At 35.7% G+C, this 72,089-nt stretch overlaps 3 protein-coding genes across 5 annotated transcripts in view; 1 reads left to right on the forward strand and 2 right to left on the reverse strand.

The window, feature by feature from the left end:
- LOC142338664 (G-protein coupled receptor 157-like) overlaps positions 1-22,164 on the forward strand; it is a 48,186-nt gene extending 26,022 nt beyond the window's left edge. For both annotated transcript variants that reach the window (XM_075388518.1, XM_075388519.1), the window contains 2 exons: positions 10,687-10,801; positions 21,850-22,164. In XM_075388518.1, the coding sequence (XP_075244633.1) occupies positions 10,687-10,801; positions 21,850-22,044 (310 nt within the window). In that variant the 3' untranslated portion in view covers positions 22,045-22,164. The remainder of the gene's footprint in view (positions 1-10,686; positions 10,802-21,849) is intronic.
- Positions 22,165-27,563: 5,399 nt separating this feature from the next.
- LOC142338665 (uncharacterized) lies at positions 27,564-39,255 on the reverse strand. The gene is made up of 3 exons (XM_075388521.1): positions 38,363-39,255; positions 35,933-36,051; positions 27,564-28,014 (listed from the first exon to the last, which is right to left on the reverse strand). Exons 1-3 carry the CDS (start codon positions 38,652-38,654, stop codon positions 27,937-27,939), a joined length of 489 nt encoding a protein of 162 aa, XP_075244636.1. The 5' UTR covers positions 38,655-39,255; the 3' UTR covers positions 27,564-27,936.
- Positions 39,256-67,489: 28,234 nt separating this feature from the next.
- Positions 67,490-72,089, reverse strand: part of LOC142338666 (uncharacterized) — a 15,509-nt gene continuing 10,909 nt past the window's right edge. For both annotated transcript variants that reach the window (XM_075388522.1, XM_075388523.1), the window contains exon 2: positions 67,490-68,545. In XM_075388522.1, the coding sequence (XP_075244637.1) occupies positions 67,565-68,545 (981 nt within the window). In that variant the 3' untranslated portion in view covers positions 67,490-67,564. The remainder of the gene's footprint in view (positions 68,546-72,089) is intronic.

A 72,089-nucleotide genomic window follows, 5' to 3' on the forward strand; every position in this document is an offset into this window, starting at 1 on the left:
CGGAGCCCTGATTAGCTATCTGTTTCAACTGCATTTTATCAGTTTGTATATTTGCATAAATTATTAAGAGCGGATTACTATCCGCGCAACTGGCGGAATATTCGATTCTGATTGGTTGATTGAGGGTTGTCCGTGAAGACAGAGTGAATAAGAAATTTAACTGGTTGGGGTATATTTTTATTCCTGTATAAAATGAGAAATATTCTGAGTGTAATTCTAGTCTAACTTTGAAGAATAATGAACAAAACTGTTTTAAATTTATTTAAAGAGGCAAATTATTCTGCCTTCGAACACTTAGATTTGGAGTTGGATGCCAGAGAGATGAAATTTTTCCTCTGTGAGCATTATATATCAACTCAAATTGTCCTCTCTGAAGAGGAATTTTATTCGCTGCGGGTTATTGTGTAAATAATATTAAAATACGCTAAGGTATGTCCTGCTACAGTGCAGTACCTCAAATGTTGGTTGGGGGAAGAGGTAAATTTTTAGTGTTTTAAATATTTTTCTGGGATATATTGGGGTGGATTATGAAATTTTTGAATTTTTTAGTTCGAGCGAAAATTAACAGCACCAAACCCCGAGTGCCATGAAGAATTTATGAATTATGTGCTCGAGCTTTGGCGAGTGTGGTGGACCCTGAGACAGCACGAGCTGCTCAGCAATTACATGGGTTGGCTGTTGTTCTGGGGCACGGGCTTCTCTTTCGAGACTGTACTATTGCCCGCCAATACATTAAACTAATTAAACTTGCTAGAGCTCAACTGTTATAATTTTTGTAAATTTTTGCTTTAAATATTTTTATAATTTTTATAATATACATTTTTATATTTTATTTTTATATTTTCGTATATTTTAATAACAACTTTGTATAAAAGAATTATTTCTTTTGGACTTTTGGAATTAAATCTGATGGAATTGTATTTCCGAAGCGTTTAGGTTCAGTCCGTGTTCTCTGCGGTCTGACATCAGAATGAATTGGGTTACGATTAGTTTTTATTTTTACTGGGTGGGGGGTTGAACTAATTATAGGGCGAAATGTATGGGAATTGGACGTAGTACTTTGTGAACTACTTTGGGGGCTAATTAAATTCCTGATATGTAGTGTGCTATCATTTCTATTTGTTTTGTTTGGGCTGTTAGGCGCACTCCGGCACGTGTTAACAGTAGTTGAGTATTCAACTGGTTGCGGTGATGTTATTTGCTCAGCCTGATTATTTGCGTTGTTAATAATAGGCCACGGCATATATTCCGGGTTATCAATTGTTTGGTGATTGAATCTATTTATTGAGTACTGGTTGAACCTATCATAGTAGGCCTGTGAATCATCATAGTTAGTACTATAGTCCTGTACTAACTTGTCTATTTCCTGTTCTTTAGGAAAGTTTTCTACTAAGTGATTTCTATGCAATACTTTCTTTTGTTCAGCTGTGTCGTGAACAATTTCATACGTAGTGTTAGTAATTTGTTTAGTAACAGTATATGGTCCAGAGCGTAACTCTAGTAGTTTTTTGGATTTCAATAATCCTTTAGCGTGATTCTCTAGTAGAACTTTACGACCGATTTTGATTGGTCTACCCAATTTAAATCTATTCCTATACTCGTGTGCTTTGTTTGTAATTTGCCGACAGCGAGTATACGTTTTACTATATATATTTTTAAATTCATTTTCGCGTTGTAGTATAGTACTAGACAATCTATTCTGTAATAGTTTGTCTACTTTCTCGTTTTTACAAGAATTTTCACAGTGAGTATGTAAGGGAAGGTCTTTACAATACTCTGAAATACAATTCCGTCTATTATCCCGTAGTAAGCCTAGCTTAAGGGAAATTGGAATTTGCGGTTTAAAGCCGAATAATATCTCATACGGAGTGTATCCTGTACTGTAATTTATTGCAGTATTATGCGCAATGCAAACTTATTAGTAAGGCTGGCCCAGTTCGATACGGTGTCGTTAATAAAACTGCGCAAATATTTTGCTAAGTTTTTCTTTTGTACTTCAACCTTGCCATTTGTCCAAGGTGAGTATGAGGTTCGTGGTTTTAAGGTAATTCCGAATTCATGCGTCCAGTGCACAAAATCATTACTCAAAAATGCAGTACCGTTGTCATGTACTATTTGCTGGGGGATTCCGAATCGGGTAATATATTTTTCTATTAACTTAACAGTTTCTGGTGCATCGGCTGTTTTTGATGGATAAACTTGTATAAAGCGAGAGAAACTATCTACTATAACTAGACAAAATTTCTTTTGGTTACTAAAAGGCCTAAATGGGCCCTTATGGTCTATGTGTATAGTATGAAATGGGGTGGTTTCTAAATCTCCCCACTGTTCTAAGGGTGCTTCGTTTAGATCATGTCTTTGTGGTTTATTCTTCTGACAATCTAGGCAATCATGTATTAGCATTGTAACCCATTTGTACATTCCGGGCCAGTAAAAGAATCTACTAATGTTGTTAAATGTACATGCGTCTCCACGATGCCCACTTAGCGGCTTATTATGTGCTAACTCAAAACACTTCATAAATAGCGATAGTGGAACACATATTTTGGCATCGTATAAACTGTTCTCGTCTGGTTTATTGTAGCATAGTAAGTCATATTGTTCCTCAAGTAGTAGAAGGTTAAATATATTTTTGTATGCACGTAATCTTTTACAATGCTTAATTGTACTTGTGCTCGGCGGTTCTTTGCCTGCCTTTAGCCACTGGCGAACGGTTTGTAAGACCGGATCATTTATTTGTTCGCGCAGAACTGTATCTGTGTCTAGTTGAGCTTGTTTGGGGAACTCTGTTAATTTTAGTAGTAAGTCCTTACAAGATACATTTACTACTTCTGTATGTAGAGTCGTCGGTCCTACAATATCACACTTTTGTGTGCGCTGTTTGTATTCCTCCTTCGCTTGTTCTAGTTCTTGTATTAATGATATATCTACATTCCCTTTTTGCAATTCTAACCAGTCTTCATCATCAAGACCGTCATCTACTGCATGTACCTCTTCGGTTATTTCTTCGTATGTGTGGTCATTAAGGCTTTCTGTAGATACATTTTCCGAAGACATCTTTCTGATCTGATTTATTTGTCCATATCTGAACGAGTCGGCAATATTGTATATTGCACTACATGTCTGCTCTATATCGTCGCTTGCGTCGTTAATACTAAAATCTTCGTCGGTTATATTTAGTATTTTCTTTTTCTGACCGGGTATATGTGCAATTACCGGATAGCTAGTATTTGGGGGTGCTTTCTTTTCGTCACAGTGTAGTATTGAATAGTTTATGGGTTTATAATCCTATGTATAGAAGCGAATGTCCTTTGGGACTGTTTTGTGTTCAATTTGGAACTTTTTCCCTTCTTCTTGCGGGACTTGTCTACTAAGTAAGTCGGGGAAAGCAAGTTTTTTACCTTCAGTGTATATTATCTTTAGATTCTGAAATTTAGTCAGCACGACTTGATACTTAAAGAATCTATGTGATAATTGTCCGCGGCGAGACCAGAGGAATAGTATAGGTCTGTGATCGCAGAATAGATATATTGGATAGGGGGAGCCTATAATGTAGAAATCGAATGTTTGTAATGCTGATATTATTCCGCACAGTTCTCTATGCTGTGGGGACATTTTCTGTTCTGCTTTATCGAATACACGGGAGTTTGCAGAAACAATTCGTTTCCCTTCGGGGAACTGTTGTATTAATATACTACCAGTTCCTAAGTTGGAAGAGTCAGCATGTATATGAAAGGGGTATTTTGGGTTGGGGATAGCGACGGAAATATCGTGTGTAAATTTTGCTTTCAACTTATCGAATACCTGCTGGTGGCTATCCAGCCATTCGAAATTCGTTTCATTCTTAACTAAATCATATAGCGGTTTTGCGTCTATATGATAGATTATAACATAATTTGCATAAAATCCCATCGCCCCTAATACGCTGAGGACATCGGTTTTCGATTCTGGCGTTTTTAAGTTCTGTATATCTGCAATGCGCAAAGTGATTGGGCTAAGTGTCCCTTTCAATCTTACATGCCCGAGGAATTTCACTTTTCGTAAGAAGAATTTTGTTTTATCCGGCGCAGCTTTTAAGTTAGCTTTACGCAGTAGTGCATGATATTCACGTATTACTGTGAACATTTCCTGTTTATCTTGTGCTTGCAGCAGTGTATCGTCAATATAAGTAATGGCTTGCTTTTTCTTTATTAGCGGTCCAAATGCATAACGCATAAGTTTACTAAAGAAGTTTGGAAGGGGCTTTAAGCCGTAAAATCCGACTTGATAGGTATATTGACGTCCACCTACAATAAAACTAGTTAATTTTTGAGTTTCTTCTGTAACGGGCACTTGATGATAAGCGCACGACAAATCACTACTTGTAAAATATGCTCCATCTACTCGTGTCATTAGAACTTGTAGTGGCTCGAGTGGCCAACTTGAGTTACTTGTATCTGTAATTGAGTTTAGGTAGCGAGCGTCAATTACAAGTTTTACATAGTCGTTCTTAGGCAGTATAATAATTGGATTTACAAACCAGCTATTTAAATCGTCGTGCTCATTTAGCTCGCTTATTATTCCGGCTTGTATTAATTCGTCCATTAATGCCTCTAACTTGTCACGCAAATGTAGGGGAACTTTGCTGGGACGTTGCTTTTTAAATTCGCAGTCCTTTTTTAGGGGTATGTGAAATTTCTGTTTCGTGCGGCCGATATCATACTTGTGATGGGAGTATACGTCCTCATCATCTAGAAGAACTTCTAGAAGTGCTCTGAATTCATCATCCGTTAAATCACTTTGTGTGAAATCAAACTTTTTAAGATACTCGATATAGTGTGCATAGTTTTTACTTGCATCTTTTGGTCGTGTATCGAGTCCTTCTTGTACAACTTCATGAATAATGAAGTGGTTTTGTTCAGTTGTTCTGAACTTGGGGAATTGTTCAGTATTTTTGGGCTTGCATAAGGGTTTTGCATCACTTGAGAAATCAGTTGCTATTTCAGCATCATTTTTGCATTTGTTTACAATTTCATCGCCTACAATTCCAAATATCTCTTCGATGCTTTCATCTGTGTATTGTGTAGAGGACGGCATTTGATTAATGTCGGCTTTACTCACATAAACATATATTTTAATTCCCGAAGAATTGAATACATTGTATAGCAATGCTGATATCTCAGACCAGTTCATTTTGTCTAATCCACATGCGATTTTTGGCATAGCTATACATCTAATGTTCTGCATTAGAAGTGTATTGCGAAGTTCGAATAGTGCAGTTGTAATACTTTCAATAGTCGGTTTACTATTGTATTTTTCTTTAGTTATTAGGCTAAAGATTTGGTGTCCGAGACTAGGAGCAATGTATTGTAATACATTTTGGTTTATTGTATTTCCGTCACGATCGTTCACTTCTACTTGCCACTTACAATGTTCTCTCAATTCGGGGAACCTTTTACACAGCATGAGTGCAAAGCCTTTGCTCATAGCGCAGTCCTTAGAAATTGTGTGTACAATAGCCATACTACTATTGAATATTGACTGTTCTTCATGGTTAATATAGTTTATGCAACTATCGGATTCGTTCGACTCAGCCTCTTGTACTGAGTTAACAACTGTACTAAACATGAAACAATTATCCAATTCTTCATACTTATTTAGTATTGAGTATGCGAACTCACTACAATCGCGCATGTTGAATTTGCGCGTATCACGACTCAATACTAGATCACATACAGCGTACCCAATAATACCTTTATTAAGTGTGATAGGGTGATTTTTGTGGTTTTCTATTAGTATAGGTAGTTTTTTCTCTTTTTGTGTACAGACTGTGTTAATAAAAACTAGTTCTGTTTTTACTGTATTTTTGTGCGGTAGAAAAGAAGTGCCTTTGGGGTAACATAAATCAGTGTTTTGGTGTTTGTACAAGTAGGTTGATCTTGCCTGTATATAAAGTGGCTGAGACAAGACTATTGCTTCTATCTCTGATAATTGTGGATACTGTTTTTCGTTATTCAGTGTTCCATAACTGATTACTCCTTGTGTTCTTTTAACTCTACAGCAGGAATATCGAAATACAGAGCTTTAAAGAAAATATGGCAGAAATCAACACCAATCAGGTTAGACGTTCCTTCTTGTGTAACCCATACTTTATAGTTTGCTTCATACTTTCCGTCAGTGTCAAAGTATGATGTTACAGTAGTATGGCCTAACATACGAATTTGTGATCCATTATCGGATTTTGTGACATTGATATCTGAGAAGATTCTCATGCTAGGGTTCAATTTTTGCTTTTCTAGAAATGTGGGGTAATTTATTATCGTACATGTCGAGCCTGGGTCAATCAGATACTCAACCTCAAGTCCACTATTTTTATTTATGTCTCCGGTGGTGAAATAATACATGTTTAGGTAAATCCTGGATTTTGGATTACTATTTGTATTAACTTTCGGAGACTTTAGAAGTTTAAAGGAAAGAAGTCTGTGATAGCATCGGTGTAATTATTCTGATCGTAATATTCTGTTTGTTGGTTTTGATCCTCTACCCAGTGAGCAGAGTGGGACGAGCGGGGTTGTTGATCATAATATCTACTGCTTGATGCTTGGAATTGATTATTATGAGCGTGGGGGGGATAGAACGTTGAAATTTTTGATTCTCACGTTCATAATGTTGCCTAGCTTCAGTTTCATGGGGACTAAATTGGTTGTTTTGGGGAAATTTTTGCTCATAGGATTTGTTATTATTATTATTCTTATAGTGTTTATTTCCTTATCTGCGGTTGTCATATCCACTGTTAGTTTTATTTGGGCGATTCTGGTTATTAAATTACGGTTTACTGTTGGTCTGCTTTTTGTAGTCAGTACTGAAGGATGTCTTTTTCTCCTTTTCCTCAGTGAGTTCTCTTTTCAACTTTTTAAATCCTTCATCAATCCTGTGCTTAGAGCAGTTAGAAATGGAATGCCCATGATTACGGCAATAGTTACAAAAGCGTGTATTATTTGGTCGTCCTTTTACATTGGGTTCTTTAAAGGAACCTGAGTTAATAGCGCTGACTTCATTATTTCTTATTAGGCTAGTAAGCTCTTTAATTTGTGCTTCAAGGCTACTAATTTTATCATTTGTTTGCTTTACTGTGCCGTCAGTGCTAACAGTAAATGTTAAGTCTTTTGTTATTAAGTGGTTTTGTATTTCGTTCCATGTTTTATCCGGATTTTCTATCCTATATTCATGCGCTTTGCGTTTTAATGAGGGGGGCTGTAACCCTCTTATGACAAAGTCAATATACTTTTGCTCTCTCTGTCGCTGCTGTATTGTTCGTTCAGTAGCAATTTGGCCAGGATCAGTTAATTGTGCAGGTATTTTTTCAGGCCATCCTCTATCAACAGCATGCTTAATTCGGTGGAAAAAATTTTTAATTAGTTCCCCTTCTTGTCTGGTGGCACCTTCTACTTCTAGTCGATACTTAAATTGATCACGGCTATCAGTGAATCTATTTATGAAATCTCCTTTGATTTGGTCGAGATTTCTTGTGGGGTCTATAGTATTGTACCACTCTAATGCAGTCTCTGTCAGTAGTGATCCAAATAGCGCTTTGCGTCTATTTTGGTGATTTGTTAATGCAGTGGGGTCTGTCGGTAACGTTGTACCTAAGGAGAAGTTTATTTTTTGTTCAACGGAGTTCCAGAAATCACTTGCATTTTGTCTAGGGTCATTTCCCGAGAAGGTGACAAGTGACATGTTAGGATGAGAGAGGGGGGTATCAATTAATGTTCTTGTTACTGTAGTAGTGCTGCCGGATCCGGAACTTACAGTTGTTGTGCCTGAAGGAGCTGTACTACTCGGTGTTCCTCCTGAGGACATTATGTTAGGCTTGTTTTGTTATTTTTTTTTTGCTTAGAAGATAGAATGTTTATGCGTGCCTCACTGGTCGCACCAGTTTATACTAGAGGGTAGGGGGTGCGAAGGTTCAAACTTCTGACTCGATGGTCGTACTCCTAGTATATGCTATCTTACTAAGCCTGATAAGTCTCATAAAAGTATTTATTGATCTAAGTAAGTAAATTTGGCTAATTGATCTAGTTATAAGTTTTATATAATCTTTATAGAAATCTAACATAGATAAATTTACAAGTTAAGTTATGAGGTTATAAGAGTTAAAACTTTAAGTTATAAAAGTTAGAAAGTTATGAAAGTTAGAAAGAGGAGAAGGTCGGGAAAGTTAGTAAAAACTTTACTAACTCGAACTGTTATCAGTAACTTATTATTCCCTTTTGGATAAAGTCCTGACTTGAAAGTTATCTCTAACTATTCGTTATTCGATATAGTTGAGAAGATTGGATTAGCAATTCACTTTGGAATATTTTGTGTTGAGATTACTTTCTCGATTTGGAGATATTAAATTCTCAGTTTCTCTGAGTTATTAGTTCTTAATTTCTCAAAGTTGTGATTCTTTCTTTGCTATATATAGTTCTCAGAACGGGATAATTCCCGTCCTGCTGGCTGGACGGTAAAATGTCCGTTTGGCTGGACGGACGGACATTTTACGCAATTTGAATGGTTCAGCATAATTGCATCATTCTATTTTTAGAATGATGTAATTTGAATACTTAGCTTAGTTAAGCTAAGTATTCAACTTAAACCTTACTTTAGTACATTGTGCATTAACTAATTTTTAAAAAAAGCTCAAACTTTTTTTTTCAAACCACCATAAACCTGATAGTCTTTGTTTGATGCTTCCTCATTTCATTCTGTCAAAATTAAAATATCAAGTGAATCACATTTTCTTTGAATGTTTTTCAGTTTGGACTGAAATTTGCAAAATTTATTTATAATTTCTTACAAGTTAACCATTCGACTTGCAAGTTCTTACAAGTTAACAATCTTTTGCAAGAAACTTGATACCCGGGTACAGTCTTTTTTTGAACCATTTCTCAGCATTTATTTTCAAAAGACTCAATGAGTTAATTTCTTGTTGCCTAATTTTATAACGTATTTTGAAAATTCCCAAGAAGCTCCTTTTGGTCAGCGTCCTAAAGGTTTTTCCAATCACATTGAAATCACCAGAGCTCTAGGATGAAACGTGTTTTTAATGGATTTGGCGGTGTCGTCGAAACTGTAATTTGGGAACCTTTGACTTTGATTGGTAACACGTCCAACAGATTTGGTTCTCCTAGCTTTCTCCCATTTTTTCAAAATTTTACGTGATATATTTTTAACTTGATTATAATACTTCCTATTTCATGATCTTCAATTACTCTGTTCTCAATGACAGTTGCGCTGCAACTCAAGTGGCAGGCAACTGGACATTTGTTTTGTCAGCCTGTAAAATGGAAAACAAATCAAGACAATTAAAACAAAAGCAACTGTAAACTGTAGATGTATATAATGAACAGGCAATTCATTGACGTTAGTGAATAGACTTTTGAAAACTTCGGCCGTCAAATTTTTGCCGATTTCCTGGCAAAAACTGTACTTGTAAACAGCACAGAATCTCACAGAAAAGAGTTTACCGTTGAGCCTTGAGACGATTAAAGGTTTAAAGGTTTAAAGGTTTCCTTTTTCTTTTTCAAAATTGCTGGAAAGTTTTGTTTTGGCTTCAAACTTTTCATGTTTGTAACTCACGTGATGTCGTCAAGTCAGTTTCACGCATCATTGTTTGTTTTTTTTGACATTTTTTTTCCTGAATAATTTAAGATTGAGCTTGTGCGTTTAATAAATTGACGTCACTCGCTTTATAAACTCTAGTTATTTTTGCCATTTATGACTAACGTCGTATCGCTATATTGACCTTGTGTCATTAAGTATTGTAAAACCATGTTATCTGAGCTTTTTCATAAGGTGAATTCTGTTTAAAAAATATTGGAATGACTAGAGTTCTCAAAATATCCAATCTTTTCAGTTTTTTCGTAACTTATTAGGTTCATTAGTTTAAAAATAGCACTGGTAACAGGATCAGCCAACAGGTTGGGAAAACGATTTTGTAAATACTTTCAACTCCTCTTAAGGACCTGATGTGTTTTTCCCTCTAATCAATCTTCATTTTGTTGAACCTACTTGTGGTGCTCGTTGACCAATTCTGTGAAATCATTCTGATTTTTGCGTTCTGGTTTTGTTCATTCGTTTTCTAAAGGCAATTAAGTAGGAGCTATTTCAAACGCAAATAGGTGTATAGGTGTCAAAAAATTGAAAAATTTTTGTAGCAAGGTTTAAATGCGCAGATACCCAAGTTACAAATAGGGAACGGGTGAACTGCTGAAGCAAAATTATAACCAGCAATGACAAAGTATTTTTAAAAGTTTTAATTGGTAACATAGTTAACAGGTTTTGTCAACAATTTTTGAAAATTCGTTTCAAATAAAGCATTATTTCGAAAAGAAATATTACTGTGGCATTTTTGTTTCTCTGTAAAATTCAAACTTTTTTTTACCTTTTAAAATACTTAATCAATACAACGGTTTTAAACTTCCAAAATTTTCTTTAGGTGAGTTTTTGTAAGAAATGCGGTGAAAAAAAAATGATCTTCACCACCGCGCAATGCTCACATCTTTTTGCGGTGCACACTGTGAAATGCGTTGAATTTTTTTTCCACCGCATTTATCGCAATCACCGCGTTTCGTACAAAAATTCACCCAAAAATCTTGACCTGGGATGCGTCAACTTGGGAATGATGCTCAGAATCATGCGAGTCTTGTTTTCTGTTTGATGCAGAGGAGACAATGGTGGGGGAAGTGGGGCCTCGTATGATGCATCTAGCAAGAGAGCAACGGGGGGCTTCAGTGGCAGTCTTCAGAACAATGACGGCAGGAGGGGCTCCTCTACTATGGTTACACATCAGCTATATAGTCCGTCCCATAAAGTTGAAATAAGCGAACGTTCGAAGATGCCAAAAACAGGCAATTGAGCATCAAAGTGGTCATTTGAATGTAATGTCTACGTTTTTTCCAATTAGCTTCTACTTAATTTTTTTCTGCATGTTTTAATTTTGAACTTTAACCTTTTGAAACTTTCGCTTATTTCAACTTTGTGGGATACGCTATACTTTCAAAATTGATGACGTGTGTGTCTTCTCATGATGTTCCAACCCTACTCATTTGCCGTTTTTAAGCATCTCTTTAGTGATCAAACGGAGCTCGTATTGAAATCGATTTGAAATCCTCCTATATATTAAACGCGTGAGCTATAAAATGGGACAATTTTTGCATGTTTAGGGGCCTCTCGAGGAGCATGTTTAAGAGCCGCATTGAGCAGCATGGTTAAGCGAACATATCGAGAGAGGTCAATGACCCAAAAGGCTGAAAGTACATGGGTGAGAACCGAACCTGTGTCAAAAGACTGTTAGTCAGGTGCAGTTACCACAAGGCTAAGACGGCTTGAAAGTATGCTCTCCCAGAGGGAGGATTTACTGTCCTGGTTATTAAGTGTTTTTTTAAAAGCTCCCGAACTAAATTTGAAGGTCTGATTGTATACGTGTTTTTCTGCAAAGTTTTAGCGTTACAGATTCTGCGCTATTCTAGAACACTCTTAGCTTTCAACTAAGTTTTCACGCTTAACTTTTTGATTTCTGTGTGATCTCAAATGATCAATCTGAAATATGTTTATTTATACGATAAAAGCGACGGTGAGAAAAGGTGGTATGTAGTCGTTATAGCGCAGTTGGTAAGATGGAGGACTGCGATTCTGAGGGTCGAGAGTTCGAACCCGTGTCGGGTACCCTTCCTTTTGTAGACATCGAAATTTCTAATCCAACCCATGCCGCCTGTTTTTCGAGGAAACTTCTTGCGACGCTGAGTCGTTTTATGTTCCCGTGTTTGTTTGGGGGATAAAAAATGCTAATACTATATATTAAACTGGTGAGCTCTAATATGGGAAAATTTAGGGGCCTCCCGAAGCGCATGTTTAAGAGCCGCATTGAGCAGCGAACGTTTTTCGTAAACCACTTGGATTTTCCGGTTAGCATTGTCGCCCCTAAAGGAATTTTAGAAATCATTTTTCCTTTCTTTCTTTCTTTCTTTCTCTTTCTCTCTCTCTCTCTCTGTCTCTCTCTCTCTCTCTTTCTGTTTCTCTCTTTCTCGCTTTGTGCGTGTGTGTGTGTCTTTCGTCCTCTCTTTCTTTTCTTTCATCCGTTCTGTTTTTCTCTCTCTCTCTCTCACTCTCTCCCTATCTCCTTTTTCCGTCTTTCCGTTTCTCTTTCTCTCCCACTTTGTTTACTTCTCTATTTTTCTCTTCTCAAATTTAATGATCAAGAAAACCAGTTGAGCAAATAGTCACCCCACGAAATGGGAGACAAAAAAACAGAATACACCAAAAGCTTCAAACAGAATGAATTGGAAAAATCAAACATTTTTCTCTGTCCTCCATAGGATAACCACAGGTTGTTTTATCTTATAGCTGTGGATTTGCGGTTCAATTACCATTGTCCATAAAATCACTATGAAAATAAGTTTTGAGCAGTCGTATTGTCTATATTGTCGTATTCCTTTAATATATTAAACATCAGTTGCAATTAAGCACAATCGTTAACATTGCTCCTATCGTAACATATTTTAGAGGTCCTTAATCATGCAACCTAGCGCATAATCAATGCGTTTTGAGACGCACTTTGCCATCCTATTCAAGCTCCTATTATGCCATTTTTTGCGCTCATTAAGCATGTGGTATAGCAAAAACAAGCGGGTCACAAACGCCCTTTTGCAGAAATTTGCTGTAGAAAGAGCAAAGGACAAGTGCAATACGCATAGTTAGCGTAATTGTTGAGGCCTATGGCTGTTAAGCGAGGGATATGGATTCGAGCCCGAGTCGGTGCGAAACCTTAATTTTTTTTAAAACGTCTTGGTCGTGTAAATGATTTTCTTGTTATGGTTTTGCGGGCCTGCTAGTTGATATGATTTACGGATTTCAAATTAAACTTGGTAGCTTTTAAAAAAATGGGACAAATGAGAACAAGTATGAGTATGGCTTCATTCTAACAAGGTGAGAAAACACTGTAAGGATCTTTAGGAGTTTGAGATAATGGGTATCATGTTTTAAAGCAGGGATAGAAACAAACATAGAAACTCAATGCAATGAAAGCAAACTTTCTACTATAATTCTCGGTTTTTCACTGTAAAAAACTAATTTATAATGTGAAATTTTTGTATTTTTCCATAAATGACAATAGCAAACATTTTGTGAACATTAGCGTCTATTTTGCAGTATTGCAGGATGTAAAAGAAAAATAAGACTGTCGGGGAAATACAATATAACCTAATTGCTTTGAATTTTATTTGTTTTGTTGTATTCGTTGTTCGCAGCATTTTTGAAATTCAGATTTTTGGTCTTTTTTCTTTCAACAATGCCTTCACACACACACACACACACACACACACACTCACAAACACACCCACACACACACCACACATAAACATTTAAACACACGCGCACACACAGAGACATACGCACACAAACACAGAGATACAAACTCACGCACAAACACACACAAAAACATACACACACAGACGCACAGACACACACACACACTCACACACAAACACACACAAATACATACACACACGCACGCACACTCAGACACACACATACACACACAAACACACACCAACACATACACACACGCACTCAGACAAACACACACACTCACACACAAACACATACAAACACATTCACACATGCACACACACACAAACACAAAGAAACACCCACTTACACGTACACAAACACACACATACACACAAAACACAAGCACACTCACACACAAACAGAAAAAACACACTCATAAACAAACACACAGACACACACATATACACACATGCACACACACATACAAACACGCACATACACACACACACAAAAACACAGACACAAACACTCATACAGAAACACACAAAAAAAACACACACACACGCCCATACAAGCACAATAAGAGACACACACACACTCACACACAAACACACACAAACACATACACACACGCACACACACACACAAACGCACACAAACACATACACACACGCACACATACACACACATACACACACTGACACACACACATACACACACGCACATACACACACACACAAAAACACAGACACAAACACTCATACAGAAACACACAAAAAAAAACACACACACACGCCCATACAAGCACAATAAGAGACACACACACACACTCACACACAAACACACACAAACACATACACACACGCACACACACACAAACACTCACACACAAACACACACAAACACATACACACACGAGCACACACACAGACGCACACACAAAGACACAGACACACACATACACACAAGCACACACACAAACACACACTGACACAAACATACATACTCAAACACAAACACACACAAACACATACACACAGACACACACACACACTCTCGCACAAACACACACAAATACATACACACACGCACGCACACTCAGACACACACATACAGACACAAACACACACCAACACATACACACACACTCACACACAAACACATACAAACACATACAAACACGCACACACACAGACACACACACACACAAACACACAGACGCACACACACACGTATACACAGACACACACATACACACAAAACACACACCAACACATACACACACGCACTCAGACACACACACTCACACACAAACACACACAAACACATACACACAGACACACACACACACTCTCACACAAACACACACAAATACATACACACACGCACGCACACTCAGACACACACATACAGACACAAACACACACCAACACATACACACACACGCGCACACACAAACACACAGACACACCCACTTACACGTACACAGACAGACACACACATACACACAAAACACAAACACACTCACTCACAAATAGAAAAAACACACTCACAAACAAACACACAGACACACACATATACACACATGCACACACTACACACACGCACATACACACACACACAAAAGCAAACACACAAACACACACAAACACAAACACACACGCACACATACACACACATACACACACTGACAAATAGACATACACACACACACACACACTTAGACACACACACACACACTCACACACAAACACACACAAACACATACACACACGAGCACACACACAGACGCACACACAAAGACACAGACACACACATACACACAAGCTCACACACATACACACACTGACACAAACATACATACAAAAACACAAACACACACAAACACATACACACAGAAACACACACTCTCACACAAACACACAGAAATACATACTCACACGCACGCACACTCAGACACACACATACAGACACAAACACACACCAACACATACACACAAACTCACACACAAACACATACAAACACATACACACAAGCACACACATAGACACACACACACACAAACACACAGACGCACACACACACACACGTATACACACACATACACACAAAACACACAACAACACATACACTTACGCACTCAGACACACACACACACACACTCACACACAAACACACAGAAACACACAGAAACACCCACTTACACGTACACACAGAGAAACACACATACACACAAAACACAAGCACACTCACACACAAATAGAAAAAAACACACTCACACACAAACACACAGACACACACATATACACACATTCACACACACATACACACACGCACATACACACACAAAAGAACACAGAGACACACACTCATACAGAAACACACAAAAAACATACACACACAAACATACAAGCACAGTTAGAGACACACACACACACTCACACACAAACAGACACAAACACATACACACACGCTCATACACACACACACAAGAACACAGAGACACACACTCATACAGAAACACACAAAAAACATACACACACAAACATACAAGCACAGTTAGACACACACACACACACACTCACACACAAACAGACATAAACACATACACACACGCACACACACACACGGAAACACACACACAAAGACACACAAACACACACACTTAGACACACACACACTCACACACAAACACACACAAACACATACACACACGAGCACACGCACAGACGCACACACGAAGACACAGATAAACACATACACACAAGCACACACACATACAAACACTGACATACCAAACATACATAGAAAAACACAAACACACACAAACGCATACACACAGACACGCACAAACTCTCACACAAACACACACAAATACATACTCACACGCACGTACACTCAGACACACACATACACACACAAACACACACCAACACATACACACACACAACACACACACCAACACATACACACACGCACTCAGACACACACACTCACACACAAAAACACACAAACTCACACACACACACACAAACACACAGAAACACCCACTTACACGTACACACACAGACACACACATACACACAAACACAAGCACACTCACACACAAACAGAAAAAAACACACTCACACACAAACACACAGACACACACATATACACACATGCACACAAACATACAAACACGCACATACACACACACAAAAACACAGAGACACACACTCATAGAGAAACACATAAAAAACATACACACACACACACTCACACACAAACACACACAAACACATTCAAACACGAAAACACACACACTGAAACACACACACAAACACACACAAACTCATAAACACACGCACACATACACATACACTCACTGACACACAGACATACACACACACACTTAGGCACACACACATACACTCACACACAAACACACACAAACACATACACACACGAGCACACACACATACGCACACACAAAGACACAGACACACACAAACACATACAAACACGCACACACACACACTGAAACACACACACAAACACACACAAACTCATAAACACACGCACACATGCACATACACTCACTGACACACAGACATACATACACACACACTTAGGCACACACACACACTCACACACAAACACAAACAAACACAAACACACAAAAGCACACACACATACAGACACTGACACAAACATACATACACAAACACAAACACACACAAACACATACACACAGACTCACACACACTCTCACACAAACACACGCAAATACATACTCACACGCAAGCACACTCAGACACACACATACACACACAAACACACACCAACACATACACACACATACTCACACACAAACACATACAAACACACACACACACACGCACACACACAGACACACACACACAAACACACAGAAACACCCACGCACACGTATACACACAGACACACACATACACACAAAACACAAACACACTCAAACGGAAACAGAAAAAAAACACACACACAAACACACAGACACACATATATACACACACATACACAAAAACACAGAGACACACAAACATACAGAAATACACTCAAAAACTTACACATACACACAATTAGACACAAACACACACAAACACAAACAAACACATACGCACACACACACATTGACACGCACACACATTTAAAGACACACACACATACAAACACAGACTCACACACAATCAGACGCAATAACACCTACACACAAACACACACAAACACATACATCCACTGACACACATTTACATACACACACAAACACATACACTTACTCAGATACAAACACTTACACAAAAACACACACAAACACATACACACGCGCACAAACACACAGACACGCACACACAAACACACAGACGCACACACACACGTATACACACAGACATACACTCATATACACACAAACACAAACACTCTCTTACACAAACACAAACAAACACACTCACACACAAACACACACACATACACACACAGGCACACACACATACACACACACTCAGACACAAACACTCTCACACACAAACTCAAAAAAACACACTCACACACAAACACAAACATACATACATACACAAACTCACAGACACACTTACATACACACATAGACACACACACACATGCACGCGCACTCACACACAAACAAATACACACACACACACACAGACACACGTACACTCACATACACACAAACACAAACACACTCATACACAAACAGAAAAAAAGCACACTCACACACAAACATATAGGCACACACATATACACACAGAGACACACACACATCCACACACGAACATACACACACAAAATCACAGAGACACACGCTAATACAAAAACACACACAAAACCATACACACACGCACACACACGGACACAAAGACACAAAGACACATACACATACAGACACACACAAACACATACACACACTCAGACACACACACTCACACAAAAACAAACACAAACACATACACACACTCACAAACACACAGACACTCACTCACAAACACACAGACGCACACACACACACGTATACACACAGACATACACTCCCATAACCACAAACACAAACACTCTCACACACAAACACAATCAAACACACTCACACACAAACACACACATACATACACAAGCACACACACACATACACACACACTCAGACACAAACACTCTCACACACAATCTCAAACAAACACACTCACACACAAACACACACATACATACATACACAAATTCACAGACACACTTACATACACACAATTAGACACACACACACACACTCACACTCAAACACACACAAACACATACACACACGCACACACACGGACACAAAGACACAAAGACACATACACATACAGACACACACAAACACATACACACACTCAGACACACACACTCACACAAAAACAAACACAAACACATACACACACTCACAAACACACAGACACTCACTCACAAACACACAGACGCACACACACACACGTATACACACAGACATACACTCCCATAACCACAAACACAAAAACTCTCACACACAAACACAATCAAACACACTCACACACAAACACACACACATACATACACAAGCACACACACATACACACACACTCAGACACAAACACTCTCACACACAAACTCAAACAAACACACTCACACACAAACACACACATACATACATACACAAATTCACAGCCACACTTACATACACACAATTAGACACACACACACACATACTCACACTCAAACACACACAAACAAATACACACACGCACACACACGGACACAAAGACACAAAGACACATACACATACAGACACACACAAACACATACACACACTCAGACACACACACTCACACAAAAGCAAACACAAACACATACACACACGCACAAACACACAGACACTCACACATAAACACACAGACGCACACACAAATATACACACAGACATACACTCACATACACAAAAACACAAACACTCTCACACACAAACACACACACACAGGCACACACACATACACACACACTCAGACACAAACACTCTCAAACACAAACTCAAACATACACAAGCACTCCCACACAAACACATACACACACGCAAACACACACAGACACACCTACACACATATACACACAAACACAAACACACTCACACACAAACAGAAAAAAAACACACTCACACACAAACACATAGACACACACATATACACACACAGACACACACATATCCACACACGCACATACACACACACAAAAACACAGAGACACACACTCATACACAAACACACACAAAAACATACACATACACATATACACACAATTAGACACGCACACACTCACACACAAACACACACAAACACATGCACACACGCACACACACACGGACACAAAGACACAAAGACACATACACATACAGACACACACAAACACATACACACACTCAGACACACACACACACCCTCACACAAAAACACACACAAACACATACGCACACGCACAAACGCACATACACTCACACAAAAACACACAGAAGCACACTCGTACGTATACACACAGACACACAATCACATATACACAAATATAAACACTCCCACACACAAACGCACAAACACATTTACACACAAACACACAGACACACACACATACACAGATAAACATACACAACCAAACTCAGACACAAACTTACACAAACACGTACACACACGCACACACACAGAGACACACACAAACACACAGAGACACAAATACAAACACACACATACAAACACATACACACACACGCACGCACACACAGTCACAAAAAATCAAACACACAAACACAAACATACGCGCACACAAAGACACACAAACACATAAACACACCTGCACACACAGAGAGACTCACACACAATCACATACAGACACACACAGACACGCACACAGACAGAGACATACACACAAACACAGAGACACATATGCAGACATACACAAACAAACAGACACACAAACACATGCACACAGACACAATCAAACATCCACACACACAAACACAAACATACACACGCACTTACACAAAGACACACACACACAAACACAAACACACAGACACATACACACAGAGAAACGCAAACACACACACACGCAAACACATACAGACCTGCATACACACACAGAGAGACTCACACACAATCACATACAGACAAATACAGACACGCACACACACAGACGTACACACAAACACAGAGCCACATACGCAGACACACAAAAATAAACAACCACACACACAAACAAAAACATACACAAGCACACACACAAAGACACACACACATATAAGCACGCACGCACAAACACACACAAAAACATACACACACACTCAGACACACACACACACACTCACACAAACACACTCAAACACTTACACACACGCACGCTTACAGGGAAAAAACACACAAACACACAGACCCACTTACACTTAAACACACACAAAAACACAGAGACGCACACTCATGCACAAACACACACAAACACACTAACAAGTACACACAGATACACAAACGCAAACACACACACAAACACACAAGCACATACACACATACACCTGCATACACACAGAAAGACTCACACACAATCACATACAGACACATACAGACACGCACACACACAGACATAAACACAAACACAGAGACACATACGCAGACACACACACATACAGACAGACACACACTCACACACACAAACACAAATACAAACACACACACACAAACACAAACATAAACACGCACACACACAAAGACACACACACAAAGATACGCACACACACACACACAAACACAAACACAAAACACAAAACACAAACGCAAAGAAAAACACAAAACACAATCACAACACACACACACACACTGTATATATATATATATATATATATATATATATATATATATATATATATATATATATATATATATATATATATATATATATATATACCTATACTCAAAAAAATATTTGTTTTTTTTTGCTCACATTTCTTGAATAGAGGTTTTCGTTCCATGAAAACCAACTTAAAACTTATTGAACTATTAATATTCTGCAGAGTTTTACTGGAATTTTTGCTCGAGTTTTTAACCAACTTTTGACAAAATGTTCTCCCTGATATATTTTTATGCTGGCGAGGTTGATTTTCTTACAACGAATTTTTGAAAGAGCTCTCCATCAAAATTATGATCATTTTGTAGAAATTTTCTCTGAGTCCCTTGTCACAGCAAAACTTTTGGCAAAAATAGTATCTTTTCCATATCTATTTTTTTCTCTGTGGATTAGAAGGTATAAAATCTGCCTTAATTTAAGAAAAGAATTTATTTATCTGAATGATTCGCCTTTTCAGGATCTCTTTTAACTCAATTCTTGCTTGATTTGAGTCAACTTAGCTATATTTGTAATTTTTGATTCGGCTTATCTTAAAGGCAAATTAGTTTACTTCTGTCGAGCGGACACTATTCAAGAACTCATTCATTTTTTTATCGTTAATTATGGCTTTTGTGTAGAAAATGAGAGACGGGCAATATCTACATCGTGCATCCTTCTTCGCAGAGGACACGGAGGACGATGAAGACTTCACAGCCAATCAGCTCTTCGGAGGAATCAGTCCCGCTCGCGATTACATAACAAGTGACGACGACACAGATGACGTCACAGACCACAGTGTGTACCAGTCTGTAGACCACAGCTACCAAAGATGATAACTCCAATAAAGCTTACCAAGTGATAAACAATTAACTTCCCTGGTTATGCAAGAATTCATAACTTGCAAGAATCTTGCAAGGTTTTGAATACATTTGGAAGGGTGTTTGATTTTTTTCTCCGAGATTAGCATTTCAGTTTCAAAAGTTATATGGATATGAACAACTTTACCAAAACTTACTTTCAGTGCCACTTAACGAGCAAAAATTATTTGTAAATTACTTTTGGTTTTAAATTTTTCGAGTTAATTTTGGTTTTAAATTTCAGTTTCGAAAAAAATATATAGCACCGTCTTCCAAGTGAATTCAAAATCTTGCAAGATTCTTGCAAGTTTTCAATTCGCGCTTTACTAGGGTTCTTTTTAGAGTATAAATAGAAGCTTAGAAGCATTCACAGAAACTATTCAAGTGATTCCTTCCCACGAAGTCTGTTAAAAAAGTGAACAGATCCATCATGGTATGTTTATAAAGTAATTAGATGTTTTTTTTCTGGTAAAAAATTAGTTTGTGAACTTCAAATTGCGATTTATATTTTTCCCAACTCCCCTAATTTTTTTAATCAAAATTAAGTTGATGACTGCAACTAGTTTACCATCTCATTATCAATGGGCAACTCGAGGGCCTTTTATGCAATGGTGTACAATTTAGGCTCTTTTTTATTCATTTCTGATTGACACATTGTAAAATGTAGAACGGTGACAAAAGCATTTAACTTTTCAAGAACAGATGTACTTTTTGTAATGCAAGCTTCTTTTTGCGGTGACGAGTCTCATGCCGTGATCCTTTTTTACAGTGTTGCATGTCTTTTTTGGATCCATTCTGAGAGGGTGCGCAGGCAAAAATTCATTTTAAAAGGAAAGTATGGTTTGTATGTAAAACTAAATCAAATGCAGATATACATTTTTCTGAGAAGACAAACATCATGGTATATGTTTTTTTGGGATAGCACTGTGAAACAGAGTAAAAAAGATTAAAAGAAAACGATATTTAGAATTGTTCTCGGTGTTTTTTTTCACGTAACTTTTCAATGATTTCCGAAGTTTTTGGGAAATATATTTGATGGATCAATCTCAAAACGTTTCTATACGAATTAAAATGTACTAATCAAGCAAAAAGATATGAAGCATTTTTTCAGAAAATGTTCAATTGTTTGCAGTTTCCGTCTTGGTATCGTTTAAATACTTAAGAACACTCTAAGTATATACGGCTTCGTAAAGACTGACATTATTGACTTACAATATTATACTATAGCTCAAAATGCAACGTACACCCAAGTAATTTTCAAAAAATTATCCACGAACGTTCACTAAAACAACATTTTCAATTAAAATCTGTTTTTTATAAGTCAGTTTTCAAGTTGATAGTTTCTCATAGTTTTAGTAGAAGTTAACAACGAGATGTTTCCAGAAATCAGCTTCCAAGTTGATGGCTTCTTATATTTTTCATACAAATTTTCAACGAAAATTTTCCAGAAATCAGTTTTCATTTGGATAGTTTTTATACAAGTTTTCACTGACAGTGCTGTCAATGGAGTAAAATTTCCCACAGTTTTTCTGCAAATTATTTCCGCAGAACCGCCTGTTTTTGTAACAACCGTAACCTCAGAATTGCCTCTGTGTTTTTTTTGAATTCAGACGGCTTAATAACCACCCGAACTTGAGTCTCAGAGCATTTCAGCGCTGAACCAGCACATTTCAATAGTAAAAACTTAATTTAGTTCTGAAACATTGCATCTCCAGAATATTTTAAGCTACTTTATGTGCAGTTTTTCTTCATTATGATTATATTGAGGTCGTAGTGTTCGCCCAAGCTAAAACTATCCTGTATAGCCTAAAAATTACTCATACTCCAAAATTAGGTCTGAGCAGAATAAACTTATACTTTTGTAGCTCATGACTGTTAATTACTATAGTAGTATACACAAATCATACTTAAGCTTGTTTGTAGGCAATTACAACAAAGCGTATATAGCGCATTGGTTACGACTTGCTACGTAAATTATATGTCACAAGCACGCATGCGCGAGTTCGAATCGCATACAAAGCAAATCATGTTGGCGGGAGTTAAGCTGAACATATTATTTTTCATGAAGTAAATTTTACTCAAAAATCAGACTGGCCATTGGGAATTGTGACATGAACATAGTACTGGCACTCCAAAACACAGAATGGCTCTCAACTGATTGAGCGCTGATTTGATCTGCCACCAACCTCCGGGTATTACATTGCTTTCTTCAAATTTTAGAGAGACTGCTATCATTGTTTGATTTATCCACATTAGTATATTCCTGATTTTTCTGTTGCAAAATAATGTCGCAATAACGCACTGTTATTGTTCTAAATTTTCTAGTAAGCCAGATGTTTTTGCTTGTTTGACCATCAAAAACCCAGTTTCCGTAAATTTGGCTGTGTTGTATACCAAAAAATTAACATTTTCGAGATCAAAAATTTTGTATGTTTTGCTACAAAATTTGTGCAGATGAGCTGCAGATGAACCTTTTATTGTTCTCGTAATGTTTGTATAATTGCTTTATAATATTGCTAGTTTTTATGCTGAGTTGATTTTGTTTCGTGAGAGTAGGATAAAATTCATTCATTGTTTCACCTCTTTTTTCACGTTTTATTCGAAAGCAAACCTTTTGAGAAACAATAACGTTTAAAGAGCACAATTTTGCTCTACATAAATGGTTTCTAACGCAAGTTATGTCAAAGTAGTCTATTTGCTATCCTAGTAGTCAAATTCAACAGCAATTCGTTCTCTTGTCAACAAAAATTTAACATAATTTGATATGGAAATTTTGCTCATTAAGAAAGCATAGTATCGTCAAGCATCGAACACTCACTGACGTTAAAAGAAAATGAATTCAGTGTTACTGAAAAGGAGGGGCAAACTGTCGGTCGCTTTCGCCTGTTGTTTCGATCAATCTATAGAAAAAAAATTTCTTACGTCGGTTCAAATGCCATGTTTTAGCCATATTTCAGCTTGATAGTTAAGAATTCGACCACTTTACTTGCACACGAAAAGACATATAAACTTGCAAGTTCTCAATCGGTAAATCAAACACTATTCAATTCAAGAATAAAACAGGTCCCAAGCAATATCACTCGATAGTTGCTTCGGCCTGCAAAAAATTACCTATCGAATTTATAGAGCACTTAACGTTACAATTGCTTTTGAGATGCAACGTTCCGTATATTACTTTGTCATACGATGCAAAAAGGTGAGCAGTGATAAGTAAAAATGGTTTGTCAAATTTTCAAAAAATTCATAAAGCAAAGAGAAACAACGAGAGCGAAATTTTTTGAAGAGAGTTTTTCAAACAGACAAGATCAACGATAGAATGAGAGTGCTCGAACAAATACAAAAAGAACTGCGTAATGAATTTAAGTCAGACAAATGAAGCTTTCTAAAAGAAAATCTGCAAATTTCTCAAATTTGTTTATATATAAAACAGGGCGGGAATAGTACGATATGTGGCTGTATCCTTCCAAGAAACCATTGTTTAAATTCTGTTTCCATTCAATGGATAAACTGCTTCGATGAATTTCCTTAACACTTTTTAATTTTGCTTTAATATGCTTGCAACGACAGCAGCAGACACCATGTTGTTTTTAAATCAATTTATTATGATGAAACACAAAGTATGATGCAGTTCTTACTGTTTTGATTGTGAAATCTTCTGTGCGATAAAAAGATATATTCTGTGCGATAAAAAGACACCTCTTACCCGGGTCGACGTGTCAACGCTAAAAATCGCTAAAAATGTAAGATTTGCGGTGAATGCTGTGAAAAGATGTAAGAATTGCGATTTTTAGTGTTGAACGCGATGAATGCGAAGGAAAAAAATAACTCAACGCTAAGAATTGCAAATCTTACAAAAATTTTACGCTAAAATCTTTGTGAAATTTTTGCGGTGAATTTTTGTAAGATTAGCGGTTTCTAGCGGTGATTTTTTAATTTTCACCGCTTCCTGTTGGTAGCGGTGAATTATTTTTTGCACCTCTTAAGCGGTGAAAATAAAAAAATTCACCGCTAAAAACCTCAAATCTTACAATTTTCAACGCATTTGATTTTCATAACGTCTGTTGAATCTGATCTAAATTCACAAGAAATATCCTTGAAGCAAGTGCCAGATGGCGTAGTGGAATATGAAGTTGTTGACACGCAGGACATAAGAGGTTCGAACCCGTGTATACGGCAGTTTCCTTTTTTCTATGAAATCCGCTGAATGCAGTGAAATTAAAAATTTCACCGCTAAATATCGCAAATCTTACAAAATTTCACCGCTAAAAACCGCAAATATTACAAAATTTCAATGCTTTCACCGCATTCATCGCAAAAAGATGCGGGCACTTTGCGGTGAAAATTTTTTTTCACCGCTATTCACCGCAATTCTTACATTATCTTTCGACTAAACCTCGACCCGGGTAACAAAGAAGTATCTGCTGTACTTCAGCTCTTTGAAAATTTACTGGCTGCAAAACTGAGTAGAGCATAGCCCTCATTGGCAAAATGACGATGTTTTGTTTTGGCATCAAAATTTCTGTCAACTTTGTCATTTTCAGAGCTTTGAGAACAAGATTTTTGTGATACATTCTCGTAGGATAGTGAATATTTTTTTAACAATTCCTCAAAATTTTCCACTGTACTGAGTGTTTGTCTATCACATTCACTGAAAGCCCCAAAACACAATTAAAAATTTTCTGAAACGCGTTTGTTCTAAACACTTGAAACAACAACAACCTACAGTCGAGACGAGAATTCTCATAAACAAGCGATAGACTAGTCTAATAGAAAAAAATGGAAACATAGTAATATCCTCTGTTTTACAGCTTTTACTTGCAAGACTTTTTTCCCAGTCAGCATTTTCTCACACCAATAATGATCAAACTGAATTTCTCATCTATGTTGCTTTACAAACTCTTGCCAACAACTTTTGATAGCAGTTGTCACAGATAGCTTGATATCTGCCATATTTTTTTGCAGATAAAATTTGAAAATCCACCAATTAGGCATTTTACTTATCCTGGCCAGTTTGAGCTGAGTTTTAAAGCGGAATCGTCCGTCAACAATTGGTCATCAGAGTTTGCCCTCATATTTTTTTTGTCCTCATAGAGAATAGAAAATTTAGGATTTTCATTTCGGAGTTTTTGTTGAAAACTTTTTAAAACAAAAATTTAAAATTTTTAGAACTTTTCTGAAAAACTCCCGAATTTCACTTTAGAAAACTCGAAATTTTAGAAAAGAAAAAGAAAAATAAAATTTTCCAGAATACCTTGAGAGATAATTGTTTTTGATACTGATGACCGATCTACACCCATTTATCTCATTCTTTGGTTCCGTCATAAGCCTGAGTGCTGCTACGGGCATTCCTCGATTAGATCCACCAGGATTTTACGGTTATTTACATGTAGAATTGAAACCTCAGAACATTTTCTGGCCCCGAAATTCGAAAATGGTGCTTTTTGATTTTTATAGCGTAAGGGCTATGAACATTTTTTAATTCTGCTCGAAACTGCTGATTTGTACAAAAATGTTAAATTTTCAAATCATGAAACTAAATAAAATTCTTTAGAATCAACAGTCGTTGAGGACAACTCCACTGCTGAACTAATGAGGAGATGTATGAGGAAGTAGATTACGAAAACTTTGCTTTTTGGACTTTTTCCATTGTAATCATCAGGATACTTTTATGATAAATCCCCCAATATAATTTAAGTTTTGACCGATATTACATGTACTAAATAGCACGTGTGCCTACTGGTCAATTAAAAAGCCCATAAGCCACTGACTGTGAAGAGGGTGGGGCGGGGGGGGGGTAATGTGGTTTCGGGAAAGGGCAGCAACTCTTTCGCGCCTCCTTGTTGCTTTGTTCCATTTCAGTAATGTCGTCTAGTTCTTGTGTAGTTTTGAGTTGCTCCAGCTGATTTGCTCCATCAACTCTGGACTCTGATCCAGATAACTTTTTCCCTTAAAATAAATTTTGTGAAAAATTAAGGTTTTTTATCAACATATATTTTGTAACATTTAGAACATTTAGACACTTTTTTGTAAGTCTCATAATGTTTGAGCTTATCTTTTGCTGAGAATCATTTAATTATACACGCCATGTAAAGGGAAAATATTTGTGTTTTAACCATACAGCTGGTGAGAACCCAAAAAAATAGTCCAGGAAAAGACTCAGGTTGAGGTTTGAGGCCCAAGTAACCTCTTATCAGATAATTATCTATATTTGCCTTCCTTGTTGAGAAGATTGAACAGAAATAATAAAAAAAATTGTACGTTCGGCCTCAAGTGTAAGAGAGCTGAAGTACGTTCGGTTTCTTTGGTCTGGTCGGTTTCAAACATAAGAAATATTCGTTTTGTTTGGTATTTAAATGTAAGAGGTCGTCGGTATATTCGGTTTTAGAGGAAAGAAATTGTCCGTTTTTCCACAGCAAATTGCTTTTTCTTTTAATAATATAGTCAAACGTTTTTGCAAGAATTTCAAACGCACTTCTCAGAGAAAAATTCAGAAAGAATGTGCAAAATTATTGATATTTTTAGTTTAGTTCGTTTACAAAACAAATTCATCAAAGATGAACTTGTTGTTTATTTTTGAGTATGAAAAAGTAACAGACTAGTTGAATACTGACAATAATTCTGTTGATTAATTCACATTCAATGAGTTTTGACATACTTTGTTGTAGTTTATATGCAAAGTCTTTGAGAGTTGGTTACATTTGAAACCGAACATACCAACAGTTTTTTGTTCGTTCTACTGGACTATTAGACTATTGGACTGATTTGCTTTGAAAACTCAGAGTTTAAGCATTTCTTGTACTTCTCTCAACGATACCAAATCTCTCATACGTCTAAGAAACGACAATACCGAATCTGTCTTACGTTTAAAAGCGACAATACCGAACCTTTCTTATTCTAATTACCAAACAAAAACAATGATGCCGACCAAAAAACTTAAAGGAATTTTGTCGTTTTCGACAATACCGACATTTTCTGATGTTTCAAACAGTGAAAGGACTTTTAAACAGTGAAATAACAGTGAAAAGATTTTGGTCAAGTAATGCAAAACCAACTGCAAATAGAACCAAAATAGAGCCATATACTTTCCCGCTAAGAAAACTACTCCTCACCATGATCCAAGCAATTGCGAAGAAAAATGAAAAACAGAAAATAAATACTCTAAGAACAATAAAAAAAACTGGAATTAGAAAGCAGAATGTTTAAGTGTAACACAGCTTCAGACAAATTGCACTCCTCTCTCCCATTGCAAAACTAACAGAAAAAGTCCTACTGAGTGAATTTATAGGATATCTAATAAACGAACATCAGCAAGGCTTTAGATCTAAGCACTCTACAACAACAGCTCTCAACATTGTCGCCAACAAAAAACGCAGAGGTCTTAATCAAAAGAAATCTTTCAACTGTACTCGTAGCCTTAGTCTTCACGTTTGTTTTTGACACGGTTGATCACAACCTACTCTTAAGAGACATACTGGAGGCACCACTGCCCAACAGCGCTAAAAGATGGGTCGCTTCAAACTTACAGGGCATGTTTCCTTAGGTAGAATAAAATATTGAAAAATCAAAGTGGAGAAAAATCAAAATAGAAGTCCCCGAAGGTGATGTATTATCGCCAATGCTCTTCAACATCTGCATGAGCAAGCTGCCTCTACCCCCTAAAGATATAAACTACGCTGGTGATAGAACTTTAACTGCATTTCACCCACAGGTTGAAGAATTACCCTATACCTAAATACTTTACACGACTGGCTAGAATCAAGAAAACTTAAGTTATCTGCTGAAAAATCAAGTGCAACTGTGTTCACAACCTGGAACAAGGAGGTCAAGTTTGACGCACACCTCACTATCAGCAATTCACCAATACCAGTAACGTTCAATGTCAAAGTACTGGGTGTTATCTTCGATATTATCTTAATTTTGGAAAACATGTAAGAAGCACCGAAAAGAAATTACAGAAGCGCATCAACATACTAAAAAAGAATGCTGACAGCGATCGGGGATGCACAAAAGACACTATTAGTGACTTGCAAAGTTTTTGGTTGGAGTGTACTGAACTTCGGTGCTCCCATTTGGGCTTCCACAATCAGCAATACAAACTGGAACCATCTGCAAACGAAACAAAACATTGCTTTTCGCACAACTACTGGCTGTGTAAAAATTTCAGACATCAATGACCTACACAATGAGGGTGAAATGCTGCCTGTCAAAGTTCACACTGAAAAGTTGACAGAGCCATTCCTAGCTGGCAGTTTTCAGAGCCATCGTGCTGATCACGTAACAATCTCTTCAACCAGTCTTCGTCCCATGAGATCGACACTAAATTATTTTTACAGTGACTGCATGAAGCAACACACAAACAATAAGAAGAAATTAAAACGCAGAGAAAACAAAACTTTGCTCAAAGCTATCCACCGACACATGGTCCATACTCACTTGAACAAAGACAGCAAGCAACTAGTACACCTCCCCCAAAGATAATAGAAGAACAAACGTTGCCACGAATTTCAAGTATCTGACTAGTGCAACTGAGAACTGGATACTGTCCCCTGCTAAACTCTTACTTGGTTAAGATCTGTAACAATGTTGATAACCGCTGTCCCAAATGTGATGCAGCACCACATGACATAAGCCACCTTTTCAACTGCAGTAAGAACACCACCGGTATGAAATTAATTTACCTGTGGGAATGACCAGTAGAGGTAGCCAAATGGCAGGACTTAATTCCATCAGTCCTACACGAACGCAGTGCACTCAATAATCCGCCTTCCTTGCTCTTTTCCCGTGATGATGACGATGCCCCTCCTGGTCCCCCTAACCCGGGGACCGCATATCATTCACCACGGCGTAGATGCAGAAATGTCGCCGCACCACATGCAAGTTGTGGATAGGCAGTCACGCACTTTTAATAATATACCTATTGTTATTATGATACAAATGCAATCTAGTAAGCGCCTGTATCCCGCAAAAATTACTTGCGAATTTCAGCTCTGTGCGATAGCTACAATAACATTTCTTATGTTTAGAAAACGAATATTTCTCAACTCAACTTGGCTTCTGATCTCACCACTGCAGATTCAAGAAATCATTGTGGTGCGACAATATTGGATTCCGATCTCACCATTTTGCAGACTGTACTCTCAGATCAAACCCTGATCAGATTTCCAGACTGCCCTTTTATCAAAATCTTCGTGTGAAGCGTATACGAAGAATTTTGTTTTCTTTATTTGAACTTCTGACTGAGCAATAAGGTTCCTTTAGTTGCCCATTACTAAAGTTTATCACACCAGATTGTCTTGTCGCTAACCTAATGTAGAGATAGCAACAGTTTTGAAATTGATAAATTGCTGTGAAATGTGATTCATGTGAAGCAGATGTTTCTACTGCAAATTTATTTCGACGAGGAAATATAGACATTTTGGAGCAAAGCATTCGAATGTGAAGAAATTGGTCGTACAGGATAGTGTTTTTGACAGAAGGGGGCTCTAGATGAAGTCGCAGACATTAACACACTCGCCGATTGTTGCTTGTTTGTTTAGACGTTTATATTTTTGCAATACCTTTTCAACATTCAAGTTATAATAATTACCGTCAATATATTCAGGATTAAAATACTCAAGGTTACGAACTAGTGAGAACATTGGAAAAAAAGGCTAACAAATTTTTAGAAATGGATTACAAAAATGAAAGACTGTGCACGTAATGATATTCATCTGTATCAAAACAGTGGGCCATATGTCGGCCAAATTAGTTGGCTATTTGAGTTTATGTAATAGTGTAGTCACGTAGAAAAAAAAACCGAAAACATAGCTGATATCGGTTTAATATGCAAATTCAATCATAACTGAGAAAAGGTTCTAACTTTTAACCCAAAGAAACCAACCGGCCGGAGATACCTTTTTATGAAAAATATTTCAAAAGCAAATTTTTTAGAGCAGATATATTGTTCACTTTCCTGTGCAAGTCAGGAAATGTGTTTGAAAATTAAAAATTAGACAACGAATATTTAATCAAAGCTTTTTCTGATAGCGCGGCAGGGGGTTGGGGGAGGCAAGCCATCAGAGTAAGAACTAGAGTTTTTGTTTTCAAAGTCTTTAAACAGTAGTTTGAAAGCTAGAGATTTAGTTGGATTAAACTGATAACTTGGGTACGATAGTTCAACAGAAAGAAATTTTACTACAACTTATGCAGCAGTTTTGCTATTTTTTGATCAATTGATGATATGATATCAATTTTCTTTGATATTATATCAAAAAACATGGCACAATTTTTCGCCTCATTTCATTGACGTATCGAGATTGACGTAAAAATTGACGTAAAACATTTGAGATGAAAGGGGCTAGGGTAATGGTACACTTGACAACCAAGAATTTCTGATCATATCATAATGTCGGAAACTTAAGATACAGCTAAAGTCGCAGAAAATTACGCGCGAATTTATAGTGAGATGAAAAAGACACTTTTTCGAGTTTTTGTCACCCAAGGTTCAGGTTTAGATCTCAACCTATCAAACGCTGGATAAAGTCTAATTGCGGGGGCTCCCTTGACTAAAATAACACAGTCGAGCTCTATAAACAAGTTCTCGTAACATTTTCTTCAGAAGTCTTTTATAATAATTCAGGAAAATAGTTATTTTTCTTTGCTTTTACCCCAAAAAAGCAGCAATGCGGAACTATTAAACAGCATAACACCAATGTAATCAAACTAAAAATACAGCTGGAGAAAGGCCAAAATATTTGAAATGTTTTTGAATTTGTAATGTAACTGATTTATCGTATTTGGACTGCATTGCAAAATTACTTGATTGAATGAAACCAGGTAGCTTCATTGTATTGGTTTCTGCACATCCTCTTTGGAAAATGTTGCAATTTTGATTGGTTTTCTTTTCCAAAAATTATGAAAGATTTCATATCAGAACAACTTAGGGGCTTGATTGATAAGCGATTCTGCAAAACGTTAACAGATGAAGGAATACTTATTGAATGCGGTATAAGCATTTGTTGGCAAAAGAATTGAACCCAAAAAATTTTTCGAGGCAAGAATGCAGATTTTTGAAACAACTTTTCTTCAACTCATTGTTCTGACAATAGCTTAACCCAGTTTATGTAATTTAGTATTTTGCGCTAAGCAAAATACGAGAACAAAATTTTTAAACATTTTAGACAAGAAAAACTCGCTCATGACCTCTTATGTTCACAAAAAATAAAAATTCAGCCCCGGGTCGAAGTTTTTGGGTAAATTTTTGTAAGAAATGCGGTGAATGCGGCGAATTTTTGTAAGAAATGCAGTGATTGCGGTGAATGCGTTGAAAATAAAAATTTCACCGCATTTCACTGCATTTCTTACAAAAATTCACCGCAGAATTCACCGCATTTCTTACAAAATTTACCGCATCGACTTTTGTGGCAAATTAATGTAAGAAATGCGGTGATTGCGGTGAACACGGAGAAAAAAAAATAATTCACCACATTTCACCGCATTTCTTACAAAAATTCACCGCGAAATTCATCACATTTCTTACAAAAAATCACCGCATATGATTTCAAAAGTATACTTAATCTGATTTAAATTCACAAGATGTTTTAAAGATTTTACTGACAGTTGGCACAGTGGACTAAGCAGTTTAAGGCATGCAGGAGGGCTGAGGTTCGAACCCGAGTGGAGAAGATTATTTTTTGTACGAATACTGAGAACGCGGTGAAAATAAATAATTCACCGCGATTCACCGCATTCACCGCAAAAAGATGTCAGAAATACGCGGTAAAAATTATTTTTGTCACCGCATTTAACCGCATTTCTAACGAAAATTCACCGCCAAACCTCGACCCGGGGCGTGAATAACTTGAGTCCACAAAAGTGGACTTGTGGAATTTTGGACAGTTCCTGCTTGATGTCCTGCTTGAGCTATAATGTCCTGCTTGAGTAATTTGGGTCCAGCTAAAGTCCAGGCTTTCTATAAATTCGTGCTAAAGTATTATCACAAGTTATTTCCCGGGTCGAGGTGTCACCACTAAAAATCGCTAAAAGATGTAAGATTTGCGCTGAGTTTGAGTAAAAGTGTAAGATTTGCGTTCAATGCAATGAATGCGGTGAAAAAAAACTTTTAAGCGGTGAAAATTTTTTTTCAGCGCTTAAGCGGTGAAAGAAAATTTTTCACCGCTACAAGCAAGATGCGGTGAAAGAAAATTTTTCACCGCTACCAGCAGAATGAAGATACAGCTAAGATACAGCTAAAGTCGCATATAATTACTCGCAAATTTAAAGAGATGAAAAAGACACTTTTTCGAGTTTTTATCACCCAAGGTTCAGGTTTAGATCTCAACCTATCAAACGCTGGATAAAGTCTAATTGCGGGGGCTCCCTTGACTAAAATAACACAGTCCAGCTCTATAAACAAGTTCTAGTGACATTTTCTTCGGGTTGCCACAAAAAAGCAGCAATGCGGAACTATTAAACAGAATAACACCCATGTAATCAAACTAAAAAGACAGCTGGAGAAAGGCCGTAATATTTGAAATATTTTTGATCTTGTAATGTAACTCAGTTATCGTATTTGGACTGCATTGCAAAATTACTTGATTGAATGAAACCAGGTAGCTTCATTGTATTGGTTTCTGCACATCCTCTTTGGAAAATGTTGCAATTTTGATTGGTTTTCTTTTTTAAAAATTATGAAAGATTTCATATCAGAACAGCTTAGGGGCTTGATTGATAAGCAATTCTGCAAAACGTTAACAGATGAAGGAATACTTATTGAATGCGGTATAAGCATTTGTTGGCAAAAGAATTGAACCCAAAAAATTTTTCGAGGCAAGAATACAGATTTTTGAAACAACTTTTCTTCAACTCATTGTTCTGACAATAGCTTAACCCAGTTTTTGTAATTTAGCATTTTGCGCTAAGCAAAATACGAGAATAAAATTTTTAGACACTTTAGATAAGAATAACTCGCGCTTGACCTATTATGTTCACAAAAATAAAAATTCAGCCCCGGGACGAGGTTTTTGGGTAAATTTTTGTAAGAAATGCGGTGAATGCGGTGAATTTTTGTAAGAAATGCGGTGATTGCGGTGAATGCTGTGAAAAAAATTATTTCACCGCATTTCACTGCATTTCTTACAAAAATTCACCGCAGAATTCACCGTATTTCTTACAAAAATTTACCGCATCGACTTTTGTGGCAAATTAATGTAAGAAATGCGGTGATTGCGGTGAATACGGTGAAAAAAAATAATTCACCACATTTCACCGCATTTCTTACAAATATTCACCGCGAAATTCACCACATTTCTTACAAAAAATCGCCGCATATGATTTCCAAAGTTTACTTAATCTGATTTAAGTTCACAAGATATTTTTAAGATTTTATTGACAGTTGGCACAGTGGACTAAGCAGATTAAGGCATGCAGGAGGGCTGAGGTTCGAACCCGAGTGGGGAAGATTCTTTTTTGTAAGAATACTGAGAACGCGGTGAAAATAAATAATTCACCGCGATTCACCGCATTCACCGCAAAAAGATGTAAGAAATACGCGGTGAAAATTATTTTTGTCACCGCATTTAACCGCATTTCTTACGAAAATTCACCGCCAAACCTCGACCCGGGGCGTGAATAACTTGAGTCCAGCAAAAGTGGACTTGTGGAATTTTGGACAGTTCCTGCTTGATGTCCTGCTTGAGCTATTATGTCCTGCTTGAGTAATTTGGGTCCAGCTAAAGTCCAGGCTTTCTATAAATTCGTGATAAAGTATTATCACAGGTTATTTGGGCCGATCACTGTATTTCTAACCACTATTCATCAGACCATTGTCTTTTTATAAGATCGGGTCTGAACCTGGGTGTGCCCACTATATGCACTGGACTCTAACCTCCTTCTCGTAGTAGAGTGATTCTGTGCTCCGTTTCCAAGAAACCCTCTCCATGTTCAATTCCTCCAGACTCTTGTTAGCCACTGAGAATAGTCTGTGATTCCTCTTAGGAGGCTCTTCTGTCAACAAACAAAACGAACAAGCCATGAACAAATAATATGAGGAGTTAGAATTGGCAGTGAAAAGGGGAGTCTATATGTTGCACAAACTGAGCTTCTGTGGATCCATTCTGAGAATTCTCAACCAATCACAGCCTGAGAAGACTCTATATTCTCTTTTATACAAATAAAGTACTTATACTCAAGATACTGCATTATACTCAAGCCTGAATTATACTTGTATCATATATACACACCTCTGACTCCAGCAAAATTTATCTTTATTGCTGTAATAATTGAAGTATTCGTGGAGTGTTTTCAACAGTTATGTTTAGTTCAGTACAGTTAGGCGTGCTGTCTACATCGAGCGCAGAAATAAGTAGCTCTCTTTATAGAATCATTAAGGCAGTAAATAGAGCCCATATTGGGTTTACCTTAGGATTTTGATTATTTAGGTAATAGTTGGCGCGTTCATGTTGCTCATTAAAAATTTTCTAGTGAGACATAGATGAATTATATTTTGATAAATAATTACTAACGTTTTCATGGAAAATGCTAAGCAGAAAAGATCACAACTAAAAAGCTGCTGGTAATTTTATGCGTTTAATCTAATAGAAAATTTTGATCTTTTCTGCTGCCCCCGAAGCCTTATATAGCAATTAATTCAACACCCCTCCCCCCCCAAAAAAACCCCTAAAATTTCTTGAATTGTAAGAGCTATATTTGCATTTCATTGAAACAAGAGTGTCTAGGTAGATTGAAGGCAGTTTCAGATTAGTTTCCTAAAAACAAATTATAATACGAACGTTTATTGCAGCTGATAAAACCAGAAATGATATAAAACAGAATATTTTCTAGATGCTTATATGCAACAATTTTTCGTTGAAATACGTAATACTTTCAGATCATAGTTGTGCTAGCTTTTAAAAAATGCATATTGTTCATTTATGTTCATGTATACCCTACTTAACTTAACAGTACGTTTACACATGTATAAATTGAGGGTGCAAAGTTAAGCGGGGGATGGGGTGGTTGCTAGCGGAAAAGCTCAAAAATTTTTTGAGAAATTATTTCTCAGCCTCTATTTTCGTAAGAAACTCAAAATAAAATATGCAACAATTGTTCGAAAAAAATGTTGAAATTAGAAAATCATCAAACCCCAACAGCAAAGGTGCTACACACTTAGCTCTTTGTTAATTCTGAACAACATAGGGTTCGTTTTTGGTATCGCCCCCCGTTTAGTCCTCCCCCGTTTATATATGTTTAAAGATGCTGTTAAAGTTTTTTACATAAAGTTAAAGTTAAGCATATATGAACAATATGCATTCATGAGAAGATAGCTCAGCTATGGTTTGAAAGTATTACGTATTTCAAGGAAAATTTGTTGCATATAACGTAAGCATCATTAAAAAAATTTCAGTATTATCATTTTGGTGTTATCGTCTACAATAACGGCTCAATTTTTTTCGGCAAGCTATTCTAAAAGTGCCTTCTAATTACCTTGACACTCTTGTTTCCTAGAATTAACGAAAACTTAGATTTTGGAGGTTCTAACATAACGACTCTATAGGGTTGGGGGTTGTTCGCAGAAAAGATCCCAACATCGAACTTGTCTCTTGAAACTATTAAAACTATACAAAATCAACACAACTCAAACTAATTATGCATACTCTACACTGTTTTTGTTCTGCTGATTTTATGCAAGACGATGTAGTCTCCCTCAATTCAAAAGAGACAAAATTTTGGAGTAATTTCTACGACAAGTTTTTTATTTTCCCGGAATTGTTTTTCCATCTTTGACTACATGCTCTGAATTTCCAGGAAGCATGTTTTAGTTTAACCAGTTTTTATAGGGGTCGCTTAAATAAAGCTTACGCCAAAAGACTTCTTTGATTTTCAACACTTTGTATTTTGAGCATATCAATCGGATTTTGCAAAAAAATTCAGCCACTTTTGACTTCACTAATTTCCAAAAAAGAATTTGTGCATGAGCTAAGGAAAAAATGGTTACCAAAATTGAAAAACAAGGAACACGATGAAATTTTTTCATGATGGTGACTTTCGAAACTGTTTTTTTATCACGCGAGATAATCGACAAACAACACTCATTCGACCGACCAGGGCTCAATAACTTTCGGTAATTTTGAATAAAAAAAGGTTTTTCAAGTTTGTCTCTATGAGAAAAAAAATATTTTAATTTTATAAAGGAAATCTCGAGCAATAGAGCACGGCAATATTTTTCCAGGAAAAACGTTGATCATTTACAGTGCTTGAAGCCGGACTAAATTTCCTTTTCAATCTTAGCTTTCAATTTACTTTTAGGTTAATTTACCTTTCTTCTTTTTCTTCTTCACTGCACTTGTTGTCTTGCTCTCTTCGCCTCCATAGTGTGTTCTGGTAATACTAACTGGATGCGCTTCGTGGCCGATTGCATTTACAGCCGAATCATCTTTGTCTGAGGACGACGTCATTGAGTTATCATCGTCGTTGCTGATTGGTCCGCGTTCGCCTTCGTGACTGCTTGCGGGTGATACTGAGCGTGAACAACTTTGGTCGTCGTTGGTTGAACCGGGATCGTCCTGTTCGAGTTTGGTTAGTTCGGGTTTTGTCGTTTTTGCGCCCATTTTTTTCAAAAAGGAGAATTTTTGTGTATAAAAACTAAACTTAAAACTGTCAAACAACTTAAAAAAATAACACGAAACCTATGTGACGGATAATGAAGTATCAAAAGTGATTCAATAATTGTTCAAATTGTATCAAGATTGTTCCTGCTTGAGTGTAAAAGTATTTATCAGTTCGAATCAAATCAAGTTAATATGAAGAACATGATCAGTTAATATGATCAGTTAAGATCCATACATATATAATTTTAATGTTTACTCAAAAAAATGTTCTGCAAAATTGGGATCGCAATAAATAGTTTATATTCGCAATAAATAAACAATGCGCAGACAGCAAATATTAATGTCTCCTATCATTTAAAAAAGTTAAATTGTCACGCGGAATATAAGTATACTTTTAACATTATTTGCATTCAAACGGAAATTTTTAGTGTTCGGTTTAAATAGCTGTTATGTATTTTGCTGTATATGAGTGTAATTTTGAAGCAATGCAATGCCAAATAGTCACATTTTAAACTGCACACTTTTTTCTTTAAAAATACATTTATTGGTATAACAAGCAAATGTAAAAAAACTAAAGTTTATTTAGTTTTTCCGTCGCATATTTTACGTTCTCCTTATTTTACAAGAAATGATGCAAACTGAAAATTGAAGCTAGTTTGATCGGTTCAGAGCACATTTTGAACAAGGCCACATGTGTTCTATCGCTAGGACATCTAAAACTGACTGCGATTTGCACGACTGGTTAGAACTTAATTCTCTCCAATATTATAACTAAAATCTAGGAAAACGTGCTAAAAAGAATTGTTAAATAGAACTTTTCTAATTCAAATTTAATTTGTGATCCTCGACATCGGAAGTTGATGTTTCCAAATAACGGAAAATAGTCTTCAGTAGTGCTGATAACACATATTTAAAAAAATATTTCAGTCTCAAACCAGTTCAATAGTTCATTTTTTTGCTTTCTTCAACTTTTCAAAGGAACTTCATTTTTTTGGATTTTTTGGTGGCAAGGTAATGTTCTGCTTTATTGCTATACTAGCAGCTGTCTGAAGTTCTATGCGAACAGGATATTGTGTTAAGTTTCAATCATTAGTTCAATTGCCTTGTTCAGTTTTTCAACAAACTTTTTTTTTTTGGGGGGGGGATGGGGGATCAATTTCGGGTATTTTTTCTATGACGACGGTGACTACCCACGCCCAATTTGGATCTACTGTGTTTAACTTGTTTAATTTAAGAAACGGACAAAACACGACATAAGATGCGAAATTCTGGACATTATCCAACTTAACGTCCCAGACCCAAGCCACCTCTGATCTGACCATGTCTAAACTTTGGTCTCTGATCACATCTTGCTAGTCCGAAAGTGAGATATATGTGCCACCGTAGGCACCTCTGATCAGGCAATGCCAGAACAAAGCGGCCTCTGATCAGAACTCTGTGAGTCCAAATTTTTCGATAATCAGATAATCTTCTATACTTTGACGTCTGATCATATTATTCCTCAATACATATTAAAACAACCTGGAATTTGTGAAAAAAGTATAATTCCAACTTAAAGTTTCTTAATTTAAATTTGAATATGATAGCATATCTTGTTAAAAATTGGACAAAATAATTAGATAAAATTAAATAAAAATTCAGATTGAATTGCGTATTATTCTGCTTCACCAAAAACATTGATAACAAAGCTTCAGGCAAATCAAAATGGTCACTTAATGCTCTGTGATCAAATTTTACGTCACTTTTTGTACAGATTTTGGTCTGTGATCAGATTTTTTTGCAAACCCTGCCCAGACTTTCGAGCAAATGTTCTCCGGACTATGTCCAGACATTGTCTCTGATCATCTTTATGTGCAGTCATTCACCAGATTATGTCCAGACTTCGTCTCTGATCAGATTTTCCTGCAACCATTGTCCAGATTTTCGTGTGACTATGACACACTTGAGATCCTGTAACTTGGGTTGAACTATAACCCCATCTGCGACAGAAGTCAGTGTGATCAGAGGTGGCTTGGCTTTGGCATCTTAACCTGGGTAATTCACAAATTTTGAAATTTGGGACACGAACGCTGGAAATACCAAATTATTATTAGAAACCTCAGCTTGAGCGCTTTGGGCGAGAATTTTTTGAATATATATGAAAGACAAACAAGTAAAAAGTTGTTCTTTTAAATATTAACTTTTTGATATAGTTTTGCTGTATTTGCGTGATTGTGATAAGTTTGAATAACGTCACCAAAATAAGACCAAAATATTTATGAAAAATATACAAAAATTGCCCAAATACAGCAACACTGATGATAATAGCAAAAACAAGGTTATTACATTATTTTCGTCGTTTTCATGAGTTAAGCATAAATGAATCAAATCAACTTTTAAATTTTCTACAAGAAACTAAATCACCAAAAAAATTTGTTTACTTCTATCTCTACTTTTAACAGCTTTCCATAAAGCGCATTCTTCGACAACTAAAAACTGACAACTATAAAGACAAAACTAAAATCGCATGCCAAGGTGTGGGGTGAAGTGCGTTAAATACACAGATAAGGTCCCAGTCAAAGTCAGCATCCGTCAAATCATTAATTATAAAGTCATTAATAAAATCTGGTCATTGCGCCGGATTGGTATGTCTAAAGGACGGGCTAAGAAGAGCTAGTCTGATAAATTGCCTGATTATTGTCCGGGTGGGTTTAAACTTTACCCTGGTCTAGATCTGGAATTATTAAAAGACCGCCCTCGATCGATTAAAGGCATGAAAACAATGTACTCGACAGTTTTTAGATTGAAAAGATATTGTCCGGCCTTCGCATGATGTCCTCGACTTTGGCTGGAACTAGAACAACCATATTCGAATTTCGCTAAACAATAAAACGTTTCCTAGAATATGGCTGGATAATAAAATATTTCCTGGAATTTGGCTGGATCAATTTCAGTTTTTCGCTAAATTGACTGGAAAATGAACAATGTCTTGAGCTTTAGTTTCTGCCCAGGTCGAAATTACCCCCAAACTCCACTCAAAAATTTGTAAGAATAAGGGGATGATGTGTCTAGGAGTAAAAGGATGCAAGATTAGGGCGTAATGTGGGTATAATAGGACCCAGGACGCCGTCACGACCCATACCCGCTCTGATCAGAACCACTTGGATCCTAAAAATGGGGGGTTCCAAAACATCCAGACCAAAGTTTCCTCCGATCAGATCCGACTTTAACTAGGGTCCTCGACCGTGTAATTTTGTTCAATAATTACACCCCCAACCACCCCACCTGCAATTAATAGGTCTTTTCTTAAATTACAGACCTAGACTAGTTTAACGGGCGCCTCAGCATGGGAATAAATCATCGTCTCTCGCATTGAACAGAAAAGGGAGCAAGAAATAATTTACGATGACAGATTTTCAATTCAATTTATGTTTTTGCGTCAAGAGACACTAATTGAGTATTTTTATTTACGAGCAGCGCGAACTACGTTAAAAAAGTTCTCGCTTAAAACAAAGCCACACTTCGTGACTCTGTGTGTATACGCGCGCATGTGTTTAGCTTTCTAAAATATCATAATTACGATTCAAGTTCAGTTTTTACACTTTAGCTGTTTTGCTACGTTTGCGGTTCTTTTCTTTATTCATAAAACTAAATTTCGTAAAGGCTTTTTTATTGAAGCGTTGATTATAAGCATAATGATATATCTGCATAAAATTTTCGTTTAGCCACACGAACCTTAAAAAATGTTTTCCACGAAACGATTTTTATTTCACGTCCTTAGACGACTTTTAAAACTTCGGAACGTTTCGATTTTTATTGTCTTGTTTATAATTATGAAGTGTCTCAACCATAATGACCAAAAAGAATATTCGACTGTTAGCCCGATTTCAGATTTGCTTTCTGAAGGGTTGGTCCGGATTGAAAGGAATTCAGAATATCCACCAAACTCAAATATTGAGAACCCACTTTTAAACGAGAATGCTGGGTGAGTTGATTGCTTCACTATTGTTGAATATATTTCTTCTTAGGTTGTCTAAAAAACGAAACTTTGAATAATTCCATGACACAGATTGTAGGATCTTGGAACTTGACTCATCAAAACATGAAGAAAATGTTTGGGCAAATTTTTTGTTTTCTCCGCTGTTTTTATATGTGCTCTTAAAAATGAAGAGAACAAGCAAACTCAGACGGACACCCACACAAATAATCAATTGCGCGCAAACTCAAAACGAAAAAACATACACACACAAAGATTTATATATAAACGGTAACGGAGAAGTCAGATTTAGAACTTTAGGGGAAGAATTATAGAACGTTTTTGCAAATTTAACTTGGTCTGTAAAACTTTTACTTTGTTGCCAAACTGAGTTATTCAAATATATTTTCAGTTCTTTATTTCCGAATCAAACAGCAAATTCAAGTAAATTTTAATTAATGCTCTTGCATTTATTTTTGCTGCAAATCCTTTTCGCATTGATTGTGCTGAAAAGCTTGTAAAAGTTGTCACATACAATCTCCGCGTGAAACAAAAGAGGCAGGGTTTCAATTAATCGTTGAGGACATTCAGAATTTTTTTCTTGTTCTGTATGAGTCTGTGAACTTTCTGAAAAAAAAACAACTTTTTGAGAACATGCGTTGCAAGTATAAATACTTTTCGTAGCCAGCGTGAAAGTTCTAGTCAGCGTTTTTGCAGTTTTTTTTTCAAATTCAGGCGTTGTTGCGTTATTTTACGTAAACTGTTGCTTCACCCTTGAAGGAGAAGTTGCCAGATTAAAAAAGGTAACTATTTGATTTGTTAGTGCTTTAAGTCGTGGCCTGTACTTAATCAATTGGTGCAAAAAACTCATTCGTTGAACCAATTTTGAGCTATGGAACTTTTTGGCTTGTTTAAGAAGAGTTAGGTTGAAGAGTGCTCATATATTACTTTTTGTGTTTCCGGGTTTTTCGGATTTTTTAATTTTGGTTTTTCATATAAAGCTACTAAGATATAATTCATCTGACAAATTAGGCGTTTAAAAAATTGCCGTTTTAGAAACAGCTTTAAATTTTTGAATATTATAAAATGTTAAGTACAATAATTATTTTTTGTCAAAAAACATACTTCAAAGCAACGAAAGATTTCAATAGAAAAAACATACATATATAACATACAAAATTTCTTCATAAAACAATTTTAGTTTTGAATTATTTTTAGGTTTGAACTTTTTCAGTTGGAATTTTTTCATTTTTTGACAACAATATCAACGCCTAATGGATATTTTAACGTTCTGTTTTGTTAAAAAAAGAAATCACCTCTCCTTTGTTTTTAAAGAAACGATTTCTGTTTCAAATTACTAGACCAATTTTCAAAGTTCAGAAAAAAGAAGTTTTAATTGTCTTGTATATAATTATATGAGGTGTCTGAACCAAAATGAACAAAAAGAATTTTTCGACTGTTAGCCCAATTTCAGATATGTTTTCTGAAAGATTGGTTTGGATTGAAACGAATCCAGAAAATCCACTATAGACTCAAATAAAGAGAACCCACATATAAACAAGAATGCAGGACATTTCAATGCAACAAAAGATTTCATTGGAAAAAACATGTTTGCTGTAAAAACAATATAAAACAAATAAAATTCTAAATAAAAACTTCTTAGCGAAAAATTTTAGGTTGAAATTTTTTTTCATCAATTTCCTTTCTTTGACAATTACGTCGAACTTAATGAATGCTATAGTACAAAGTTCTTTGTTGGTAATGACCTGTTTGATTGTTCACGCTTTCCTTTTATACCATTTAATAATAATCAGTTGGTTTTAAAATACTGATAATTTATAAACGGTTCACAACCATCACAATTAGGACAAATCACTCCAAAGTAATTTTTGTATTTTTCCTCATTGCAAAAGAACAGAAAACCTCAATAGAATTGAAATTTATGTGTTGTCATGTGTTGAATCCTCTGCTACTTTTTTTATTTTTGAAAAACATTTTCGAATTTAATGGTATAGTTTGTAATTTTTCCTATGTAGAGACAAAGTTTCATTTTTCTTATTATTGTCGACAATGGTTGCACACAAGGAATTACATGCGTCTATCGGTACCAAATTTTTGAATAAATTTGCTCGTCTTTATTTACAGATTTCCTTTTTCTAATATTACAGACACTGTGCGTTTGAAACATACTAACAAACTTTGTGGACAAAAGAGTGGTGCCCTATGTTGGATTTCCAGTCAGTGCTTTTCTCTGTTTAACTGAAATTTGAAAAGTGAAAACTGCTTTTCATTACAAAATGTATTTGACGGAAAATTATTGCACAAAGAAATAGGCGGCAGAATAACTGCAATATAATACCTCGTTTTGGTACTCTTGAAACATTAAATCGTAAAAATGAGCGGCAGAAGGATTATGAGGATTAAAATGTTATGAAATGCCCTAACTGCCGCACGTAAGTACTTTTCACATTTAATTGATCCTATTTCTTATTTTAAGGCTCTTAATTGCTTCGAGAAAAATATTTTCACAAAAATTGAACCCTTTCCGCATTGCACGGAAGCTGGGAGCGGAAAGCGCCAGCCATATTCTTTGCAATAAGATTTTTTTCGTTTTCGGCAGACATTCGAAATTTGTTTTTATATTCAAACTCTCTTCTCTTTGGATTAAAGAAAAGGAGGAAACATACCATGTAAAATTTTTCAAAATGTTTGAGTTATCTTTTGAGAAGTTAAGACATTTATCAGGCTTCATCAACCAAACGAATATGCATAAAATCTGTTTTTTAGATCTTGGAAAAATATTGATTTCAAGACATTGCTGAAATTCTCGATTTATGGAGACAAATTAGGCGGTAGACAGAGCAAATTTACATCGAATTGAGTTTTGTAATATCTGGCTATTGTGTTTTCTGACACGTGGCAGGCATCGACCCAGTCTCCAAAATTTCTAGCATTATCCCGGTTTATTAAAGTTTCATTCCTTTTTGATGAACTGGAACGCCCGACTTGTTTTATATTGACTCCAATTTCATTAGGGCCAAAGAGCACACCGAACGCTGATAGTTTAGGCAGGTACAAATAGTCAGTTTAAAATGTTTACGCGCTCATAATAGAACATATATGAGAACATATATGATTTTTTACTGTCCAAACTCGATTTCTCAGTACGATCCTTCTATGAAACTGAAAAACTCATAAATGATACTATCAGGAAATGTAAGAATCCATGCTGAAAAAAAGTGTAAGATCCTTGTAACGAAATCAAAGAAATATCCTAGCATTTCATTTTTTTGTCGTTTTTTAACCAATGGAACTGCTAATTATCGCTTTTTCATGAAACCCATTAGATGTCTTTTTTCTATTGCATCATTTAATCGCATCATTTTAATGATGCCTGTATGATCCCTACTAAGAAATCATTAAAATCATATATGACTCAGTATGATTACTAAAAATTTTTTTTCAACACATTTTGCAACTTTGATTGATTTTTTCCGTATCAGTATATTAAAGCATAACGAGTGATGTCTTTTGAGAGTAGATTTTAATTTTTATGATTATTGTATAACTACCAAGGAATTGTACAAAACATTTATGAACTATTATGAAATCAAAGAAAGTTGTAGTGACCCGGGCAGGTATAAAAATTGTGATGCATTTAGCGATGAAATTAAGACAAAAACTTTTCAGGACGATAACTGAAGAAATCTTATTATAAAACTTTTTGTTCTTAAGTCAGTACTATCCAAGCAGCTGATTACTTGACCATACGCTATTGATAATGCAATGATATTTTATTGGTGTGTAGAAGTGATGTCAATCGGGATCAAATCAGCCCGAATTTCAGTTTTTCTTGGAACAAATCACTGATCGACGCTATTGTTGAATTGGCGGCCACTGTTACATTCGTCGAATGTCGAAAACCGAATGTTGCTAATGAAATTATTCTCAATTTATCGAAACAGGACTGCGCTTTATTTTGTATCGGTCGCAATTTCAATAGAGTCAATATTCGAGAAGGAATTGATGAATGCATTTGTTCAAATGGTACTTTAATTACTCTAATAAAACCTCGAGCAATAAAGCACGGCAATATTTCTCCAGGAAAAACCTTGATCATTTACAGAGCTTGAAGCCGGACTAAATTTCATTTTCAATCTTAGCTATCAATTTCCCTTTAGGTTAATTTACCTTTCTTCTTTTTCTTCTTCACTGCACTTGTTGTCTTGTTCTCTTCACCACCATAATGTGTTATGGTAATACTAACTGGATGCTCTTCGTGGCCGATTGCATTTACAGCCGAATCTTCTTCGTCCGAAGACGACGTCATTGAGTTATTATCATCGTCGTTGCTGATTGGTCCACGTTCACCTTCGTGACTGGTTGCGGGTGATACTGAGCGTGAACAACTTTGGTCGTCGTTGGTTGAGCCGGGGTCGTCCTGTTCGAGTTTGGTTAGTTCGGGCTTTGTCGTTTTTGCGCCCATTTTTTTTTTTCAAAACTAAGAATTTTTGTGCATAAAAATTAAACTTAAAACTACCAACCAACTAAAAAATTTAATGGGAAACTTATGTGAAGGTTAATTATGTATCAAGTAATTAAATAATTGTTCAAATTGTAGCAAGATTTGTTCGCGGGATGAAAATCTTTCTCAGTTCGAATCAAATTAAGTAAATATGAAGAACCCCGGTCTTGGGGGTGAAAATATTTCTCAGTTCGAATCAAATCAAGTAAATATGAAGAAAATGACAAAATTATTGCGTCAAAAAAATACTAAACCAGATCCGTTAAGATCCATACATAGTTAATTTTGATGTTTACTCAAAAAAATGTTCCCTAAAATTGGGATCGCAATAAATAGTTTATATTCGCACTAAATAAATATTGCGTAGACGACAAATATTAATGTCTCCTATCATTTAAAAAAGTTAAATTGTCACGCGGAATATAAGTATACTTTTACATTATTTGCATTCAAACGGAAATTTTTAGTGTTTGGTTTAAATAGCTGTTATGTATTTTGCGGTATTTGAGTGTAATTTTGAAGCAATGCAATGCAAAATAGTCACATTTTAAAATGCACACTTTTTTCTTTAAAAATACATTTAATGGAGTATCGAGCGAATGTAAAAAATTAAAGTTTATTTAGTTTTTCCGTCGCATATTTTACGTTCTTCTTATTTTACAAGAAATGATGCAAACTGAAAATTGAAGCTTTTTTGATCGGTTCAGAGCACATTTTGAACAAGGCCACATGTGTTCTATAGCTAGGACATCTAAAACTGACTGCAATTTGCACAACTGGTTAGAACTTAATTCTCTCCAATATTATAAAACGTGCTAAAAAGAATCGTTAAACAGTATTTTTTTAATTCAAATTTAATTTGTGATCCTCGACATCGGAAATTGATGTTTCAAATAACGGAAAATAGTCTTCAGTAGTGCTGATAATACATATTTGCAATATTTCAGTCTCAAACCAGTTCAATAGTTTACTTTTTTGCTTTCTTCAACTTTTCAAAGGAACTTCATTTTTTGGATTGTTTGGTGGCAAGGTAATGTTCTGCTTTATTGCTATGCTAGCAGCTGTCTGAAGTTCTATGCGAACAGGATATTGTGTTCAGTTTCAATCATTAGTTCAATTGCCTTGTTCAGTTTTTCAACAAACTTTTGGGGGGGGGATGGGGGATCAATTTCGGGTATTTTTTCTATGACGAACGGTGACTACCCACGCCCAATTGGGTTCTACTGTGTTTAACTTGTTTAATTTAAGAAACGAACTAAACACGACATAAGATACGAAAGTCTGGACATTATCCAACTTAACGTCCCAGACCCAAGCCACCTCTGATCTGACCATGTCTAAACTTTGGTCTCTGATCACATCTTGCTAGACCGAAAGTGAGATATGTGTGCCACCGTAGGCACCTCTGATCAAGAACTAAGCGGCCTCTGATCAGAACTTTGTGAGTCCAAATTTTTCGATGATCAGATAATCTTCTATACTTTGACGTCTGATCATATTATTCCTCAATACATATTAAAAAAAACCTGGAAATTGTGGAAAAAAGTGTAATTCCAACATAAAGTTTCTGAATTTAAATTTGAATATGATAGCATATCTTGTTAAAAATTGGACAAAATTAATAGATAAAATTAAATAAAAATTCAGATTGAATTGCGTATTATTCTGTTTCACCAAAAACATTGATAACAAAGCTTCAAGCAAATCAAAATGGTCACTTAATGCTCTCTGATCAAATTTTACGTCACTTTTTGTACAGATTTTGGTCTGTGATCAGATTTTTTGCGACCTTTTTTGTGCAATTTAGTGCAATTGCTTTCGCGACTATCGTGCAATTATTTGCCCACTATGTCCATACTTGGGTCTCCGATCAGACTTTTTTGCAAACCCTGCCCAGACTTTTGAGCAATTGTTCTCCCGACTATGTCCAGACATTGTCTTTGATCATCTTTATGTGCAATTATTTACCAGATTATGTCCAGACTTTCATCTCTGATCAGATTTTCCTGCAAACATTGTCCAGATTTTTGTGTGACTATGGCACTCTTGAGATACTGTAACTTGGTAACTTGGGTTGCACCATAACCCCCATCTGCGACGGAAGTCAGTGTGATCAGAGGTGGCTTGGCTTTGGCATCTTAACCTGGGTAATTCACAAATTTGTGGAAATTTGGGACACGAACGCTGGAAATACCAAATTATTATTAGAAACCTCAGCTTGAGCGCTTTGGGCGAGAATTTTTTGAATATATATGAAAGACAAACAAGTAAAATGTTGGTCTTTTAAATATTAATTTTTTGATATAGTTTTGCTCTATTTGCGTGATTGTGCTAAGTTTGAATAACGTCACCAAAATAAGACCAAAATATTTATGAAAAATATACAAAAATTGCCCAAATACACCAACGCTGATGATTATAGCAAATAAAAGTTTAGTACACTATTTTCGCCGTTTTCATGAGTTAAGCATAAATGAATCAAATCAACTTTTAAATTTTCTACAAGAAACTAAATCACCAAAAAAATTTGTTTACCTCTATCTCTACTTTTAACAGCTCTCCATAAAGCGCATTCTTCGACAACTAAAAACTGACAACTATAAAGACAACTAAAAACGCATGACAGGGTGTGGGGTGAGTTTAATACACAGATGAGGTCCCAGCAAGAGTCCGCATCCGTCAAATCATTAATATAAAGTCATTAATAAAATCTGGTCATTGCTCCTAAAAAACGGGCAAAGAAGAGCTACTCTGATAAATTGCCTGATTATTGTCCGGGTGGGTTTAAACTTTACCCTGGTCTAGATCTGGAATTATTAAAAGACCACCCTCGATCGATTAAAGGCATGAAAACGATGTACTCGACAGTTTTTAGATTGAAAAGATATTGTCCGGCCTTCGCATGATGTCCTCGACTTTGGCTGGAACTAGAACAACCATATTCGAATTTCGCTAAACAAAAAAACGTTTCCTGGAATATGACTGGATAATAAAATATTTCCTGGAATTGGCTGGATCAATTTCAGTTGTTTGCTAAATTGACTGGAAAATGAACAATGTCTTGAGCTTTAGTCTCTGCCCAGGTCGAAATTACTCCCAAACTCCACTCAAAAATTTGTAAGAATAAGGGGATGATGTGTCTAGGTGTAAAAGGATGCAAGATCAGGGCGTAATGTGGGTAATAGGACCCAGGACGACGTCACGACCCATACCCACTCTGATCAGAACCACTTGGATCCTAAAAATGGGGGGTTCCAAAACATCCAGACCAAAGTTTCCTCCGATCAGATCCGACTTTAACTAGGGTCCCCGACCGTGTAATTTTGTTCAATAATTACACCCCCAATCACCCCGCCTGCAATCAATAGGTCTTTTCATAAATTACTTGCTTAGACTATTTTATCGGGCGCGTCAACATGGGAATAAATCATCGTCTTTTCGCACTGAAAAGAAAAGGCCAGCAAAGAATAATTTATGATGACAGACTTTCACTTCAAGTTCTGATTTTTTGCGTCAAGAGACACTAATTGAATAGTTTTATTTACGAGCAGCGCGAACTACGTAAAAAAGTTCTCGCTTAAAACAAAGCCACACTTTGTGACTCTGTGTGTATACGCGCGCATGTGTTTAGCTTTCTAAAATATCATAATTACGATTCAAGTTCAGTAGTTTTTACACTTTAGCTGTTTTGCTACGTTTGCGGTTCTTTTCTTTATTCATAATACTAAATTTCGTAAAGGCTTTTTTTATTGAAGCGTTGATTATAAACATAATGATATATCTGCATAAAATTTTCGTTTAGCCAAAAGAACCTTAAAAAATGTTTTCCACGAAACGATTTTTATTTCACGTCCTTAGACGACTTTTAAAACTCCGGAACGTTTCGATTTTTATTGTCTTATTTATAATAATGAAGTGTCTCAACCAAAATGACCAAAAAGAATTCTCGACTGTTAGCCCGATTTCAGATTTGATTTCTGAAGGGTTGGTCCGGATTGAAAGGAATCCAGAAAAACCACCAGACTCAAATATTGAGAACCCACTTTTAAACGAGAATGCAGGGAGAGTTGATTGCTTCACTATTGTTGAATATATTTCTTGTTAGGTTGATAAAAAACGAAGCTTTGAATAATTCATTGACACAGATTGTAAGATCTTGAAACTTGACTCAGCAAAACATGAAGAAAATGTTTGGCCAAATTTTTGATTTCTCCACTGTTTTTTATATGTGCTCTTAAAAATGAAGAGAACAAACAAACTCAGACGGATACCCACACAAATAATCAATTGCGCGCAAACACAAAACGAAAAAACATACACACACGAAGATTTATATATAAACGGTAACGGAGAAGTCGGATTTAGAACTTTAGGGGAAGAATTATAGAACGTTTTTGCAAATTTAACCTGGTCTGTAAAACTTTTACTTTGTTGCCAAACTGAGTTATTCAAATATATTTTCAGTTCTTTATTTCCGAATCAATCAGCAAATTCAAGTAAATTTTAATTAATGCTCTTGCATTTATTTTTGCTGCAAATCCTTTTCGCATTGATTGTGCTGAAAAGCTTGTAAAAGTTGTCACATACAATCTCCGCGTGAAACAAAAGAGGCAGGGTTTCAATTAATCGTTGAGGACATTCAGAATTTTTTTCTTGTTCTGTATGAGTCTGTGAACTTTCTGAAAAAAAACAACTTTTTGAGAACATGCGTTGCAAGTATAAATACTTTTCGTAGCCAGCGTGAAAGTTCTAGTCAGCGTTTTTGCAGTTTTTTTTTCAAATTCAGGCGTTGTTGCGTTATTTTACGTAAACTGTTGCTTCACCCTTGAAGGAGAAGTTGCCAGATTAAAAAAGGTAACTATTTGATTTGTTAGTGCTTTAAGTCGTGGCCTGTACTTAATCAATTGGTGCAAAAAACTCATTCGTTGAACCAATTTTGAGCTATGGAACTTTTTGGCTTGTTTAAGAAGAGTTAGGTTGAAGAGTGCTCATATATTACTTTTTGTGTTTCCGGGTTTTTCGGATTTTTTAATTTTGGTTTTTCATATAAAGCTACTAAGATATAATTCATCTGACAAATTAGGCGTTTAAAAAATTGCCGTTTTAGAAACAGCTTTAAACTTTTGAATATTATAAAATGTTAAGTACAATAATTATTTTTTGTCAAAAAACATACTTCAAAGCAACGAAAGATTTCAATAGAAAAAACATACATATATAACATACAAAATTTCTTTATAAAACAATTTTAGTATTGATTTATTTTTAGGTTTGAACTTTTTCAGTTGGAATTTTTTCATTTTTTGACAACAATATCAACGCCTAATGGATATTTTAACGTTCTGTTTGGTTAAAAAACGAAATCACCTCTCCTTTGTTTTTAAAGAAACGATTTCTGTTTCACATTACTAGACCAATTTTCAAAGTTCAGAAAAAAGAAGTTTTAATTGTCTTGTATATAATTATATGAGGTGTCTGAACCAAAATGAACAAAAAGAATTTTTCGACTGTTAGCCCAATTTCAGATATGTTTTCTGAAAGATTGGTTTGGATTGAAACGAATCCAGAAAATCCACTATAGACTCAAATAAAGAGAACCCACATATAAACAAGAATGCAGGACATTTCAATGCAACAAAAGATTTCATTGGAAAAAACATGTTTGCTGTAAAAACAATATAAAACAAATAAAATTCTAAATAAAAACTTCTTAGCGAAAAATTTTAGGTTGAAATTTTTTTCATCAATTTCCTTTCTTTGACAATTACGTCGAACTTAATGAATGCTATAGTACAAAGTTCTTTGTTGGTAATGACCTGTTTGATTGTTCACGCTTTCTTTTTATACCATTTAATAATAATCAGTTGGTTTTAAAATACTGATAATTTATAAACGGTTCACAACCATCACAATTAGGACAAATCACTCCAAAATAATTTTTGTATTTTTCCTCATTGCAAAAGAACAGAAAACCTCAATAGAATTGAAATCTATGTGTTGTCATGTGTTGAATCCTCTGCTATATTTTTTATTTTTAAAAACATTTTCGAATTTAATGGTATAGTTTGTAATTTTTCCTATGTAGAGAAAAAGTTTCATTTTTCTTATTATTGTCGACAATGGTTGCACACAAGGAATTACATGCGTCTATCGGTACCAAATTTTTGAATAAATTTGCTCGTCTTTATTTACAGATTTCCTTTTTCTAATATTACAGACACTGTGCGTTTGAAACATACTAACAAACTTTGTGGACGAAAGAGTGGTGCCCTATGTTGGATTTCCAGTCAGTGCTTTTCTCTGTTTAACTGAAATTTGAAAAGTGAAAACTGCTTTTCATTACAAAAAGTATTTGACGAAAAATTATTGCACAAAGAAATAGGCGGCAGAATAACTGCAATATAATACCTCGTTTTGGTACTCTTGAAACATTAAATCGTAAAAATGAGCGGCAGAAGGTTTATGAGGATTAAAATGTTATGAAATGCCCTAACTGCCGCACGTAAGTACTTTTCACATTTAATTGATCCTATTTCTTATTTTAAGGCTCTTAATTGCTTCGAGGAAAATATTTTCACAAAAATTGAGCCCTTTCCGCATTGCACGGAAGCCGGGAGCGGAAAGCGCCAGCCATATTCTTTGCAATAAGATTTTTTTCGTTTTCGGCAGACATTCGAAATTTGTTTTTATATTCAAACTCTCTTCTCTTTGGATTAAAGAAAAGGAGGAAACATACCATGTAAAATTTTTCAAAATGTTTGAGTTATCTTTTGAGAAGTTAAGACATTTATCAGGCTTCATCAACCAAACGAATATGCATAAAATCTGTTTCTTAGATCTTGGAAAAATATTGATTTCAAGACATTGCTGAAATTCTCGATTTATGGAGACAAATTAGGCGGTAGACAGAGCAAATTTACATCGAATTGAGTTTTGTAATATCTGGCTATTGTGTTTTCTGACACGTGGCATAGGCATCAACCCAGTCTTCAAAATTTCTAGCAATATCCCGGTTTATTAAAGTTTCATTCCTTTTTGATGAACTGGAACGCCCGACTTGTTTTATATTGACTCCAATTTCATTAGGGGCAAAGAGCACACCGAACGCTGATAGTTCAGGCAGGTACTAATAGTCAGTTTAAAATGTTTACGCGCTCATAATAGAAGAACATATATGAGAACATATATGATTTTATACTGTCCAAACTCGATTTCTTAGTACGATCCTTCTATGAAACTGAAAAACTCATAAATGATACTATCATGAAATGTAAGAATCCATGCTGAAAAAAGTGTAAGATCCTTGAAACGAAATCAAAGAAATATTCTAGCATTTCATTTTGTTTGTCGTTTTTTAACCAATGGAAGTGCTAATTATCGCTTTTTCCTGAAACTCACTAAATGTCTTTTTTCCATTGCATCATTTAATCGCATCATTTTAATGATGCCTGTATGATCCCTACTATGAAATCATAAAAATCATATATGACTCAGTATGATTACTAAAATTTTTTTTTTCAACACATTTTGCAACTTTGATTGATTTTTTCCGGATCAGTATTTTAGAGCATAACGAGTGATGTCTTTTGAGAGTAGATTTTAATTTTTATGATTATTGTATAACTACCAAGGAATCGTACAAATCATTTATGAACTATTATGAAATCAAAGAAAGTTGTAGTGACCCGGGCAGGTATAAAAATTGTGATGCATTTAGCGATGAAATTAAAAGACAAAAATTTTTCAGGACGATAACTGAAGAAATCTTATTATAAAACTTTTTGTTCTTAAGTCAGTACTATCCAAACAGCTGATTACATGACCATACGCTATTGATAATGCAATGATAATTTATTGGTGTGTAGAAATGATGTCAATCGGGATCAAATCAGCCCAAATTTCAGTTTTTCTTGGAACAAATCACTGATCGACGCTATTGTTGAATTGGCGGCCACTGTTACATTCGTCGAATGTCGAAAACCGAATGTTGCTAATGAATTTATTCTCAATTTATCGAAACAGGATTGCGCTTTATTTTGTATCGGTCGCAATTTCAATAGAGTCAATATTAGAGAAGGAATTGATGAATGCTTTTGTTCAAATGGTACTTTAATTAAACCCGAACAAACAAATTTTGAACCCTCAACTAAATCGTGCTTTAATTCCGATGTTATCTATTTATCGTATCAATTATCAGTACGACATTACCCAAAAGTTGTTGCTTCGACAAATTCGTTAACTTTTCTGGGGTGCGTCAAGAATAATATTAGCCATGCAAATTTCACAAGAACAAAAAACGCTGAAGGTTTTATCACCTGTGAAAGTAAGTGCGCAGTTTTAGAGCATACGCTAGCTATTGAGGTTAAGAGAAGAAATTCATCAAGTGAAAGTGAATGTTTTTGTGCCAAAACTTTTGTTGATATTTTGACTTTACTAGACACTGAGAAATTAACAAAACAAGAACCCGCTTGGATGGGCCAATCTCAAAAATGCGTGTTTGGAAGTGTTTACGTCACAGATTGGGGTATAACCAGCTGTATTAAGTCGGATTTTTTGGACCCAGAAAACCCGATTGTACCCCAGATAGGGTTTGTAACGATTCCAGGGTCGGGCAATACTTGGATTCGGTTCCTGTTTGAGAAACTGACTGGAGTTCTGTCCGGAAGCGTGTACTTCGCAGGAGATATTTACAGAAAAGGTTTGAAGGGAGAAAGAGAAAAATACCAGACCAGACGCACTTCTATGGTCAAAACCCACGAAGGAAATCAACACAAAGGTAGCCAGTTTTGACTTTATCCTCTTACCCTCTCCCCCCCCCCCCCCCAATTTTCTAAGCAATATTGCCATTTATTTAATAGGAGCCCGGTAGAAATATTTTAGATCACGGTTTGAAAAATAGAATAAAGTTTTGAAGAATGAAACAAAGTTCATATATTTCTTGTTGGAAAAAAACTTATGTTAAAAACCGGATCTTTTCCGTTTGTGCCCCCCCAGCTTAGTGGGTGCATATTATTTGCAACCCCCAGACGCACGTGCAATATTTTTACATAATGATTTACTATGTAATGACACGTGCTCTGTCACTGGGGGGAGCATAACGTACTGGGGGGGCACAAACGGAAAAGATCCTAAAAACCTTTTGAAGTTGAAAACTATGTTAAATTATGACACCTTTTTTTTTTTTAAAAAAAAACACATTACGACGCAGAGGTATACCCCAAAATTTCTGCCTCAGTAAAATTGGCTCGAAAATTAGAGACATACAATGAACGAAAATAGGAGGCATCCTTTGTATCTTACTTTTCGCAAAAGGGGTTCCGCCACTTTTGCGAAATAAAAGAACATTCGGAACGAAAAGTAGGTTACATGTTTTGTAGCACGTTTCCGCTCAATTTAGGAATCTATTATTCGCGCGCTTTTTGAGCATGCAACAAGCACTTTAGTAAAGATTTAATTGAAGCTTTCAAAGCTTTAAAGTGCCCAAAATACATGCAGCCACAAAAACGGATTTTTTTCCCGAAAAATCCCTCGCACATCAAAGACTTTGTATATCAATGTGGGAATGGCCGATTTTAATAAGTAGTAACAAATAGTACTAATAAGTAGTAAAAAGTAGTATCAAAGTACAATAAGTAGTAATAAAGTAGAAATAAAGTACTACTAATAGTAATAAGTTAGGTTTAATTAAATAAGTAGTAAAAAAGTTATGCTTAATTGCGGATTATATGCAAAATCGAGCTACATTGCGTGCAAAAAACCGATACATAAATGGAGCAGATGCGTGATACAAGCCGTGCGAAAAATAGGTTATAAAGTTTGTGCTTGTATTTCGCGGCTAAGATTAGGACACTTTTGCGAACACGGGTTGCTAACTTCCCTTCCATTTTGCCGGTTTCTGCTAAAGTAGCTATTTTCCGCAATATTGTTCCATTTTCAATGTATTAACATAGTAAAAACGAACACGAGAAACACGCATCGGGCATATCTGCCCGTGACGACTTGGGTATACATCTGCGTCGTAATGCAGCTCATCATGTTCTGATCAAAAATTATAGGACACATAATCATCATGCTGAAGTATCAGCCAATAGTTTGATACTTTTTGAAGTTTAAAATTGGTATTTTAGAGAACAAAAACCTCATCTGTAAACATAAAGTAAACATTTTTTAATCTTCCAGATTATTATGACAGTTATACTCTACTTTTACTATTGGAATTAAACTTCATAGATTAAAAATTAAATAAACTTATCAAGCCTTGTTTGATATTTTCCTTTTAAAAACCCGACGTACATATTTATGTATTTGATAAAAGGGAATCACTATATTTTAAATGTGTGAAATTCAATTTTTCTGAAATAGATAAAGAGTTATTTATTTATTCAATGAATTTAAGAAATTATCAATGCCAATTATTAAAAACACGATTTGATGAATCTTTCTGCGAAAAGTCTGGCTTATTGTTTATTTTAGGTTGTGGAGGTTTCAGTTACTAAATGTGGTAAAGGAAAAAGTCATTAAATCGAATTTGAAAACGCAATTTGAGTTTAGCTCGCACATTTTTGCAGTCTCAGACAAAAATACCTAAAAAAGTTTTTTGAAAAAAAGCCAGGCTCCTGGGGTCAGGCGATTATTCTGACAAAAACTCTTTCAATCAAGTAATAGTACCAAGTGAAACGAAAACACTGGTACAGTGCATGACTAGGCTCTAATTCGACGGTTATCTCAATGCATTACAAATCTCTACTCTAAAAGTGATTATTTTTCACAAATTAGTATGCGTTATGCACAAACAAAAAATGTAAAAAAATTCTTTCAGCGAATTCTACAAAAACCGAGACCTTGAATTAAAAAAAATGGAAGTTTATTAGGTAGCTGAAATGCTTCGTAATTGGTTTTCACAACGCCGAAGGTAAAAATAGTCCAAAACTAAAAATTAATTAAAACTTGAATTAAATCTCAATCGGATATTTTTGAAGCACTTTCTGCATTGAAATGGCAGCATGTGTCCAAAAGTTGGGATTTTTTGGTAAACGGAATTCGTCATTTGCCATTTTACAAATGTGCCAATATTTATATATAGCAATCATTTCAGGCGTTTATCAATACCAAATTTTTGAATTTAATTGTTTTTATTACGAGATTTCCATTTTCATATTTTAGTAACATACAATCTTCGAGTATGAAAAGAAGGTGCCCTATATGGAATCTCCAGTTGATGTTTTCCACATTTGAGCAGGAAGTTGAAAAGTTAAAGTTGCTTTCCACCGCAAAATATGTTTGATGGAAGCCTGTTCCAAGAAGAATTGTTGCGCCAAATGATTGCAGCATAATCTCTCATATTCGCAATCTCAAAACATTGAATCGTTAAACTGAGCAGCGTTTCGTTGCAAAATCTACATTTTGAGCAAGCAAATTGGCTCGAAAATGTCAGCAGGGTCCGCTCCATGTTTAAAAATTAGGCTTAAAAAATTTTCTCGGACAACAGTTCCAGTAAAAGAAATCAGTTCAAATTGCCTCAAAATTGGGATTTTTCGTTACTTATATCCGCGATTGGGGAATTTGATGACAAGCGAGAAAAACCGATGGATCTGTGTCACCGTTATCTACAAATTTATGCCACTAACAACCGCGCTAACGTAACAGCCACACTAAGATAACTACAAGGTAAGGCTTCGAAAATTGATTGAAGGAAAAAGAGTGGGATTTAATTGGTTATTCTTATCAATATGAACTGAAGGTAAATAATTACTATATTTCGTTAAAGTTTTGAACATAAATTAAGGTTGCAAAATTTAAATTAAAGTGAGGTGAAATGAAAGTGAGGGTTAAGTATTCGTTCAAACTGTCAGTACTTCTGATACTGATTGTAAGAGAAAAAATGGGACACAAAAAGTCCTTCTTATCGAAATAAAGTGAGCGGTATTTACAATTTAAATCCTTCAAAATTCTGAATATATATTAAAAGTTAAAGTACAGTGATGACGACACCCCTGATCACAAATTGCTGACATTTATGAAATAGAAACGCGAAATTTCGAGATCAGAGACGGATTTTTGTATAGAGTTTCCGCAACTTTTTTGTCTCTGTTTTCTACAATTTAACCCTATTTTTTCCACGCAAAAGGTGGTGACAAAATGTCGCCACTTATGTTCGTAAACGCGGACAACACTGATCTGTGGGGTTGGCGACGTAATGGGCAAAAAGATTACAATGATTAAGTTTTGTGAAATGTCTTTACAGCCGAATGTAAGTACGTTCCACATCTATTTGATACTATTTATAATTTTAATGCCCTCAACTGCTTTGTGGAAAGCATTTTCACAAAATTTAAGCACTTTCTGCGTCGAACGGAAGTCGGCACCTGAAGTCCGCTACCTTATTTGGAAGTAGATTTTTTGTTACCGGTACACGTTTAAAATGACAATCAATATTGTATAAATTCGAATTCCGTTTCTTCTTGGCTCTTTTAACTGTTTTTTTTTCAAATCTTTATGAGGAAGCAATATCAGAAACATTCATTAAAAAAATGTAAATGAGAAAACAAATCAACGGCCGCTCTATATTTTTTGAGAATAAGTTTGTTAGTCTTAAATAGGATTGCAAATTTCTCGCAGTCCTTTTTAATTAATCTTAAAAGACAAATAAGCGATGGCAGTTGATATGGGGTTGTTGTTATTTCCAGACAAGAATCAAACTTATTACGACCAGATGGAGAAATTTGTCACCGTATTCCGGAATCCTCTTCGAACTACCTTGGCCGAATTTAATCGGAGAAGATTCGGCCAGCAAGGAACATTCAAAACTTTGAGGCAATTTCGACAAGCCGCGGGACGGAAAACAAATAATGATAATTACAAAACACAGAACTTTCAAACATTGTACGAACTGCAAACCGACCGCGGATTTAGCCTACAAAAATCGATGGACGAAACTGGAAAACCAATTTTGGTTTTATCGTACGAAGATATTCAGCAAAATTTGTTGTCGCAGCTTTTAAGGATATTGTTGTTTTTCGGCTTAGGTGACAATATGGATTATTGGCATAGGGCTATTTGTACATGTTATAATGAGTTTCGCAATCAGAGAGCTAGGAGGGTTTACACGTTTAATATGGAACAGGCGGCGACATATTATTTGAATAAAACTAAATTTTTAAATGATTTGCAATTGTTTGATCAGTCTTTTCGTGCCAAAAGATTACATTTTCTCAGAATTGATGAATATATGTCCACTTTCAAGTGAAAATTTAGTTTTTGCGAGCATTTTGTTTTGGTATTTGCTCTGGAACGAATTTCGAAGCTAGCCTCGTAGTCAACGTGAAAGCAAAAATTAGTTTTCAGGTTAATTTAAGCTGAAATGCATCGCTTCAGGGCTAAGGCTCTGACTTCTTTCTGATAATTGACCGCTGATTTCGAGGATGTTGGCATTAACATTTAGTGTACGCTTAGTATGTTTCTAATTTACAGTAGTTAGTAACCTCTGTTGGTTATAGTAATTATGAAAAGGTTTTTCGAGATTTTTTGTTTCACTCCTTTACAGTCTGCTAATCCTAGGGCCCCAATCCCGTTAAACACACATAACCAGCCTCTTCAAATTAACACACTATACTCCGCCACCTATCCTTAAGTCTCCTGGCGCCTCCCCCTACCCCCCTCCCCCCATTTGTTCCCTCAGATTCTCCACCGACCATTTGTTCTATTCAAAACTGAAAAAAATTATCAGCCTTTTGAATATTTTTCACGACTTTTAAGAAAAATATTTTTGAGTGGTCTTGTTCTTTTCTATTACTGTATCTCCTCGTAGCGCCTAATATTGAACTCTCCTCTAATAGTGCCATTTAAAACACTTTAATGTGTTTATTACCTCCTCCCTCCATCCCTCCCTCCACCCCTCCTTTTTTAAAAGCCATTCTCTCCTCTATTCATATGGAAGCAGGTTACAATAGAGTCAACCCAAAGCCAATATTCTTGTTTATATTATGCTAGTCATTGAAAAGTCGTTGGTTGACCATGTCTTCTAATTTTTTAAATAGTTTTTAACTCAATTTCCTTAAGTTTTGTAAAATCGTTATTCCCGGGCCGAGGAATTTTGGCCAAAATTATGTAGGATCAGCGGCAACTAGCGTTGACAAGTTGGAAAATTCACCGCAATTTTACATAATTTTGCGTTGAATGCGTTGAATTTAAAGACAAAAATTCAACGCATTCAACGCAAAATTATGCAAGAAATGGCGGTGAATTTGCCAACTTGTCAACGCTAGTTGCCGTTGATTATACATATTTAGCGTTGAATTGAGCGCAGATCTTACATATTTAGCGTAGAATTTAGCGTAGATCTTACATAATTAGCGTTAAATTTAGCGTAGATCTTACATATTTTTGCGTTGAATTTAGCGTTGACCTTACAAAAAATCAAAGCGTTCACTTGAACTATTAATCTCCAATCGCGTATGTGACTCGAACTACTGACCTTCTGCTTGCTTGTCGCCGCTTCTACCATTGTGCCACAGTAACTTGGTTTCCTTAAGAGCTGCAATCCTTATACAGCGTAGATGTTACATATTTGGCGCTGAATTTAGCGTAGATCTTACACGTTTTGCGTTGAATTTAGCCAAGATCTTACATAAATTCAACGTTTTCAACGCATTTACCATGTGAAGCGTACTGGGAAAAATTTAATTTTTTTTAAAGTTTTGAAAAAAATTCGAATTCCTAAAATGGTCTGAAAAGGTTTTTGCACCGCAATAGAGCACCCAAAGGTTATTTTTTGCTGACTTCATTTTTCTCACTTGTGCAGTATAGGGGTCGAAACAGTGAAAAAACTAATTTTTCGTAAAATGGTCTGAATTGCACTACAAAAGAGCACAACACTACAAAATGCGTTGAATTTATGTAAGATCTACGCCAAATTCAACGCAAAATATGTAAGATCTACGCTAAAATTCAACGCTAATTATGTAAGATCTCCGCCAAAATTCAACGCAAAATATGTAAGATCGGCGTTGAATGCGTTGAATTTACGTAAGATCTACGCTAAATTTAACGCAAAATATGTAAGATCTACGCCAAAATTCAACCCAAAATAGTTAAGATTGGCGTTGAATGCGTTGAATTTATGTAAGATCTAGGCTAAATTCAACTCAAAATATGTAACATCTACGCTAAAATTCAACGCTAATTATGTAAGGTCTCAGCCAAAATTCAACGCAAAATATGTAAGATCTACGCCGAAATTCAACGCAAAATAGTTAAGATTTGAGTTGAATGCGTTGAATTTACGTAAGATCTACGCTAAATTCAACGCAAAACATGTAAGATCTACGCCGAAATTCAACGCAAAATAGTTAAGATTTGAGTTGAATGCGTTGAATTTATGTAAGATCTACGCTAAATTCAACGCTAAATATGTAAATTCTACGCTAAAATTCATTGCTAAATATGTAAATTCTACGCTAAAATTCAACGCTAATTATGTAGTATCTACGCCAAGTTTCAACTCAAAATATGTAAGATTGACGCTCAATGCGTTGATTTTATGTAAGATCTACGCTAAATTCAACGCTAAATATGTAAGATCTAAGGTAAAATTCAACGCTAAATATGTAAGGTCTACGCCAAAATTCATCGCAAAATTATGTAAGATTGACGTTGAATTGATGTAAGATCTACGCTCAAGCGTAGGTTTTACATAAATTCACCGCATTCAACGCCAATCTTACAAAATTTTGCGTTTTTTAGCGTTGACACCTCGGCCCGGGTTGTGAAACAATAATCACAGACTTTCAAGTTGCAGTATTGATTAGTACGCCCATTTAGACCATTTGTGTTTATACAGTAACGAATTTCTTGTAAACTGAAACTTCAAAAATTGTTTACTCGTCGTGGGTAGGAGATTCGTGGGTACAGGTGATAAGTTGGTTCGTATTATAGTAAGTGTGCTATACTTAAAGGTACCAGTTGCAATTTAAGGGGTCTACAACGAGAAGTTTTGCCCTGGTTTGGAAACGTATGTTATGTCATCTTGCTTTGCTAATTACTTTGGAAGTGAAAAATGAATACAATCAAAAAGGGATTTAGTTTTTCAACACTCACGCGGTTTAAAAACTAAAACTGTGCTTCTTGAAAGTGCCAACTTCAGACATTTCAGTTGGATCTCAGATAAAAAGTAAAAGGTAGCAAAGATCTTTATGAATTATTTAATGACTTATCAGTGACAGGAGTAAGCAGAGTGGGCTTTTTAACCCAAAAAGTTATGAATCAATTATGCCAAAAAATCAGACGTACATGAGACTGAATGTTTTAGAGGATGGCTTTTCACACATTTGGGATTATCATATCATCAACCACTCCCCAATTACCCGGGTCGAGGTGTCACCGCTAAAAATCGCTAAAAGATGTAAGATTTGAGGTGAATTTGAGTAAAAGTGTAAGATTTGCGTTCAATGCGATGAATGCGGTGAAAAAAACTTTTAAGCGGTGGAAATTTTTTTTCAGCGCTTAAGCGGTGAAAATTTTTCACCGCTACAAGCAGAATGCGGTGAAAAAAAATATTCACCTCTACCAGCAGAATGTGGTGAAAAAAATTTTCACCGCTACCAGCAGAATGCGATGAAAAAAGTTTTTCACCACTAAAATCGCAAATCTTACAAATATTCACTGCGCTAATTTCAACGCTTATCTTATATTCACAAGAAATATCACATATGTAAGTCACAGATGGCGTAGTGGATTACGAATTCGGTGACACGCAGAAGGTAGAAGTTCGAACCCTTGTACGGCAGTTTCTTTTTTGTAAGAATTCCGGTGAATGCGGTGAAAAAAATTTTTTCATCACAAAAGTTAACGCAATTCTTACAAAAATTCACCGCTTTCAGCGCATTCAACGCTAAAAGATGCGGGAGCTTTGCGGTGAAAAAAGTTTTTTCACCGCTATTCACCGCTAATCTTACATTATTTTTTTTGCCAAAACCTCGACCCGGGTGCAGTAACTCCACAATTCAATTGATGTTCAATATTGTTACAAATCTCCATGTCCTCGAGAAAAATACAGAATAAATCAATATGCAAAAATGCCCCGTTACATTTATTAACGTCGACTATTTGAACATATCAGAGTAATCTTAAAGCTGCTCTTAGAATGTTTTTCTGCTAATGCAAATGCAGCAAAAGGCAAAAGCTATTTCGGAAAAAAACGGTAGAAAAAAAGTAGAAAGAAAACTTAATTTTAGATATGAGATAAGCTCCCACGACTATTTGAACATAACAGTGTATTTTTAAAGCTGCTCTTTGAAAATTTCTCCGACTAATACAAAAGTTGCAAATGCGGTTCCGGTTAAAAGTACGACAGAAAAAAACTCACTTCAATTTTAGATAGTAAATACCCCCCCCCCCGACTACTCGAACGAAAAAGGGTTTATAAAATTGCTACTTGTTTCTCTTCGTAATACACAAGCAGAAAAAGCGGTTTCGGAAAAAAGACCCACAGATAAACGCCCGCTTAATTCGAAATTATAAAAACACCCACACGGATTTAAAACCCCACCAAAAAAGAATCCCGCCGAAACTAAGCCCCACTGAAATGAAATCCAACGAAAAAAAAACCCAGGGAAATATCATTTAACGCGTTTGGCCAAGCTTGCTATTCAATACCCAAATTGTGTGAATACCCCTGATTTCCTGTCAATATGCGTTTCAGGGTCTAATTGGAATACAGAAGCTTGCAACAAAACCATCCCCATTTGCAGGATATAAGATGAAGATAAATGATCGATAGTATCCTTCACAGTTGATAATGGAGTTAGTAAGTAGAATCGAGCCATTTAAACTGATAAAAACTGCTAGGTATATAGTGGATACTGTTCCAATAGAATGATTCCAAGCATATGCTCCATATCATCTGGCAATAAATTTTGTGTCATGCAGAAACTAACAATCTTTATTCGTTGATTGCAAAAACACGGAGCAGTAATAAAAAAGTCTGCTAATAATTCGCGGTTATCGAGCTAAATAAAGTTTATGATAATCCAGCATCTTTCACCTAATTTTTTGAATCTGAAGATTGTATGAGTTTGTTCAATTTTTCGGTAATCTTCTTAATTAACTCCATTCCCGGTTCAAATATTCAATTGAACCTGAATAGCATTTCAAACAGAGTAGCAAAAGTTATATATGATTAAGATTGGGACTTATTTAGGTATACAACTTGGAGTATATAGCAAATATCTTCTAAACTATGACCTTGGTAAGTGTGCTGATTGCTTGAACTACCCCCCAAAAGATATAAAAATCGAAAAGACATCCAAGTACATTTTTGATATAGTTTACTCTTTTCTCTTTTGTATTTTGACATAAATGAATGACCATAAGTAAATGACCATCAATTATAGATAGTAAATACCCCCCCCCCGACTATTGGAACATAAAAGAGTGTTTATAAAATTGCTCTTTAATTCTCTTCCTAATACACATGCAGCAAAAGCGGTTTCGGAAAAAAGACCCACAGAAAAACGCCCGCATAATTCGAAAGAATAAATACACCCCCAACGAATTAAAACCCCACCAAAATATAACCCCGTGGAAACAAAATTCCGCCGAAACAAACCCCCACGGAAAAAAACCCCCCAGGGAATAAACCTGGCTTCAATTTTAACGAGCAGCTCATTTAACGCGTTTGGCCAAGCTTGCTATTCAACACCCAAAATTTAACAATGGCGGCTGATTCCCTGTCAATACAAATTCCAGGGTCTAATTGGAAAAAAAGAAGCCTACACCAAAACCACCCCCATTCGCAGGATATAAGATGATGATATTTGTTTAATAGTATCCTTAACAGTTGATATTGGAACTAGTAAGTAGAATCGAATCATTTTTAAATCATACAGGTATATAGTGGATACTAATCCATTGGAAAGATTACAAGCATTTGCTTCATATCATCTAGCAATACTTTTTGTGTGGTGCTGCAACTAACAATCTTTATTCGTTGATTGCAAAAATACTGAGCAATAATAAAAAATTTGCTAATAATTCTTGGTGGTTCACCAGCGCAATAAAGCTTCTGATAATCCAGCATCTTTCACTCAATTTTTTTAATTCTCAGGATCTTATGATTGTGTTCAATTTTTCCGTAATCTTTTCAGTCAACTCTATTCCCGGTTCAAATATTTAATTTAACTTGAATAGAAAGTCAAACGGAGTAGCAAAAGTTATCTGTGATTAAGATTGGGACTCATTTAGTTTAAAAATTAGGAGTATATAGCAAATATCATCTAAACTATGACTTAGGTAAGTGTGCTGTGCGTTTAAAATACCCCCCAAAATTGTGGAAAAAATCCAAAATACATCCAAGTACAATTTTGATATAGTTTACATTTTTCTCTTTTGTATTTTTTTGCCATAATTGAATGGCCATAAATGGTCCTCAATGGCACCTAATGTTGTTTTTCAGAGCACACAACATCTCGTAAAAATAATTTTTCCATTCTCACGAAGTCAGCGCAATTCAGTATTAAACTAACTTCGAATTCACAAAAATTCATTCGTATTTTTTCTGAGTTTTCGTTCAGCAGTTTCTAAAACGAAACAAAGTAGAATTAATGCTGAATTATATCGAAATATTACTTATTTGCACAATGCTAGCTAAATTACAAAAACATCAATATATTATTTTAAGCAGCTAGAATTTTTGAAGAATCGAACATTTACAATGCCCACGTACGTTAAGATTTCAATAGAAAACTAAAATCATTGCACTATAAAATTATTGCACTAGTATTTTAGCAGCGTTTCGACAGGCGAGAAATATATAAATATGACCCCCAAAATAGATATAATACTTTTTCAATAAACAACAGTCAGCATGGCAATAAAGCAAAAACGATTGCGCGTCCCTAAAAATTTCAACTTTTAGGTTTCTAGAGCTGTTGCTGTAACTTTTGCCCGTTCATTTCAATTCAAAATTTTGAACCAGTTTGTTCAAACTCAATTCGCTTAATAAAAAAATTTATGCTCCCTTATAAACATCGCACATGTATGCGAATTGTACAAATTTATACAATATAACGGGTCGTTTTTGCTTCTTTGAAATGTTGTTAAACCAAAATGGATAACAGCAAACGTTTCGTCGTAGATCGTGTTTTCGAGAACCTTTCGGTAAAGATTTCTCGTAACTATCGCAAAACTTCGTCTCTATTTTTTGCTGTGTCTAAAGATAACATTACGCTAGAAATGGACAGTAGATACAGATGAAATCAAAACTGAATAAATTCCCTTTTTTTGTAATTGGATTTTACAATTTTACACACGTTTACAGCTACCGATATTAAGTCATGTGTCTTAGAAAATTGACTCGAACTCAAGTATCTATACACATGTCAAAAACGCGATATGCGACGAAATGAAATATTTCTGCACAACAAATCTGAATTTTCACTGAATTGTTTCTATAAATTTTCCGCCCAGTTCGTTCAAGTCATCATTTCGACATCTGCACAGCCTTGCAAGTCGCTTTCGGAAGGACGAGTTCACCAATAAGTAGATGAAAAAGTTAACCGAAAAGTGAAGATTGAACAGACAAACAGACACGCTTTCGAGCATCCGATAACAGTTCTTTTGTTCGACTTTCCACTCAATCGGCCAGAAGAACTCGAGAAAACTCGAAATACATTGCGGTATTACCAATGCTGTGAAACATGCAGTTGCAATAAACATAATGGTCGTCATTCGCTTTTCGTGTCGACGTCTTTTGCATTCCCGAATATAACCAGGAAAACTATCTCTCCCGTTTTTGTTCAGGTCATTCAGCGCGTTTCGGAATAAAACCCGCAAGTTTTTCCCTTCTACATCCGATTTATCGATTGACGTTTTGGGGAAACTTTGGTTTCGACGATATGTGGATCCATTTTCGATTTGACGAAGCGACTGGATTTGAAATTCGGATTTGGCTACTAAGTTATCCTCGGGCAAGTCCAGCCTTAGCTCGGAAAAATTATCACCCTGTGGGTTCAGGGCAGAGTTCGCGACTGAAGTCGAAGCAGTGTCAATTTGGGGGGCGTTTGAGACGGGTTGAATTGCCAACAGCTCGGAAACTTGTCGGCTGTTGGGTGCCGAAGTCGTCTTTTGTAATATGTCTCGGGTTTTTGCGGCCGCGGCTGCGTTTAAGTTTACAATTCTTTTCAAATGAAGCTTGTGTAATTTTTTTGATATTTTGTGATATGTGAAGACCATTGTGAATATGTTGAGGAAAGCCAGCAAGCACCGGACCAGCAGGTAGTAGCCAAACATTGGGTCGTGACCTTCAGCGCATTTGGATTTAAGAACGGGAATTGAAAGGATGATTGAGAGTGAGATCATTCCGATGACAACTTTCAGAATTGACTCTTTCTTGTAAACAACTCCGTGCAAGACAGGCTGAAATTAACTCAAAAATAAACAAATTTTACTCCAAATGCTAAAAATAAATAAAAATATTTGAAAAAAGGACAGACTTTTCTATTTGTCTCCCGTCTACATGAGCAGTTCTGTGTTCTGTTAAACAAAACCGGTTTTTGAAAAAAACCCGTAGAAAAATCCCAACTGAATTTTAGATAGGAAATAAACCATCACGGAAACGAACTCCAGTTGACTTTTAACTAGCTGCACTTTTCGCGCGTATGGCCATGCCTCGCGGGTCATGGTCATGCCTTAGCGGCCTGTTGACTTGATATGAAGCACAACCGAACAAATTATCACGACAGACCAAAATTAAAACTTAAAATGGGGGTTTATTTCCGAGGGTTTATTTCCTATCTAAAATTATGTGTTTCTTTTACGTGGGGTTTTTTCCTGGACCCAAACAAGACTGCTCATTCCTAATTATCTATATGTGGCACTGAGGCTGTTTTAAGATCTTCTAAAGCATTCACTTTCAAGTGGCCACGAAAAACTCAAGGTGGCAAAAAAAGTAATCAACCCATGTCCAGGTTTTACAGAGAAATAACGTATGATTTGCTGTGAATAGCGGTGAAAACAAATGTTTGTCATCGCAAAATGACGGTATTTTTAGCGGCAAGTTCTCTGAAAGTGGTGCGTTTTTGTGAGAAACGCGATGACTTAAGCGGTAGAATTTTTTTCGCGGTATTCATAGCAATTCGTGCTAAAATCAACGGCCTGGCATGATTTCGAACCACTGCCGTCTTTGGAGCCACATCTTCCATTCCGCCACCGGTCACTACTTTACAACGCATTACTTGGAAAAATTTTTTGGCGATTCTTAATACTCGAATTTGTCAGTGTTTAATTTGTCAAGCAACATTTTAAAGGCTAGCACCGAGTAATCGAGGTTGGAAATACAAGAAAGCACGAATATTTAGTTCAAACTTTTTCCAGAATGCAAACATCCATCACTACTATCGGCGCTCAATTTTTTAATCGCTCGAGTCAATTGAAAAACCTTGTGAATATAATGCCGTTGTTGTATATTGTTTCTGTGTTTACATTGGTTATAGATTAAATCAATTTTGTGGCAACCTTCAAGAAATTTCAATTAACCTAAAAACTTGTTTTGGTGTTTTCATTGTTGGTTACATAGGATTCATTTGGGATTCCAAATTTGCTCAAGAACTGCGCCATGAGTAAGTGCTATTCATCAATTAGTCTTCTTAATCAACAACTAGTCAATCAGCGGAATTCCGATTAAGTTATGCAATTAATCTTCAGTTAGGATTTCTTCAATAGCTGCGCAATTTGACAAGAATGATTGTCATAAAACTTCCTTTTTTAATTAGTTTTGCGGTTAACATACGGCTTTTTTAACGCAAAAAGTGTTGTAAATAGATTGTAACGAAATAGATTGTTGCCACTGCTGTCATCAAAGGTCTCAAAATCTTAAAAACCGAATAGCTTTTAAGCAACTAATGCGTAAGAAGTTTGTCTGTAAGAAAACAAAAACAGATGAAAATGAACAAAAGTAAGAGTAATTATGTTGCAGCGTTCAACACAATTCTTATAACTAGTCACCACATTCACCAACGCATTTCTTCCAATTTTTGCGATTGATAGCGTTGGTATCCTGATCAAAGAAAATATTTAATATTTTTTGTGGAACCAACTTCTTTAGGTTGACACAGGGGAAAAGTTTTTCGATTAAATTTTATGGTAGGACGGCAGCTTGCATTACCTGTTGCGTGCCAATGACCGAAAATTAAAAATCCCGAAAAAAAAACAAAAAACCCAAAAAAGATAGTTTTTTAAGTTTTTGAAAGCATTCACTGTTTCTCAATTGTCAATCATGCTATCCGTCAACATAACAACCTTCCCTCGACCAAATTGTGAACGCAACATTTGAATATAAAAGAACAAAAAAGATTGTTTTCTTCAGTTTTTTTTTGCTGAAAAGTTTTCAATTTGCCCGAGGATTTCTTTCCAGCAAATAAACCTCTTGAAATTGTTCTATAGATACCGGAGGAAAGTTTTTTTGATGTTATAGTGTTATAGTGTTTTATTTCAAAATTAGCGAGATTTTTAAAAGCTAAATTTTTAATCTTCTATAAAAATACGTCAAAACGAAATGGTAAACCAGTAATTACGCTCTAGGCAAATTGGCAAAGCATCTTTTTCCGTTTCTTCATAGAAAGTATGACAGTATGCTGACTTTTAAATGAAAACTTAACTTTTTTTCCAAATCCTTTGAATTTTTGTATTCATTGTTTGATATATTTCTGCTGGTGTTTCAAAAAATTCGGCAATTTAATAATAGTCGTGTGTAGAACATCTATTCATAATTTCGATCGATTGAATCATGCAAATCTGTTTTTTTTGCGTTTGATGATGACAACCAAGCCAGAAATTATAATGTTTTCACAAAATTCATCACAAACTTTTGAGGTGTGTTTTATCATTTTCTATATTCAAAACTTCGAAATGCTCAACACTTCATAATTTTTTTAGTTACTTAAGCTATTTTGCAATTGTAACGGCTGCTCTCCTTGTGTTTGACAAAGAAAGTTTTACACCACCCAGTTCGTTCTGAGTGGTTACAAAATCTGTTCGGATACTTCGTTTATGCAGTTCGCTTTTGTAACTGTATATCCGCTCTGCCGTACTTACCGTTGCATTAATTAATTTAACTAACTTAGTTTTGGATTTTTTCTCAATTGAACTGGGTCCACAGATCACACAATACGGGATCTCTAAATTTTTACCAGTTCAATCATTTTGATGAAACAAATCTAGGGCAAAATATATGCTTGAGAAGTGGAATGAAAAAATTGTTTCTAACTTAATCCTTGATGTGTGTGTTGCGATGTTTGCAGAGTACTCACGAGTTGAATATTGGAAATCAGAACAAAAAAAATTAAATTCACTGCTCGAGACATTTTCGATACAAGACACAATATTTGATAGAATATTGCTCAAGACAAATTTTTGTTATCAAGACACAGTGTAAATTTAACAAATATACTGCTCAAGGGTTTGGTCCAGCAAGACGCAGTAACAGATATACAGCTCAAGACTATATTGTTTCCGCAATTTTACTGCTGAGTTTATGTGCTAGCTCGAGTCGCTAGATTGACAAGATATGTGAGTTCTTATTTTTGTTCAGGTTGTTAACCATTTTTGCTGTTGAGGTGGCATACGCGGCTGTTTCTGATTTGCTATACACGGTTTTCTCGCTAAGGGGAGGGATAGTCCGAATAAAAATAGAACATAGTAATAGTTTTCGTCCTACGCATTTATTTGTATCTGTTTTGAATCTTCGCTGAATTTTTACTTCCTAAGCATTTTTGTTATTCCTTTAGCACAGCTCCGACATCGATGGCCCTGTTTTCCTCCGTGAAAACATCACCGCCAGTTGGTAGTACTTGAGCGAGATTCACTACTGGCCTCTTGTAGAATCCAACTGTGGTTCGGATTTTCGCTGATCGAATCACTCCGTCGAAACCTTCAAATGTTTCGGTTATTTGACCCAGATTGT

This window comes from Convolutriloba macropyga, chromosome 4, assembly GCF_964194025.1.
Source record: "Convolutriloba macropyga chromosome 4, txConMacr16.3, whole genome shotgun sequence".
Lineage (NCBI taxonomy): Eukaryota > Metazoa > Xenacoelomorpha > Acoela > Convolutidae > Convolutriloba > Convolutriloba macropyga.

Excerpts from the sequence above, each read along its gene's own strand:
- LOC142338665 (XM_075388521.1), bottom strand. The coding sequence starts at position 38,654 with ATGGGCGCAAAAACGACAAAACCCGAACTAACCAAACTCGAACAGGAC. Across the intron at positions 36,052-38,362 it reads GAAGAAGAAAAAGAAGAAAG|AAGAGCCTCCTAAGAGGAAT; the intron begins GTAAATTAACCT and ends GTTTGTTGACAG. Across the intron at positions 28,015-35,932 it reads CACTCTACTACGAGAAGGAG|GGAAAAAGTTATCTGGATCA; the intron begins GTTAGAGTCCAG and ends ATTTATTTTAAG.